A 72,089-nucleotide genomic window follows, 5' to 3' on the forward strand; every position below is an offset into this window, starting at 1 on the left:
AATACAACAATCTTATCAGACTTTTTAATATGTTTAATCTCCCTAATACAGAAGAGCATTCTACTTTGGGAACTGCCATATTACCACCAATCCACACTATCCCAAATTCTCTCTCTCTCTACATAAAGCTACCATTTGATCAAAAGCCAATTGAAATCAATGAGAAGATGGTCCTAATTGCTCAACTCTCAGGCAATGGCTTTTGACTAATGTAACTGTTATAAGTACCCTTGCAGGCAAGTCAAAAATTGGCTCCAAAGTGGGCCATTTTTAACAGGCTCCTGAAATGAATAAGAATCGGTGGCTGTTTTGTTTTGGTTTTTGTTTGAGGATAAGTGTTACGTGAGAGGGTATCAGCAGCATTCTGAAGAGCTGGGACTTGGGCAACTGTGACACTTCTGTACCTCAAAGTAGCACCCTGGAACCTCCATATTCACCACTGTGATATTAGTATGATAGGTTTTGTACAAAGTATGCCTTGTGAGATATCATTTTGCAAGTCTTGATCTATTGAACAATAATATCCTGTTGAATTGTATGTACTATAACTTTATGTGCAGTTATAAAGTATTATTATATGTGTTACTGAAATATGTTGTGTGGTTGGGAACATTCACAAATAGCCTTTCAGTTAAAGAAAAGGAGTATCCATGAAAAGCCAGATGGCGTTAAAGGCTCATCAACACACAATCCACCACCCTAGAGACTTATTGGAGGATGCACTTACACCATAGAGGTGGACTAACCCACATTACAGCAAAGATATTTCCAGGAAGCTGGAAAAAAATATAAAAGAGGGGAAGTGATATCACTTGGCCTCTCTCTCACCCCCCCATAACTCAACATCCAGAGGAACGTCTGGAGGATAAAGACTTTGAACTGGGGAAAGGTAGTCCCAGCCTGTGTATTGAGGAACTGTAACCTGCTTGTACCAACTATCAGGGTGAGACATTGTTTGATTCAACCCTGGTTTAGAGTAAAAGTTTAGGATTTAGAATGCGGTACCCTAAGAAAATGGAAAGTAAACTCTCTCTGACCTTTATACCTTCCACTTATAATCACTTAAAATGTTTCTGTAGTTAATACATCTGTTTTTTATTTTACCTAAAATAGCTCATTTTGGTTGAAGTGCTTGGGAAATCTCAGCTCAGTTTACAAAGGCTAGTGTGTGTTCATTCCCCAATGAGGGAGTAGTGAACTACTTAATGCACATCCCCAGGGAGCCTTGAGCAGTGTAAGATGGTACAGTCCTAGAGTGTAGGACTGGAGCTGGGGGGAATTGGCTGGAGCCTCTATTCTGATGGTTCATGAGTGACTGGGAGATCATTCATGTAACTCAGTTGCATGTGCCCCTGCCTGTGGATGTCTGTGTATGTTCAGTGCCTGTCAGAGGTCTGTCGCTTGAAATCAGCATTACAGTGAGAGAGGCAGCCCAGGTTCGCGGGTTCCAAGGGGCTCAGCAGTCCCACAGTCCAGGCTGTAGTCCAAGGACCCATCACAGTTGCCCATAGGGAAAGTGAAAGTCTGGATGAGGATTTCTGCAGAGATGGAGTAGAGGCAATGGCATATATGGACAATGCCAATTATTTTTTAACAAGGTCATTCATCCTAACCATCTATTATTGCTGACACATACAGTGATGTCCATGGGAGTTGCTCCCTGGTAGATGAGGGCAGAACTGGGCCCTTTGCTTATAAAACAGGGATTTGGTCCAGCCTGTTGGATGGGTCATGTGTCTCACTGTTCCCTTCGCTATGATTATGTAGCACTGGGCTTCCCTCTTTTTCTTCACACAACCTTGGCCCTGTTTGTAGAAGAGATTTCCTTCTGCATCTTTCTGCCACATTAACTTCCCACCCCTTTTAAAAATCTTAACAGGAAAATGTTCTTTTGTCATTTTCCTGTATCTCTGCATTTCTCTCTCCTCCTGCTTTTCTTTTTCTCTGTAATTCTAATGTTCAACTCTGTAAAGCGTTATGCGGGAAAGGGGAAAAAGTAAGTTATTTAGAAGCCTAAACACCATTTTAAAAAGTGCCCTTATAATTCATTTTCAGAAAAGTTTCCATTCATGCAGAATATTATGGTCCCAGTTCAGTGGTTATTGATTTTTGCATAGAATTGCCCTATTCATTGAGTTGGGCACATGAATCTTAAAGCGTGGTTATGGTCAGAAAAGTCACCCTGTAAAAATATTGTCTTTTTGCTCAATATATTTGCTCTGTGCTGGGACTCTGACCCAGAGCTGCTTATTTTACCTTACACATTTATTTTTGTTTTCACTGAAGGCTGTGACTGCTGGCTGGCCTTACGAATCATCAGTAAGACTCTGAGCTAAATTCTGACTCAGGGAACTTCATTACTGATGAGTGATATAAGAAGCAGAAAGAACACCTCTGGCACTGCAAACCCCAGGTTTGCAGGGCTGGCAGTTAAATAATGAACAATGTAGTCTTTTAAACTTATACACTGAGCCTATGTGATACTGAAGCTCTTGAAAGAGGACAACACAGAGGGGAATCCCACAGTGTCATTTTCACTACAGAGTTACTTTTCTACTATAATTGCACTTGGATATTTAAACTGCCAGACGCTTTTATTGCCACCTATTCAAGGGGGTTTTCATTTTTAACTTTGTGCATAATGTGCAGCAGCTTGTTTCCATTAGGTGATGAAGCGGGGAGCTCAATACACATCTCACATTTAACAAGAGGGATGAAGAAATGGCAACAATGGCAGCAGATGTCCATATACATTTTGAAAAAAACGTAAGTCTTATCCCCCATTTTGCAGTTTAAACAGGAAATCATGTTGTTTTTCCACAATGGGCGAATCCTGCTCCTACTGAAGTCAACATGAGTTTTTGCCATTTACTTCAGAAGGAGCAAGATCAGGTTCTACATAGCCTCCATTTGTACAAAATGTGACCTAGTGGTTAGAGCAGAGGATTGGAATCCAAGAATTCTGGATATGAATTCTGCACTGACTCACTGCATAGTCTTGAACAAGTCACATAACCTCTCAATACCTCTCAGTTTTTCCATCAGCAAAATGGAGATACTATGTTGTTTTTCTGTCTCAATAATGGATGTCTGAATGAAAGACACTATATAATTAAAGCAGTAGTATAAGCAGGGTTGATCAGGAAATTTCTGATAGAACAGGGTTTCATCCAGAAAGGTTTATCAGGTCCAGGCTGGAATGTCTGGTCAGAGAAAGACACCACAATAGCCTATAGTCCACTGGTTAGGGCACCCACTTGGAATGTGGGAGCCCTGGTTACTAGTCCCTCCTTTGCCTGATTCAGTCCATGGACTTACACCTAGGTCTCCTGCATCTCAGGAGAATGCCCTAATCACCAGGCTATTGGCTACTCTGGGATAGATTTCTCCTGTTGAAAGACTACTAAAGGTCTCAGTTTTGTCCCAGTGTGGGAAATTTCAAAATCCCAACGTTTTTCATGGGACAGTAAAACCATTTCCCATGCAACTGTAATTACCTATTCTAGAAACTCTTGTTCCGTGTTTCTGTGTGATATTAAACAGAAGCTGTGCTTCAGCCCAGATTCTACCATTGAAACAAAGAAGAAAGAATAAACCATGTTTAATCTCTACATCAATTTAATTATTTTTAAAAGTAAAGATTGGCTTGAACTGAAACCCCATAGCCAACCCACATACCCAAAACAGAGAAAGTTCCAATCTAGATCTGAATATAGGCATTGGTGCTGGAACTAGGGGTGCTGACTTGAAGTGGTTTCCACTATATATAGGGTTTACAGTTTGGTTCAGTGGCTCTCAGGACCCCCACTATAAAAATTGTTCCAGCACCCCTGAATATAGGGTGCTGAGCCAAAGTGTCTATGATAAGCCTGAATTAGAACTAGGGTGACCAGATGTCCTGATTTTATACGGACAGTCCTAATATTCGGGGCTTTTTCCTCATATAGGCGCCTATTACCCCCAGCCCCTGTCCCGATTTTTCACACATGCTATCTGGTCATCCCAATTAGAACACCCTCAAACTTTGGGAAGGTTCAGATGTGGATCTGCATATCGTGATTCTAGTACAGCCTGGAACTAGAATTCTGAATGCCTCCACCCTGGAATTTCAGGAAAATGTGGATTTAGTCTGGATTTGAAGTTTGTGGCTGATCCCTATTCCTAACTAGTGCCAACCTGCAACTCCAAAGCCAAACAACCAGAAAATATGGGATCCTATGGATTTGAATCTGAAGTTTGACTTGTGCCGTTTTCTAATTTTCATGAAGATGTTTATTATTAGCAAAACAAGTAACCAAGCAACATGCAGAAAAATAAACATTAGAATTGCCTCGTTCCTCCCTACTTTTCCCTTCCCATGGCAACTGATTTCCTGTACCACATATGCTACTCATCCCTATTGCCAGTTGTGTTCATTATTAGGCCTTTTTTCATATTCTACATTGTAACTCAGGAGCAATAATAGACAAGCAAGCCTTATGTTCTGGTAGGACCGAAAAAATAAAATAGTTTGAGAAAGCACAAACAACACAAATGAGATGAAAAATATAAGTAGTCAGGAGGCTAGATAGTCAAGGTCAATTTTAAAGAAATGTGCATTAAAGTAACTCTTTGACTGAGGTTATATAAGATCTACATTTAATAGTGCATTTTCTTTTCGTTGCAGTTTAAGAGGCTTATCCAGTGGGAGTCTTTCTACTGACTTCAATGAGCTTTGCATACGGCCAAAACCTCAAAGTGCTATGGGATTCTTTAGGAAAATAATTTGCATATAAAACCTATTATTATTTCCCAAATAAAATGTTAGGGATTTTGTACTGTGAAGAGCTCTTGGAGAAGGGCTGAAGCAATTCAAGAATCCGATGAAATATGTGAGGGTTGTTCCTAAACAATTGTCAGGAAATATAATCACTTTTTAATGAAAGCATCATAGCTCAAAACAGGGAATTACAGCCACATATGGGGAAAAATATTAGTTTGGGGGGGAAAAAACAGTCACTGTCAGCTAGCTTTCTGGTGGCCTAGGACAAGTAAAGTTCTTAGGCCCAGTTCTGCCATGAATTACCCAAATACAGCACCCACTGACTTCAAGGGCAGGACTGCGCCACATATTTAAGGACATTCTCAGTTCAGTTATTGTTACATGCATCCATTTCAGTGGGAGTTGAGACCTCTTAGGATTGGGTCCAACTGCTAGGTAAACTCCCTAAGAAAGTAGGAAGATAACCAGGTGAACAAGTCTATGTTAAACCAATACAAGCTATTTATTTAACCTTGAACCAGTATCTGTTCCCTGGGTTAAGTGGAATCAGATGGCTAGAAGTCCAGCTTCCGGGAGCTCATCACAAAGATTCCTACCTTCACATTGTTATTTGGTAACAGAATTTGCTTTTATCTCTTTGACATTAAACTAAGCACATCAGCACATGTTTTCCAGCAGCAAGCTTCAAGGCATGCTACAATGCTTCAGGCAACGGTGCAACATTTATCCCTTTACTTGGGCTCTTGATAATTAGTGAGTTACAGTGAGTACTCCTAGTTGTCAGATAAATGATTAATACTCTAAGCCACCTCTAAGGCCAGCTTGATAGCTTGTGTTTGGTTGAAGCCCCAGGGAGCTGTTGGATTTTCAGAACTTTTGACTATGTCGTCACTTATTTTGGTGCCTAAATATGGATTTACAAACCTAACTGTAGGCTCCTGGTTTTAAAAATCTTGGCTAAAGCTAAACAGAATAACTCCCCAGCTTGAGAGTCAGCCCAGGTCTGTAACCCTGAAGTTGAGGCCTGACCTCCCCAAAACACTGGGGCTTGCATTCTTCTCCTCCCCATCTGACTCTAAAGCTGCCATTTTTCCACCTCTTCTTTCCAAGCAAAGGAAGGGGGAAGCAGAGCTGAAGTTAACCCCTTGTTTAGTGGGTACCAACTAGTGCACACTGTCACACATAGCTAGGTAACTGTGCAATGCTATATTTGGTGGGGGTGTTGGCGTGGAGTGGGAATTTCTTTCTGGCCCCAGTAGTGATTAGCTCAGATCCTAAGCATAAGACTTACTTATTCTCATTGCATTAATTTTTTAAAATAGTATGTTTGCAGGTTCCCTTTGAGTTATTTTGGACTAACAGCCCAGTGACAGATATGAGACCTTGGGAGCATGGAAACATCAAAAGACTATTATGCTGAGATGTTTCAGATGCTATAGGCACTGGGACTATTAATAAACTTGTGTGTGTATCTATAAATGTAATATAGATCTTTGTGAGCTCGGGATTGTATTGTAGCTCCATGGGTAAGGGTTACCGAACTTCCTCCAGGAACTACAATCAGTGGGGGACAATTACTGCAGATCTCTTGAGAGGAATTGTACATACTGGTTCAGGTGGAGTTTCAAGAATACCAGGAGACAAAGAAAGGGCTTTTGGTATAAAAGATGAGCATTTACTGAGACCCCCTCATTGGGATCCAAAAACTGACATGAGGTTGTAACCTAGATGGCAAAACCCTACTGGAGGATTGGATCCTGCCAGGTTCTCCATGTGGGAGATGAGACACCTGGTAAGCTTAGAATGAGTGTAGACTATTCTGTGGTTTATAATGTGTTTTCTCTGTAATTCTTTTGTCCTAAAATAAACTTAATGTGCTTTGGGAAAGCCATTTGGGCACTGGTAACTGTAACGAGAGATTTTGCTTTGAATGTTCTGAGATACCGTGTAGCACCTTAATAGAGGCTTACGGAAAATCTCAGAGGGGGTTTAAAAATACCATAAAACAAATTCTCCCAATCAGCATAATTAAGGTGGCGACAGTATCAAGACACTTTGACTTGCATAAAACAGCCGTTGACTTTAACATTAAGGCTTTAAATAAGTAGAAATTAATAAAATCCAACATGGCGAACCAAACTGGTGGAGACAGAGATGATGTAGTTTAAATTTAGAGAGTGGAAAATTCTATCTTCAGAGGGAGGAACTCTGCTTTGCCAAAAATAACCTCAGAGGGAGGAGCCTTTCTAAAGATAGCATCATTGGAGAGGAGCTCTGTATCTAAAAATAGGATGACATCAGGGGAGAAGCTAGAAGTGCTAGAAGCTGATTGGCTGAGATAAGCTGATCTTGAGAGAGCAACCAGCTAACAGGCTGAAGGTGTGGGGGGTTTTGTGGGCTAAGAAGCAGCTACCTGCAGAGAGAAGAGCAACAGAACCTTCCAGAAGGCAGCAGCTTCTGATGCAGCTACAAAGCAGCTACCTGCAAGAGCAGCAGCAACTGACCCTTCTAGAAGGAAGCAGCTTGTAAGGCTGCTACGATATTAGCCACTAGAAGACAGCTGTCCATAGAGTCAACAGCTACTACCGCACCAGCCTCCGCAGTTCCTGAGACAGGCAGCCACTGTGACTGCCAAAGACAGCATCAGCCATCATCTCCAGGCACTGACACCATCCTCTCTGATACTGGCAGAGCGGAAGGACCCTCTGATGAGTCAGAGGGATTCTGGGTGTGAGTGTAAGTCTGATTTTCCTATCTCTTGTTAAGGAGAGCCTGGGTGTGTTATAAAGCTGGATGCCTGTTTCTGAGTGAGATCTACCCCAGCCCATTCTGTGACTGGTTGGCCCCCACTTGCAGAATGGTAATATTAAATTGCAAGATCTTTTAAATGTATGATCCTGTTATGTTTCCTTATGTATATGTATAGAAGCTTTGTTGATTAGAATAGGTACAATAACGTGTAGCTGCACTGCATTAAGGGCTCTTATACATATGTATACGGGTTCTCTGTCTCTCGCTACCATTACATTTTAACTGTTATATTCTCTATATGTGATTGTGACAAAGTTCCTCCTCTACCTTGGTGTGTCTTGCGCTTATTGGCGTATTTGCTCGCCTTGGAGCTTCACAGCAGCCCTCAGTTTGGCCGTTTTCATGAACCCACAGTCCAGGTCAACTCCTCCTGTGTCTGAACAGGAGTTGGGAGGAACCCGGGGCCGCTCTCTACTCTGGGTTCCAGCCCAGGGCCCTGTGGAATGCAGCTGTCTAGAGTGCCTCCTGGAACAGCTGTGCGACAGCTACAACTCCCTGGCCTACTTCCCCATGGCCTCCTCCCAACACCTTCTTTATCCTCACCATAGGACCTTCCTCCTGGTGTCTGATAATGCTTGTACTCCTCAGTCCTCCAACAGTATGCATTCTCACTCTCAGCTCCTAGCGCCTCTTGCTCACAGCTCCTTACACGTGCACCACAAACTGAAGTGAGCTCCTTTTTAAACCCAGGTGCCCTGATTAGCCTGCCTTAATTGATTCTAACAGCATCCTGATTGGCTGCAGGTGTTCTAATCAGCCTGTCTGTCTTAATTGTCTCCAGAAGGTTCCTGATTGTTCTGGAACCTTCCCTATTACCTTATCCAGGGAAAAGGGACCTACTTAACCTGGAGCTAATATATCTGCCTTCTATTACTCTCCTGTAGCCATCTGACCCGACCCTGTCACAGTGATATAGAAATATTCCATGTAGTCTGTCTTTTATTCTGAAGCGTCATCTTAATGTACGATTTTCTGAGGAGTTAATATTTCTTACGTATTGTAATGTATTCTTGATCATTTTACTGATTTCAATGTAACTGATTATTCTTCTTTAAATAAATAGTCAATCCTTTGAGCAGAAGGCTGTATCTGTATCCTTTCAAGGTGGCCTGCTCTGGGGAGCCCTCTGCGGGTCAGAGACAAGCCCCCTGGTAATACTCTGGCAATTCCTCTAGGGCAGACCACTACTTTATTACCCCTTTTGATAAAACAAATTGCATAGTGTTAAGCAAACCATTATTGGAATGTCTGAGGTCTAAATCTTGGGGTAACAGTAACCACATTCATAGTTCCCAGGAGACAGCAAAACAGCAGGTGCTGTTCTATGGTCAGACCTGCTCAGGTAGGCACAGAGAGTTGCAAGGGAACTGCAAGCCAGAATCCATGGTCTCAGGGAAGATGGCCACACGTCCCCACTCATAGAGAAGTGACAGCTGGAGGCCTGGGAGTTAGAGGGGCACCTATGAGCAGAATATGGGCTGGACAGAAGTACAGTTAACCCCAGAACTGTGACAAGACCCAAGAAGTGTGTTGGAGTAGAGGGTCCATTATGACAGTGAGGAAAACCTGTTTGATTAATTCAGCTAACAAATCAATAAATGTTTCCATCCAGTTAAACAAACACCTGCATGTTTTCATTTAACTATGCAGTGTGTACATGTTAACAAAAGCACTCTTACTAGGAAGATTCATTTTAAGTTAATGGACATTTAGAATGAGAAAGTTAGCTCATGAAATCAGCTAAGACAATGATACATATACCAAAGCATGCTGGGTCTGCCAGTAATTTTGTATACCACTGTATTCCTATTCAAGAGGATTCCAAGATGGGCTGAATAGTATGTATTGCCTATGTTAACAAAAATTCAATCTCTTCCCCAGTTTTGCTATGAGCATGAGTGATTAGTTTGCGCATTAATCTGCCCAGACTTTGAAGACTGACAAGACTTCATTAAAGCTTCCCCTCCATTAAATAATAATTAGCAACTCAAAGAATGTATTGACTAGCTATCAAGTGGTTTTTCTGACAACTTTGATTCATGATTTGTCAGATGCATTATGGCCAAATTATTACAGGTCAAACATTTTTCTACAGTTAAAGCAGCTACACTGGCTCCTTCACCCTTATATAAATTGTTTATTAATTAACAGAATACTGTACATTTACATGGCATTTTACAAGCAAGGGGTCATATTGAGAGTCACTGTGTATGGTAGATTTGAAATACTGTACCCCATGTTACCCCCTGTGCCCACATATTCACCACTGCTATATTATATGTTTTGTGCAAAATATATCGTGAGGTATCATTTGAAGAGTCTTGATTTGCTGAACCTCATTATCTTGTTGAAATGTGTGTATGAAAGTATATAGCAAAATCTCATAACTTCATATGTTTGTCACTGAAACACATTGAGAGTCTAGGAAATGCCCACAGATGAGCCCCTCAGAGAGGACAAAGGAACTGTATACACAGAGGCCTTACATGCCAAACTTCACTAGACAAAAGGTGCAAGCAAAAATTTGCAATTCATGATAAAGGACAGCGAGCAGCTCACGTACACCATGGAGGGCGCCTAACCCCATGACACAGCATGGATTTTTCCAGCACCTGGAGAAAAGTTTAAATGAGGAACAGTAATGTCACCACAGAGCCTGCCTCACCCCTCTCCCCCCATCTCTATACAAGGAAGCAAGATCGCCTGGAAAACAAAGATCTCTATTGAGACTTTGGGAGGGGCTGGATCTAACTGGAAGGCGTTCACTTAGATTTTAAAGTGATTATCTTTCTCCAGTAATAAACTGATTTTGATGTTTAATCTAAACCAGTGAGTTTGTCGAAAGTGCTTGTGGGAATCTGCTCAGATTACAGAGGCTGGGGCATGTCCAATACCCTTTGAAGGAGTGGTGAATTCATTAATCAGATCTTGAGCAGTGTAAGACACATATTTCTGGGGTGCAAGGCTGTGGCTGGGGGAAGTTGCTGGGGTTTCCCTATATGTAGTAGTTGATGTGTGGCTTGGGAGAGTATCTGTGCAATTTAGCTGGGTCTGCCTCTGCACACGGATGGCTGAGGGAACGGAGCCTGGCGGAATTTGCTGTTGACTAGCAGAGCAGCATAGGCGACAGCCTGGGCAGGAGAGGTAACGGGGGTACATGAGTTTAACAGGCCAGATTGCACCGCAGGGCATGTCACAGTGGGTTGGAATACAGATCAGTAAGTGGATTTAATGGAGTTCTTCACTGATTTAATTTATACCGAGAAAGGCTGGTCAAGAGTGGTGCAGCAGGAAAAGCAATTGTTGTTGTTGAGCACAAATAATGTGCTTAGCACTGTACTAGAACTGGACAGACCCTGCCCCAAGGAATGTACAGTCTCAGAGAAATAACCAAATGACCAGATGTTTTGGGAAACCACATCCTATTAGTAGCTCCAATTCAGCAAAGGGTTTAATTTTAAGAATGAGTCATCCCATTGACTTTGATGGGACTGCTCATGTGTTTAAGGGTCAGAACCTGCTTAACCACTGGGCTGAGGGAAAGGGAAAGGAAAGCATTTGTCTTGCTTGATAACATTTTTCCTATCAGCCAGATGTTACTACAAGAAGTGCTACTAAAACAAAACTTCAATACATAGAAAATGACCACTATTAAAGTAATACATTGAGGAATGGTGCTCCTCATCTACCAATATTAATGAACTGCTGTCCTATCTAACAATGTGTTAGGTGGCAGTTTTATAGTGCACATGAAATGGATCTAAGGGTTTCACTGCAGATTTTAAAAATATTTAGTAATTTGGAAGGCTCCATCTAATCCAGATAAAGAACAATAAAGAGTTAACCTTGGAAAAAATCCCATTTCCAGAGTAACACAGACTAAAAACTTGGAACAGAGTAAATACCTCATTGATTTCTAGAGGGAAAATGTTAGGATCTATCAGAAACATGCTGTTACCCACAGCAACAACAACTTAAGTCAGGAAAAACTCCTACCTCTTTCTAGTTGGCTAAGTAACCTCGCCCTGGGGTCACATGTCATTTGGCCACAGTGATCCTTGGCTAACCTGAAAGCAGGAATAACCATCTCAGGATCATTCTGCCTCCCCTATCTTTGACTGGAAAAGGGAATAATTTAGGGTATGTCTACACTGGCAAGTTTCTGCGCCACCAGTTATACCACTTTTATTAAAACACTGATGCACGTCCACACCGTGCTCCTTGTGACGCTGGAGAGCATCCACATTAGCAGCTCTTGCAGCGGCAAAGACAGCAGTGCATTGTGGTAGCTATCCCACTGTGCAACTGGCCGCAGAGTGCTTTGGGAAGGGTTTGCAATGTCTCATGGGACAGGCACAGCATCACATGATGCAGGTTTCCCAATCCCATTGTTCCATGGGCATCCTACTAGATTGCCAGTTGCTTTTCAACTGAGGTGGTGTGGGGGGAGGAGAGTGTGTGACAGGGAGTGTGTGTGGTGGGGCAGAGAGATGGTGTGTTTTGGGGGACAGCAGCAGGAAGCAACCAGTCCTGAGGCGGGGGCGGAACCCCGACATCAGCCCCTGCCTTCCTCCCTGAGCTCTCTCTCACACACACACATACACACCTGCCTCTGTGTTCAACAGCACAAGCATTCCACATTAATGGTTTGCTTTGTGTCCCGGAGCAGATCAGCACACAAGGGCTGTCAGAAATGGTTATTTGAAAGGGGCGGGGCACATGTCTCCAGGGCAGCCGAGTTCAAAACAATGAGCAGAGTGGTCACTTGAGGCATTATGGGACTGCTCCGGAGGCCAATTACAGCACAGAAAGCAATCAAGAGTCTACACTGGCAATAGAGCACTGGAGCTTCTGTGCAAAAGCCTTACGACTCTCACCAAGGTGGGTTTTTTGCAGTGCTGCAACTGAGGAGTTTCTGCCCACAAAGTAGCTTGGCAGCGTGTACACGTCTGCAGTTTGAGCGCAAAAAGCTGCCTTACTGCACAGAAACTTGCCAGTGTAGACAAGCCCTTACTCTTGGCCATGCCCCTGTGGGAGAAAAGGAGATATCCTGGGCCCTTCTCCTTTTGCCTTCCTTCCTCAGGTTTCGCAAAAAGAAAAGGAGGACTTGTGGCACCTTAGAGACTAACCAATTTATTTGAGCATAAGCTTTCATGAGCTACAGCTCACTTCTTTGGATGCATCCAAAGAAGTGAGCTGTAGCTCATGAAAGCTTATGCTCAAATAAATTGGTTGGTCTCTAAGGTGCCACAAGTCCTCCTTTTCTTTTTGCGAATACAGACTAACACGGCTGCTACTCTGAAACCTGTCATTCCTCAGGTTTAGTCATCTTCTGTAGGAATAGCAAGTGGTCATTTATCCTTACACCCCATTAAAGAGGCTAGAATATTTGTGGGACTATTTCTGATGAAGTTCGGAATATAGTGAAACCAGCTCATTTATTCGCATTTGATGGGGATTCCCCCAAACTTGGGGGAAGATTAGAAGATTTGGCTCTTCCCTTGTTTCAGCCATCACCTTACTGTGACCCCAAAACCTCTCTTTAGTTTTACCAGATGTTAATTTAACAGCATAACATGATGTGGAAAGAATTTATTTTCCAGCTGTTGATAAGTGCTCATTTATTATACAAACCCACACACTGCAGGGGGAAGAGGGAGAGACAGTATCACCAGGTATCATACCCTATCGAATGAGAATGAGGGAATATGCTAGTTATGGAAAAACAAATATATTAAATAGGAACAACTGGATCCCTGTCATAGAACATGTGCACAGACTGAACTCCTGGAAACCAAAGAAACTTGGCACTCTCTCTACAGCTAACTGTACCTTTACACAAGGGTACAGTATACTCAGACAATCCATCCAGGTCCAAGGTTGTGAAGACACAAATATCAACCTGGGTAGTGTATTATCCAACACCCTTAGCCTTGTCTCCTTCATTTTTCTGTTTCTTATTAATTTTTCAATCCTCTGTATTTTCAAAATTGGAATTTAAGAAAACTGTCCACATCTGCCCTCCTCCCCAGGAGCACAAACACCCCTTTCCATTCATCCTCTTGGGTGGGGCTAAGCTACCACACTTCTCTCCGCAAGTTATGTGTGTTCCACCCTAACTTGGCATCATCCTCACTAACGGATTTATATCCGAGACAACAAATCACTAAGCTGAAGCTCATGGAAAGAGTTCAGAATAAAGGAAGGAAGCCCACATCATTTTAAGTTTCCCACACAAATTTTGCATGACCCCCCCAGTTTTGGCTCTTTATCACACACCGAGTTCCACATTTGGATGTTGGCTGATTGAGAGGGCTGACAGTAAGGTGGGCTGCACTTTCCCATATTCCACAGGGCTTAGGTTTATCGGGTCAATGCTGCTGCTGCTCCCTCTAGGATATTATCGAGCCCATCCCCCTCCTATTTCAAGGTTAGGCAAGGTCCAAACATTTTCTCTCCTCCTGCCACCCACCAACACCACGACCCATAAATGGGAGAATTAAGTCAAAAATGCCATGAGCAGAAACTCACGGCATTCCAAAGCCCCTAAAGAGGACAATCTGTGCACAGGAAGCAGGCAGCTTAACAGTACAGTAGCAAGTTCGGCGAAGAGACTCGGGGAAAATGAGCACACTAGTTTGCAGAGCACACACACTACACCAAATACCACTTTAGTGCTATCCTACCGTTTAGTGTCATGTCCCAGAATCTCCATCCCCTGCACCATAACAGTATGTCATATTCCCACAAACTCTCTTCTTAGCGTATATTGCTAAAGGTTCATCTAAAAACAGTTTGGGGATTATTTTTGCTGGCTGCCTGCTATTTAGCAGGTTCTCTTTCTATCTGCGTTAAATTGTCTTGCCTATAAAGTAATTTGTTTAGCAAAATGGATTTAGTTATAGCACTGTTGCACTGCAGTGGTGATTTGATACAATCAACTAGAGCTGTTTTAAACTACACCGTGGTGACCTGAATCAGTTAACATGTTCCCTCTTACAATAAATTTAGCTTACTTGGGTCATTGAAGTATTCAGCCACTGAAAAGCAGTCAGCAGTCCTTCCTTCCCTCCAAGCAATGTGTATATTTTACTTGCTTACATTTTCTCTAGCGATTTCTCTTTCAAGGTTTTGTTTCAGGTCTCCTAAAGATGACAGAGTGCAGTGAGCTTCCCCTTTGCCTCATACCAACGGCATGTTTCAGACAACCAAATACCTGTGAGATAAAAAAAACCTAACTGAAAAAGAATCCAGGATACAATTGTCAATGGTGCCTAAATGCCATGGACTTCCAATGGAGATTTAAGCTGCATATTGCTAAATCACTTTTAGAAATATTACCCCATATCTTAGACTGAAACAGGTCATTTCTACAGTGAATTAATATTTAGCTTCAAGCTAGATCAGCCGGTGCGATAAATGAAAGCGGGGGGGGGGGGGGGGGGGAGAGGGTATCTCCCTTTTATGGGCTCCCAGCCAGCCATAAAATGCCTCTTAGTAGCTGTTCTTTACTTGCTTTATCTGTAAAGGATTAACAAGCCCACAGGTAAAAGGAAAGGAGTGGGCACCTGACCAAAAGAGACAATGGGAGGGCTAGAACTTTTTAAAATTGGAAAAAAAACTTCCCTTTGCCTGTGCGTTGTTGTTCTCCAGGAAAGAGGGGAACAGGGAGCAGTTATGCTATGAGAAGCTGAAGGCCAGAAATGAAAATCATCAGATAATATCTAGAACTACTTATTTAACAACACAGATATGTAAGTAGATCAGGAATGTTTAGAATGACACAAGTACGTTTATTTCTTATTGGCTTGTGGACTCCCCTGTGCTAACCTGAAATGCTTTTTGTTTTGCTTGTAACCTTTAAGCTGGACCTCAAGAAGGTTACTGTTGATGTTTAATTTTTGTAAGTGGGGTTTTTAAACCTAGCAATAGCCTAAGTTCCAGATGTATTTTCTTTCTTTTTGTTTTTAATAAAATTTACCTTTTATAAGAACAGGATTGGATTTTTGGTGTCCTAAGAGGTTTGTGCACATGTTGTTTAATTAGCTGGTGGCAACACAGCTGATTTCTTTTGTTTTTTTCCCCTCAGCTCTTCGCTGGGCGGGGGTGAAAGGGCTTAAGGGTACCCCACAGGGAGGAATTCCCAAGTGCGCCTTCCTGGGTCCCAAGGGTTTGGAGGTTTTTTGCACTTGGGTGGTGGCAGCATTTACCCATCTAAGATCAGGGAGAAACTGTGACCTTGGGAGTTTAAATACCAGCCTGGAGTGGCCCGTATTAGTTTTTAGAATCCTTGCAGACCCCCACCTTCTGCACTCAAAGTGCCAGAGTGGGGAATCAGCCTTGACAGCTGCTTTTAAAATAATTTTCTTCTCAAGCTGAAATTGATATTTGACTCTAAGAAGTCATACGGACAGTAATGATTATGAACAGTACCTAAAATTGGGTTCAGTCATTTACTAGCAGAAGTTTCAAACCTGAACAAATTACTCCCAGCAGAAACATGCCTGTATTAGTCTAATTTTATTTAATAGCATTATATGTAAAGTTATGAATTTCTGAATGATGATGATGTGAGCACATGTCCACACCCACAAAGCCCTGACTAGGCAAGAGTTGTTAAATATATCTATCCTAAACAAAGGAATGTGTGTCTCCCTCAATTTACAAGTAAGTAGTAAACAAGGTTCTTAAGACTCTCTACCCCTCCCATCTCTTACTCTGACCCAAGAGGACAAATTAACCTGCCATTGGACTTTGGAGGCAAAGACATCTTGACCTGGGAACATTGCTGACAAACTGCAGTAAGGATTTTTCCTTGAACCAAGTCTAGTTTGCTAAGTTTTAGATACTAGAAAGTGTTTTATATTTATTTCTCTTGTAACCATTTCTGGCTTTAACGCTTTATACTTATCCTCACTTAAAATCTCTTTGTAGTTAAATAAACTTGTTTTATTTTTAATTACAACTAAGCCAGTGTTGTATTTAAACTGAACTGTTTGTTAACTCCAATTAAAGTAGCAAATTATTGAATATTAACCCATTACAGGGGCAATGGACCTCTAATAGCTCAACTGTCCAGGAGAGGGCTGGGCAATGCAGAACACACATTTGGGGGGAAATGTGGGACTGGCAGTGTGTTGGGGCCACCCTGCAAGAAGTAACCACGGCTGGTGGAAGCCAGAGTGTGACTGGAGTGTTGCTGACAGGATGCTGGGGTCAGAGCTGCAGCTATACACAGACACTCAGGGTCTGACCTGAATGCTGATCGACTTGTTATTCCCACTGGGCCACTCACACAGGTGGTAACAACCCCTCACTGGTATGGATTGCACCATGAAATATGACACCTGAGTTTACTGGAAGTAAGAAACTAGCTGATGGTGTAAAGAGAACTTCTAACACATGTAGTTTCCCTGTACATTTATCCCAATACATACGAAGAAAATGAGATTGCTGCTAAGTGTTTTTGTACATTTTAGATGTAATACATAAACCCACTACATATAAAGATACAATTTTCACTTTTGCATATTTCATGGTAAATTTTAAAAGGTCATCTGTATGAGATGGGGTAGCAAATCTGGCAGGTAGATTGGGAAAACATTTTTGGAGGCCTGTATGATTAGGTCCCATCACAAGAAACAAAGTGACCTAAGATTGCATTGCTACAAACACACACAAATAAAAAGCCTCTACAGTTTTATAAGTAGTCATGAAGGCTTTCTAGGGCTGGAACAAGAGTGCATTCTCCATCAGGAAGCTGTAAATATCCTTTTTCAAGTGATCTTCTCATTGTAAAGAGGTCAGAATTCCCAGTTTAAAAATACTATTTCGAAAAAGAACTCTTTACCCTGTATTTCAATCAGGCAAAAGATATAAGCCACAGTAGCCTGCAGACACATAATAAGCCCGCAGTAGAATGTACAGGAATTGGGTAGTATCCCTTTAAATAGTTTGGGAGCCTGCAGTGGGCCTCCCTGTCTCATTCAGGCTTGGAAGGATTAGATTTTTATTGATAAGTGTAATATCGATTTCACCAGAGAGAGAGAGAGACTGAGACCGACCAACAAAAAAATATTTCCATGGATAATCAAAATTTACAGATATAAAAATGCTGCTTGAAAACTTAAAGCTTGTTTTGAAGATATTTACTTTGTATACTTTGACAGGTCTTGCTGACTATTTGTGTTTTAATGGTGTAAAGCTTTATCTTTGAATCTCAACATCTGCCAAGTGTATATATTTAGCTAGGCATTGTATGTTTGTATATAGTTAGCAAAGAGTTATTTGGAACCCAACTGTGGCTGTGTTCTTGCCTTATTCTTACTGTTGTGTAAACAGAACACACACACACCATAAAACAGAAACTATTGCAGATGTTCTAGTTCACAAGATCCAGCAATATCAGCCTTAACACAAATTCCTGCTAGGATCTTTTCAAGGGCATATTAAGAATAAGCTGACAAAACAAAGATCAACAACATGTCGACACTTCCAGGAAATGGCATTGTAGGCAACATGGTCTCATCTCTTCCAATCTAAGCCAAATATTGCAATATTCATTTAATGAAGCAAAAATACTTATCCCACCTCCACAGTTACAAAGTTTTTATCCACAACCCTGCTGTGATCTCAGGGTTATAATAGTCAGAACAGAGCTTTGAAATCTAAACGTAAAAGGAAGGTAACACTGAGCTCTGAAAAAGCGGCAAAGAGTCCTATGGCACCTTATAGACTAACAGACATAATACGTAATTCTTCTGTTAGTCTACAAGGTGCCACAGGACTCTGCCGCTTTTACAGATCCAGACTAACACGGCTACCCCTCTGATAATTGAGCTCTGAGTACTTTGCAAACTGTTTTGAGATCTACAGATGAAAAGGCAGGCAAGGATCACATTTTACAAAAGGAGGGGGAGGAAAGAGATGCAAAGAGGGGGGTGACCTTGGGTAAATCACGTCAGCACTCAGAACTAGAACCCTCATCTCCCAAGTTCCAGTCCAAAGCCCCTTCAGCTAGGCCATGATTATTCTTGTTTCCTTTACAGCTTTGCATCTAGGTAAGGCTTTTTGTAGGGCTTCTGGCTGATGCACCCTACACAACAGCTCAGCTTCTCCATGTCTGGAGAATTCCAGCAAGTTTCATAAGACTCACTAGCTGTTCCAAAGTTACTTGATCCATAAAGAGACCAGATGGACAGTGATGCATCGATAGTAGCCCAGCTCCTGCAGCTACACCTGGCACCAAGTATAAACAAGAAGCAAAATCCATTTAAAAAAAAAAAATCAGATCTTGTCTGAGGACCATTGTGACAAAAGTCAGGTTACTTTGAGTTCAGAGATCTTTTACCTAACAAAACATCAACAGGAAAGTAAATTCCAAGGTTCTGTTTCCTACCTCAACCTGGGTATTATTCCCCTGGTAGCCTAGATGACACCCTTCCATGCATAGGAACCAATTAAGCTATGTCATTCTCCAGCAAGACACAAACAGTAGTACTCTCTCCTCTCCATTAGTGAGGGTAATGGCAGCATCTCAGACCTTTAAGACTATACATTGGACCTCAAGAATTTTCCCACATGGACAGCAGTACTCATGCTTCACTTCTAAGTTAGGTACAGAAATCCAACTTCATCCTGAGGTTCACTCACCTTGAGGTTCAAGTGTAGTTGTAACTAGTGGTGTATCACTGATTGCAGGATCATGGGTTAATTGGATGTTTGTGTGATGCTCCTTTTTGGAGATGAAAGCACATCATGGGTAGCATAGACTAAGACCTGACTGAGGACCTCGCAGAATACATCCTACAAAAAGAAAGCATCATGCCATTGACTTGGAGGAAGGACCTTCACTATGGTGACTATGTTCCACATGATCAGTCCTTTGAAGCTGTTGGAGATATTGACCATAGGAGACTCTATAGGCTGAAAACTCATTCTATTAAATTAGTCAAGGTACTTCATGGTGTAATGGATCCTGATAGTGGAGACCTAGACTCCTGAGGACCTACTAGCCAAGGTAAAAGCATTCAGATTGCTACTTGGATGGTGCTTTGCAAAGGGTAGCTGTTAAAAATTGTGTGTCCTTTTTTGCTTCTCTATCATCTTTACAAAGAAGGCCTGAACACGTGTTTTACTTTTGTTGTTGTTTTTGGTTCTTCTCACCTCCATCAAAAGAGCTAGAAGTGGGTTATGTTATTCTGCTTCCTTTTCACTTTTGCCAAGGTGAGAGTATTCATATTGCAACTTTGAAGGCAAGTTGCATTTCTTGAAGAGCTGGTTTGTGTCTTTTACTTTTGTATCACATTTCCAAAGAGGGTCTGGATCTCCTCCCTTGTCTTATCCAAATTAGAAAAAAAAAATGGGGAGTGGGGGGTGGGGTGGACTCTTCTACTTGTTTTTAACATTAGAAATATCAGAATGCCAGGACTTATTTAAGAAGCCCATCAACCATGTATAGTCATTTGGAGGCATCACAAACAAAACAAAACAAAACAAAAATCACACCAAGGCCTTTCAGGCCTTCCTGAAGATATAGATATATAGGCTTGCTGCTTTGTGATACATAAGCCCATTCACTCTCCGGCCCACACTTGCATGTTTCTCCAAGAGTTAGGTCATACAGCCAGCACAGAGTCATTCAGATCAAGGAGCAATATTAGGTCTTCCAGGAGCTATCCCTCCTAAGAATTGAATATTGCTATTCACAAATGTGACTGCCAGGCCTAGATTTTATTACGGCTCAATCATTGTACTTGTAGATGTGACTGAAGAACCAGCTCCTCAACATTTAGTCAGACTACAGCAATGATGATGAGTGTCTGGAAATCATTCTAATTAGACAAATAATATTAAGTACAACAATACACCTGTTAGCTGACACCAAAGAGTTCAGATCAGTATCCCTCTTACAGAAGCCTAAACTCCTAATGAAGGCACCTACCTGCTTCATTTTTTTCTTTTGTCTAGGAAGACATCTCCAATCAGATGAAACTGAAAAACAAGATAAACAGATGTAGGTTTAGCTAGCACTTTGAATACAACTACAGTAGACATAAAAATAGCAAGTAACCCCAATAACCATGTCCCTCTAGCTTTTGGCATTATATATAGCCATGATCTGAGCTAATTTTAGATCTTCCCATTTCACTTCAGACATGTAGGTAACAACAGTTTCAGGCAATGGTCCCAGGAAAGGCTAACTTACATCTAACTCCTCCAAAAAGAAAACATAATATAAGAAGCACCCTAGTACATTCTCATATATATGACATGCACACACACGGAAGCTATTCAACATATGTTTCTCATAACAATGAGAATATCACAATCCCTTTAATTACAGAATGCAGCAATGCAAGAGATCTGGAAATAAGTTACATAAAAGACATGGTTAGGAGCCAATAGAAGAGTAGGAGAATAACAGAATATTTTATGTAAAATACTTTACCTCTAAAGGAAGGTAAAAAGGGGAATCTATTTACCACCAACACTCTTACCACAAAGCTGCCTGTTTAAGCACACCAAAATCTGTACTATACAAGTGACTCCCCCACTTAGTCTATACAAACACATGATAATACTATCATTGTTTCACTATGCTAGCAGTGAAACAGTAAGAAAGCAGCACTCTGCTAGGTTGAATGAAGAATGAATAGTTTAGCAAACTGAGAAAGAAGAGGCTAAATCATCACATATTATTTTAATTAACTATCTTTTTCTGGGATTAGCAGCAGCCTCCCATTCATTTGGAATCACCCTGGCTGCCACACTTTGCCTAGCAACTGTTGCTAATTAGGAGAAGTTGTTTTTCTTGCTAACAAAGAATAGACACTGAAGGAGCAGCAATGCCTGGTTTCCCAGCTGATTTGCTTTGGGTTATTTAAAAGGGGCATTAGTCTCTCACAAGTTCTAAAGATAATACATTTTAATCATACTAATTATTTGTAGTAGGGTGTTAATGCCATTTTTTTTAGCAAGAGACCTTAGACCTCTAGTTTAGCAAGAGACCTTAGACCTCTAGTTGAGGTTAAAGCTAGCCTTCCACAATCGGTGTGTTTTGAACCCCATTGCCTAAGGTCCTGGTCCTGCAAATAATTGTCCTTCATTAAGGTCCTCCCTTGTGAATAGTTAAGCATGTGTACAAGTCTTTGAAGAACATTTACCAAAAATAAACCAAGTTGTATGACATTTCTCTTATGCCAGGGTAGAATTTTTTAAAGATGTTTGAGACAAATTAAGGAAGGTATTTGGGAGCTCTGCATATACCAAGAGGAGATGATTTTACTTCCTAAAAATTTATCTTTTTGACTTGGCTCATAATTCCAAAACATCTTGGCCAAAACACTCTGTGGGGTTTGCCTTGGCTAAGGAAAGGGGTTGTATTAATTTAGATTTACTTATTACAAGCCAATCTTTATTCTTAGTGTAGGTGCAGAAGACTAGGATATAACTCATCCATCTAAACTGAGATTAGGTCAGCATGTGTCAGGTCAGGTAGGTCCAATCCTAAACTCAATCTCTTTACTTAGTCAAGTATTTATTCTCCTCTCTTCTTTTGCAAGGTGGAGTGTGTGTTGTGGAGTGGATCATTGGTATCTTTGATTATTTTTTCTTATGGCCAGGGGAATTTCTCTTTATACATACATGAAAAATTCTGCGGGGTTCCTATATTTTCTTGATGATTATTACAGAAACTAGGAATTTAAGAACAGCTAGATCATTTTCCCTAAGAATAGGGAATGGTTTAGGTATTGCATCTGGCACAGCTTTCAGCATATGGGATCTGCTGGGGGGTGGGATAGCTCAGTGGTTTGAGTGTTGGCCTGCTAAACCCAGGGTTGTGAGTTCAGTCCTTGAGGGGGCCATTTAGGGATTGGGGCAAAAATTGGGGATTGGTCCTGTTTCAAGCAGGGGGTTGGACTAGATGACCTCTTGAGGTCCCTTCCAACCCTGATAGTCTATGATTTTTATGGAGCAGCGTTACATTATGCAAACTCCTATAGTGATTGTGCCCCTGCTGGGAAGTTCACAATTACAGCCCGGTAGCACCTAGAGGCCCCACCTGAGACTAAGCCCCATTGGGCTAGTTATTGAGTATATGCAACTGAGAGCTCTCAATGTACTTCATAAGTGTCATCATTCCCATTATACAGATGGGAAATGGGAGCACAAAGCATTGAAATAACTTGCCCTGAGTCACATAGTGAGTTAGTGCCAGGGCTAGGAATAGCAATTCAGATTCCTGAATCATAGTGCAGCGTCCTGTCTTATCCACAGGATGACACTCCTTCACCCTGCTCAACTCTTCCAGATGCCCTCCCGAGCTTTGTCTTGGCTTTCAGCTTGAAGTGCAGCTTTCTTCGGAAGGCTTGGTTTCTTGGAGTTGACAGTGTATTAATGCACAGAATATGGGCTATATTTGCAAAGTCACAATTAAGAATGTAAAGAATGCACTTGAGAATCAGGCCGTGACAAAATTAAGCTCACATTTACAGATTTAACTGCATCTTCTTTACATGGATGCAGTGTGGTACAGCCTTACATATATGATCACATAGCATTTATCCCTCCTCTCTCTAAACCTGACAGAGTTGTAACTTTTTCCAGTCATGTATATTTATGTTTAACTATTTTCACAGAAATGTCCAGCTTATCTTTAGATTTCTTACCTGTGTATTTAATCATTACCCATATATCATACAATTTCTTTCTTCCGCTTTAAAATCTAACGGCTGCTTCTGAAGTACAGTTCAGAAGCATAAGGAAGCGAACTATGAAAAGAGCTATATGCCAGCTGCATTTGCAAGTCAAAGAGTTCTGTTACATTTGTTTAGTGTAACGTTACACAATGATGGTTACTATGTATATTTCATACAAGTGAGTGATAGTGTTTGACAGGCAGACCAGAGGTTGTGGAAAAGCTAGATTACTTAGTAGGCAATACAAAGTGATAGTTTTAGAATGCCTGCTACGCACAAGGGTTAGAATTGCATGGTCAGCCTCTATTTTGGCATTTCCTATGCTTGAGTACTGAAGCACACAACCTTGGTAGAGCATCCAAGTGATTTACAAGTGTTCAAGAGTACTATAGTGTGGAATTGTGGGGCTAAATGCCACTGAGAGACAAGGTGGGTATGGTGCTATCTTTTATTGGACCGGCTTTTGGCGGTGGGAGAAACAAGCTTTCAAGCTACACAGAGCTCTGCTTCAGGAAACGTACTCAGTGTCACGGCTAAGTACAAGGTGGAACAAATTGTTTAGCATAAGTAGTTAACACATTTTTGACGATACATACAATACAGGAATAACATTTCACGTTACATGATCATCTGTAGGAGAGAGCTCCTTGAGTGCTGGCCGTGGAAGCATTTGTTTGATGAGATACACCCCCATGAAGTCTTTATTAATGTTTCTCTATAGATACGAGTCAGACAGGCACTCCTGTCATATGGTGTGGAGTGTACCTGTGCTAGGAAGAGTGGTAGGAATTTTACTAACTGTACAGTGGGAAGGGAAAAAATAAGGAGAGGTCGGGAAATTTCAGCAAATTAGGACAAATAATTAGTCCTTGGCCGTGCCAGTGATGTATCCAGTATGACTAGTTGAAGCTGTTCTACTGTGGATAAATACTTAGAGTCACTGGGGTAGAGAGAGAGAGAATGACTCTGGAGCCTGGTGAGTAGGGCATCCAGCTGGCGGGGTTGGGTGTAAAGCATACAGTGTCCAGTCTCCCGGCTCTAATCACTCAATCTAGAAACAACTAATTTCATGACAGGGGTGCTCAGTCGTGGAGCACTAGCAGAGATAGGCATTTATGTCTATTAGAGGGATGTGGCTTATGACACATACCTGTTACCAGCATATCCTATTTGACTAACTTAGGTGGCTCCCCACCTAATGCACTGGCTCCTATGAACTGAATTCTAAGGTGCTTAGCTCTCCCCCTTCATTGCATGGGGAGCCTAGATGCTTAACTTAAGAAGCCTCTGCTACTCCTGTCCACAAAGCCTAAAACTAGGGGGGAGGCATTGGCACTGGAACTGTGGTGCCGACCCCCAGGCCGCCCCTTCCCCCTCCTGCACGACCCCATCCCCCACTCACTTCTGTCTGCCCCCTCACCTGCCCTTACGGCCAGTAAAAAGTGATGGAGCCATGACCTCCTGGCCCCTCCCACCGCCCTGTTCTGGCGTCCCTGTTTGTGGATTGCAGTGGTGTTCCTGTGATTGTGTAGGCCCCTAAAAGTTGAGCATTGCAAGTGCTCAGCATTCTAATGCCCTAAATTTCTTTGAATGAAGCCCCAAGTCATTACTGAAAAAATTTGCAGATTCTAACGACTGGAGGAGCATAAATAATGAAGAGGGTTACTGATGCGGAGTGATCTTGATTGCTTGGTAAGCTGTGTGCAAGCAAATAGTATCCATTTTGACATATTTCCAAGATAGGAGACTATTCTGGTAAGCACCAACTGTGAAAATGACTTGGAGAGCATAATGGATAATCAGCTTAACAGTGTATCCCTATACAGGGTGCTTTTGCTGGCACAGCATTCCTAAGTGACAGTTATGCCAGCAAAAGGCAGACTAGACAAGATATTTATTAACCTTGCAGAATTCCTTATGTATGCATAAACTACCTTTAATAACTCCATAACTATTATCCCGAGACACCTACCTCTCTCTTCCCTGAAAAGTTACCAGCTCTTCCCACAACCTTCTGCGGGAGAAGAAAGGAGAAAAAAATAACTAGAAAAAGTTTGAGTTTAGGTTGGACCCATGTAACCTAATGCATACTAGTTAAGTGACTTAAACTCCGCTATTTTCCTAGTGCAGATGCAGGGCAACATCTTTAACGTATTAGCTGGTCGATTTTTAGCCTCGGCTCCTGTATCTATATTAAGAAAAAAAAAAAAGGTTGGTTTTAGCTCAGTCTGAAGCAAATTCAAACCTTTCCCGAGTTAAGGCAAACCCTACAGAGTGTTTTGGAATTATGATAAACCAAATAAAAAAGGTAAATTTTCAAGAAGTGAAAACATCTCTTGTTATATGCAGAGCTCCCAAAGACCCTGTATAGATGCAGATATGCTGGGGGGAAAGCCCTTTGCAAATATAGCTTATTTCTAGGGCTGTCAAACAATTAAAAAATTAATTGCATTGTTAAAAAATAATGGAATACCATTTATTTAAATATTTTTAGATGTTTTCTACATTTTCATATGTACAGTACTCACTTTATATTTTTATTACAAATATTTGCACTGTAAAAAACAAAAGAAATAGTGTTTTTCAATTCACCTCATACAAGTACTGTAGTGCAATCTCTTTACCATGAAAGTTGAACTTACAAAGTAGAATTATGTACAAAAAAAAACTGCATTGAAAAATAAAATATAAAACTTTAGAGCCTACAAGTCCACTCAGTCCTACTTCAGCCAATCGCTCAGACAGACAAACAAATGTGGTTACAATTTGCAGGAGATAATGCTGCCTGATTCTTGTTTATGTCACCTAAAAATGAGAACAGGTGTTTACATGGCACTATTGTAGCCGGCATCGCATGATATTTACATACCAGATGTGCTAAAAATCCATATGTCCCCTCATCTTCAACCACCATTCCAGAGGTCATACTTCCATGCTGATGACAGGTTCTGCTCGATAACAATCCAAAGCAGTTTAGACCGATGCATGTTCATTTTCATCATCTGACTCAAATGCCACCAGCAGAAGGTGGATTTTCCTTTTTTTGGTGGTTCAGGTTCAGTAGTTTCCGCATCGGAGTGTTGCTCTTTTAAGACTTCTGAAAGCATGCTCCACACCTCGTCCCTCTCAGATTTTGGAATGCACTGCAGATTCTTAAACCTTGGGTTGAGTGCTGTAGCTAGCTTTAGAAATCTCACATTGGTACTGTCAAGGTTCCTCCCCCACTCTGAACTCTAGGGTACAGATGTGGGGACCTGCATGAAAACCTCCTAAGCTTACTTTTACCAGCTTAGGTTAAAACTTCCCCAAGGTACAAATTAATTTTATCCTTGGAATATCCACTGCCACCACCAAACTCTAACTGGGTTTACTAAGCAACATAGTTTGGACACGTCTTTCCCCCCAAAATCCTCCCAACCCTTGCACCCCACTTCCTGGGAAAGGTTTGGTAAAAATCCTCACCAATTTGCATAGGTGACCACAGACCCAAACCCTTGGATCTGAGAACAATGAAAAAGCATTCAGTTTTCTTACAAGAAGATTTTTAATAGAAATAGAAGTAAAGGAATCACCTCTGTAAAATCAGGATGGTAGATACCTTACAGGGTAATTAGATTCAAAACATAGAGAATCCCACTAGGCAAAACCTTAAGTTACAAAAAAGACACACAAACAGAAATAGTCATTCTATTCAGCACAGTTCTTTTCTCAGTCATTTAAAGAAATCATAATCTAACACATACCTAGCTAGATTACTTACTAAAAGTTCTAAGGCTCCATTCCTGTTCTACCCCTGGCAAAAGCAGCATACAGACAGACACAGACCCTTTGTTTCTCTCCCTCCTCCCAGCTTTTGAAAGTATCTTGTCTCCTCATTGGTCATTTTGGTCAGGTGCCAGTGAGGTTACCTTTAGCTTCTTAACCCTTTACAGGTGAGAGGAGTTTTCCTCTGGCCAGGAGGGATTTTAAAGGGGTTTACCCTTCCCTTTATGTTTATGACAGGTACCTTCTTTGTGGTTTGTCAAATCTGCAGTGAAAGTGTTCTTAAAACAAACATGTGCTGGGTCATCATCTGAGACTGCTGTAACATGAAATATACAGCAGAATGTGGGTAAAACAGAGCCAAAGACATACAGTTCTCCCCCAAGTTGTTCAGTCACAAATTTAATTAATGCATTCTTTTTTAACAAGCATCATCAGCATGGAAGCATGTCCTCTGGAATGATGGCTGAAGTATGAAGGGGCATACGAATACTTAGCATATCTAGCACATATATACCTTGCAACACCAGCTACAAAAGTGCCACGCAAATGCCTGTTCTCACTTTCAGGTGACATTGTAAAGAAGCAGCAGGCAGCATCTCCTCCTGTAAATGTACACACACTTGTTTGTCTTAGTGATTGGCAGAATAAGTAGTAGGACTGCGTGGAGCTGTAGGCTCTAAAGGTTTACATTGTTACATAATTTGTCTCAAAAACAAAACAAAAAAAGTCTACATTTGTAAATTGCACTTTCCTGGTAAAGAGATTGCACTATAGTACTTGGAGGTGAATTGAAAAATACTATTTTATTCTTACAGTGAAAATTTGTAATAAAAATATATAAAATGAGCACTGTACACATTGTATTTTAATATATTTGAAAATGTAGAAACTCTGAAAATATGTAATACATTTCAATTAGTATTCTATTAACAGTGCAATTAAATGTTTTAGTCATGATTGAGTTAATTGTGTGAGTTAACTGCAATTAATTGACAGCCCTACTTATTTCATTTGCTGAAGCCATAAATGATACTGGCATGAAACTCTCCTGCTGGAATAAGCTGCATCTCCCTTTCTAGTGTAGGCAAGGCATTCATGTTGGCTTTTATAGAAGGTAGGTATTCCAGAACCACTAGATCTGTTTTCCCTCTGTAAAAGAGTGGTTTAGAAAACGCATCTGGAACAACTTCTCTCCCACTGACTTTTTGGGTACAGCTACACTATGCAAACTTTAGTACTTGTGCATGTTAGGAAGTTCACAGCTATAATAGTTGCAGCAGAGTAGCACATGGAGGCCCCAGCTGCAACTGGGCCCCCTTTTGTTAGTTACTAAATATAACCAGATTTCAAAGAACTTCATTGCAGAGAATGGTTATCCCCATTTTACAAATGGCATCATGTGACCCCCTTTTACAGAGGCACAAAGCATAGAAATGATTCAAGGGAGTTGCAGGGCTGGGAATAACCTAGGACACAGGTGGTAAGCAAGCTATCATAGCACCCTCAAGTTTGGCATAGGTTTTAAATTGAACTATAAATTTCTTCAGAGGCCTAGTTTTATTTTTAATGTGTTTAAGCACTATTCTGCAAGACTCATGTGACAGCAATGCAAGTTTAATTGTCAAAAAGTGACTCCAGCATCTAAATCCCTATATCACTTGTAAACAGAACTTGGTCTCAGGGGGGTCCTGCAATGTGAGTGGAGCAATGCCTAAATACCTCCAAAAACATTGGGTCTCTGTGCTTACTTTCCTGGGGGAAGTGGTGCACTAAACAGAGTGCATATCCTCTGTATTATGGGACTGTACCACCTTCATTTGACCTTCAAAAGCCCTTATTGTATCTGTATTATGTTACAATGTGGTTTACTATGTATTTTTCATAGTAGTCATTGATACCCTTCCTCTTTGACAGGTAGATCTGAGGCTGTGGGAAAAGCTAAATTATTCACCCTCTGATGATAAAAGAGAACAAAGAGTCCAGGGACATTTTAAAGGCTAACAGATTTATTTGGACATAAGCTTGCCTGGGTAAAGAACCTACTTCAGATGCATCTGAAGTGGGTTCTTTACCCAGGCAAGCTTATGCCCAACTAGTCTTTAAGGTACCACCAGACTGTTTTTTGAAGACAGACTTACAAAGCTACTCCTTTGATATTTGTCACCCTATGATGTGGATTTTAGAGGGCCTGCTGTGCGTAAGTGCAAAACTTGCTGGTATAGACTTCCACATTTCCAGCTGTGGAGTGCTGATTTATGCAGGCTTGATCCAGATTCCAAGTGATTTTGTAGGTGTTCAAGATTATACACACATTCCCAAACAGAATAACCAATGTTTTAGGCTGTGACATCTATGCCTTAGAGCCCCTCTAGTGCCTGCCCTGTTTTATGAGATATTCCTGGGATTCCTTTGCCTCATTTTCTCCTGGTCCCTGCCTTAGGCTGGAGCAATCCAGTTAGAGTCTGGCCAACCTAGACTAGAATGGTGGTAGGATTTTTAACTGCACTGTTTGCTTTTTAGAAGTTGCTACCTGAAATCCCAAGTGCAATTCTACCACAGCCATCTGAGATCAACAAAAGTAACTTCTCTGTTGTAAGTTTAACCAGAAACTACAGCATGTTTACAGCTGTGAGTAGTTGATCTAGAACTACTTAGAAATTTTAAGGCTCTAGATTTGGTTCTATGGTATATAGATGCCTGGGAAGTTTACTCTAAGTGTCTACACACTAATGCCACTGGTTGCTACTACTGAGAAACAAGGCTGCATGTAGCATGACTAATTGCAGGTACAGATGTCTACTATAGACCAGGAAACCACCTCTTAGAAAGAGCAGATTAGACCTCCATTCAAATGCAGTGACATTTTATTTTGAAGACAGTGATATTAAACACAAACAAGTAGTATCTGAGCTGAGAAGTGATCTATATTATAGAAGTCACAACACCTCCAGAAGTTAGAGATGAGGCACACATTGCTTACTAGTACTAGCCCTTGGGGTCTTTCCTGCAGACCTGTGCTAGTACACATGGAGTCACAAGGAAGACTGACTGAATCTGTGGAGACAAGGAATTCTGCCTTCTTCCTTAAGAGAAGAAGAAGTTTTATGTTTCTAGGTCACAAGGCCTCCTCAGACTTGGATGCTGTGATGACTTCAGCTTCCGCAGCCTCATTTTCTTGGTTTTGTGGTTCAATGGAATCTGCAGACACCTTACCCGATGGGGTGAAGGGTCCCACAATCCAAGACAGAGGAGTATTCTCCATCATGTATGCCATCAGCTCATCCACATATTCCTGGGCCTTGGTCACCATCTCCTGGCTCTGAGTCAGGAGGCTGCTGGAGAGATCCTGGAAGGAATGGGCAGTGGAGAAAGAATCATGAAGCTCTTCCATGTTGTGATACACCTGTTGCACCTTATCCTGAAAGGTGGTGGGGAGACCTTGAATGCTGGATACTAGCATCTGGCAGGCATCCTGCAGCTGCTGGATAATGCTGCGGGACATAGCCAAAGTCTCAGACTCCATCTGTTGGAGAAGTAGAAGTTTAATTCTAATGTTCAAAAATAGATATCAAACTTGCCACTGCCTCAGGTGGTGTTGGAGCCAATGGTCTTTCTATTAGTACCTTGCAACAAAGTCTGCAATGGGTGTGCCATGCACTCGTTCAGGAGAAATATAAAGCCAAATTCCTCCTTCCTTAAGGGAAGCAGCTTGTGACAATGGAGGTTAACACCAGAGGCAATAAGCCTTGTAAACTGGGTCAGAACAGAGCTAATCCAAGTTATTTAACAGGGGTTTCACCAGTTGCAAGCTTATGATCTACAATATCAGTTTTCAGGCTGTGCTGAGGTTAAAAAAGCAAGAAGCAGTCTCTTTAGATTCATGCTTGGCACAGACCTTGCTGGTGTGATGTCACTTTAGGGATGTCTAAGCAAGGAAGCCACCTATTTCTATTATGCTAATAGATGACATTTTGTAATAAGTCACCTGATTAAAATCAGCTACTTATCCAAAGATAAGCTACTCTGCAAGGTTAGCCAATATTCTGGTCCTTGCAGACCAGAGGGACCCCCACCACCCCATACATACCTCTGGTTTTGCCAAATCTTTGATCTCACTGCCTTTTGGCTGCTCTCTATTCCAGCTCAGCCATATGTGATGGAACTTCTCTTGGACTTCTTGAAGTTTAACACCTTGCTTAATGTATTCAATCTAGAAATGGATTAAGCATATTGAGAAAAGACACTTGCACATCAGTTATTCTAGTTCTACTGCTTATGAACTAGCCTTCACTCCACAGAGTGGTATGCTCAATGCATCAAGAGTAGAAGGGTCTAGTTATAGCACACAACCATGACTGAGGTCTAAGCCTCATTGTACCACATTCTGTACAGGCAGAATTAGAGGGGTTCCCTGCCCTGGAGGGCATCAGCCTAAGAATTAGTTGATTTCCTACCAGTCCCATGGTTTGATGAAGCTGGGAAAGAGCCTCTCTGATGTTTTGACTGGTACGTCTCATCTTGTCTAGGGAATAGCGGTAGGCACGTTGGCGAAGTTTGGTTGACAGGGAACCTAAACGCACGAAGTAACTCCGATGCTCTTGTGGTTGTGCTGAAGACACTTCAGCACCTTCCACAGGTTCAGCAAGTTCAGCTAGAGGGAAGAAAGCTCAGGTTGTTCACCCTCTCAAATTAAGAGATTGGGAAAGGAGTACAAGCCACACTGATCTTCTGTTAAATCTTAAGCCAAACTCCTGTAACAAGGGAGTTTTAGCACCTATCAAGTAACTTCAGAAAAACTTAAAAAAAAAGGCCCACCTGTAACTGCTCCACTAAATAAGATTAAGCCAGTTTTTGCTTATTTGGATAAGGAAACTGACTTCTAATGAATAGTCATGCCCATAATTCCTTCCAGTACCACCCTGTCCCCACTTGTAATCCCATAAAATTCAGGCAACATGCCTGCCAACTAAAAGCAGAGACTGAGGGTTAAGATATGAACATGCTGTAGGATGAGCCTGAATTTGGTGACAGATGCAGGATTGAGGAGAAGCCTAGAGAAGTTTGGCCCAAAGGGAGGATTATCCTAAAAACTAAGATAATAAGCTTGTCATTCATGTGTTCTGACCTAGTTCATCATCTGTCATGGGAAGATAGTGATCCAAGAGCTCTTCAGATTTCTCCAGTACTGCTTCCATTCCACTTATGGCCAACTGGCCCATTCTTGATTCCACAACTGTGCTCATGTGGTCAGTTACCATTGATTTGGTGGTCCTCATACCATCCTGTACAGCTTCTTTGGTCATATCTACCATTCTGATCATTGTCTCTTTGACATCTGTCAGTCTGGAAGATGCCAACTCCTGTGTTTCAGATGTAACAGAGAAAGTTCAAGACATTATTGTCTAGTAATGCAGAGTGATAATTCCACATTGACCCAGAGATTGAGGTTGGGGGATTACCACCTGCTCTGCCCCATAGGTCAAATCTTCAGGGGGAAGAACTGCATCTTGCTGTTAAACTCCGGACCAGAGTTATGTTTAAACACTAGCTCCCACCTCTTGACTGCTTTTAGTCTTGAGTGTTCCTCTACTGGAGGAAGCATCCCATTATTGGCACCCCTTTCATAAACACTTAATCTTGTAGAGCAAGGGTGGTGAAAGTTACCTTATCAGCAGTCTGTTGAAAGATTGGTAGAGTCTCCTCCACTTTGTCAGGTACTTCAGAAGTACACTCATCTGCTGTCATCACTAGAGAGACACCATAGTTTAATTGGTCATTTTGCTACTGCAATATGTACAGAACCTGGCTCACATCTGTAATGAGATCTTTGGTTCTCCAATATGTTCAGGCAGCAGTAGTTTGGGTTGTAGGTGCTGCACATTTACACACTTGCATGGAATCTAGACCTTCAGGGGGATTTCCTCCCTCTCCCCCAAGAGATGAGCTTTTCTGGTAAAAGTTTCCCATGAAAAGTAGTGTCCCCTTCAATAGTTTAGCTCCAGGTTTCCTCCCATACATCTTAATTCAGTTACTCAATCAAGATTGTTCCAACTAGCATCAGAACACTTTCTCCTCCCATCTATACTTACTGCAGAATTGTTTTACCCAAGCATGCTAGGCATTACTTTCCAGGCTCCCTCTTCTGGTGAGGGATTTATGTTCTTGGTAGAGTGGGAATGGACTATGTGCAAGGATCTCTCACTCCATAGTCTTACAGCTCTGAAGATTGATCAAAGGTTTAACTCATCCCTCTGGAAGGCACCAATAAGTTTTTGCAATACCTTGGCTGCAATAAATCCAATTAACTGTTCTCATGAAGGAGAGAAGTCAGGCCATTGCTGTTGGCATCAGGCAATAGCTCAAAAAGAAGCTCGTTAAGAATAGTTTAACAGTTGTAATCTGTTTGCAGTGTTGTTGTAGCCATGTTGGTCCAGAGATATTAGACAAGGTGGGGGTGAGGTAATCTTACCAAGAGAAGTTGGTCCAATAAAAGACTACATTTTGAGCCTCTCAAGTTACAGAATGAGGATCTCATTTTGCAATTAGGTACCTTTCAAAGGGTGTTGCTCCTTAAAGGGAAAGGGCTGAGCACTAATCTCACCTCCTAGCTACAGTGAAGGTGAGTACAAGTTCAGCAGTAGTAATTAGTGTAAGCAAAGCCCTTCATTATCCTCTAGCAAATGTTAGTTTATATCCACAGGCTACTGTATTATTCCTATCACCACACCAACCCTGCTGCCAGCCTGTCCTCCAGTACTGCAGGCATACTGATTTTCATTATGAGTTTTAGAGATGGGTGTTGAGATCCTACGGTCAAGGAATTGTACCATACAAACAGAAAGGTCTGCATATGCGCCACTCACCCTGAGGTTCAAGTTTAGTTACAAGTGGCTGTGCACTGCTTACTGCAACGTTGGTTATGGACGTCACTCCCTTCTCTGCCATGTCACAGATGGACCTCACATAGGGATGGCTCTCCTTGGTGGAAGCATACGCAGTGGCAGCCAGATCATAGGCAGAGTTGACTAAAGGTAGACTAGCCACCCTCCTCAAGACATTCTAGAGAGGCAAGGGACAGAACAGTGAGTCAGGGAAGCAATGTTCTAAATTGGGTCTGAACCATTACTTTATACCCTTGGACATGTTGCCTCCCCAGGCTTTCACACCATTAAACAATCCTTTGACTGAAGAGCTAAGAGGCCCAACAGCTGCTTCTGAGAACTGAAACCAGATCACAAGTTTAACTAAAGCAAAAAGAATTTTTAAACATCCTTATAAGCCAAGCTATTTTGCAGCTTCTAGAAGAGCAACTGAATAGATCTCTAGACATGGAGGTGGGCATATGTGAAGCCTGCTACCAGACGCCAGCCAGTTATTTTTTGTATTCACATGTTGAACTAGCAATGCTAAAGAGGAAGCACCTACCTGTTGCTCCTCCTCCCCATGCTCTGGGGATGCCATATTGGTGTCTTTTCCATTAGAAGTCATGGTATAATCAGATATACCTGAAAAGGGCAAGAAAGAAAGGCCTGAAGTTACAAGTTAACTTCTCCTTAAGAAATTTACAGCATCCTAAAGACAAGAGCAGTGTTCTGCTCCAAAGAAGGAGTAGAAGAAATGGCAGGGCCATTAGCAGATTAACAAAGTAGTAATATTTAGAGGCACATTAGCTCTTTAGTGAGCTAAGTACATATTTCTTGCTTAAAAAAATAAGAGTAGTGACAATTTCAGTTCTACTGCAGCTAAGGAGAAAGGAAGCAGGAGGATTCCTTCTCATGGCATAGAGAGGTTCAAAACAGTCCACTTTCCCGAGTCCATTAAAGGCAGTAAGTATCATTATTAAAGGCCATTTAATAGCTTTAACTGCAGAAAAAAATTTAAAAGTGTGATCCTGTCTCTCACCAGCTAAGGGGCTTAAGGCCAACAAGCATTAAGTTTCCCAGACTCAGCTTCCCAACTGCTGTCCCACCCACAGCTTCTTAATACAGACGCTTACACACCTAAACATTTCAAAGCAGCATAACTGCAAACACCTGACCAAGGAATAGTAGAAACAATTTTTAAAAAATGACTAAAATCCTTATTACCAACAAGTCCTACTGCTTCAAGGGCAAGCACCAAACCAACTCACTTACTTTTCTCAGTACTCCAGACACTGCTTTACTCCATTCACCACCTGGTCAGATTTTATACACTCCTGGTGATGTAATTGTGAGGGGAGGGAGTGAAATACTCAAGACTGACAGTTCAGGGAACCAATGAAAAGAAGGCTTTACTTTCCTGACCAATTGGAGAATGCAAATCCCTTGGGGACTGCAGAGATTGGGCATGAGTTATTCCCCAAATGTAATTCCAATTAACACTCCTGGGTCTTTACTGTCATCCAGCTGAACTCACTTTGCTTCCACAGCCTGCCTAGAAACAGTTGCTAGTTAGGATGGATAACATTTTCAAAAACACCTCTGTGACTTAAAAAGCCATAGACTTTCATGGCCCTTTCCAATGGGAAAGGGGAGAGAAAAGTTTTTAAAAAGAAGTAGAGAAAAGGGTAAAAAAATGAAACAGAACTTTTCATTTTGTTTTGAAAAATCTAACCCCTCCCCCCCAAATAAAAATATCAGACAAATATAGACCATCTCTGATGGAAAGGTTGCAGATAGCAATGTGCCTGCTTCTCCTGCATGTTGGCCATAGTTTCAAAGTAAAAACTGGCACACTGTAAGGAAGAGTAGCATACTGAAGACTGGTAGTTTTCTCCAGTGGTTAGGATACTAGCCTAGGATTTGAGCTGGGTTCAATTTTATGCTCTACTACAGACTTCCTGCGTGACCTTGTGCAAGTCACTTAGCCTCTCAGTGCCTCAGTTCCCCCTCTGTGCAGCGGGGATAATGTGGCTTCCATACTTCATAGCGGTTTTGTGAGGTGCTCAGATACTCTGGCAATCAGGGCTATGTAAATACCTTAGATAGATAGTGAAGCATTTTGTTGGGGAACAAGCATTAGGTAGGGTAACTGGAAGAACTTGCCCCTCTCCTCCTTCATCCCCCTTTCCAAAAAAAAAAAAAAAAGAAAAGAGAAAAGTATACCACATTCTGTTACAGGGAAGGGCGGAAGAAAGGAGTGTTTATCCATCTGTGACCCCTTCATTGTTCTCCCTCAGGGTTTGAATTGGAAAAAAAAATGGTGGTACTGTCCCAAGCCCTGGCCACAATCCAAGCTCTGCCTACATGAGATGCTACTTATAGCTGATTGTGCAGATGTACAAAACATGAGCACACATGCTCTGCTGGGTTCCCCTTTGGGCTCGGGTCCCTCTCGGTAAGCTTCAGCTACCCCAGTGGGTATGACCAGATTAAGACGGAGGCACAATAGCCACATGCCTGGATCCCAGTCATGTGATTATGTCAATCTCAGCTGCCGTTTACAAATAAATATTTCTACCTCACATGGCTGCAAAGAAAAGCTTGAGAATATCCACTGAATAGAACTGAGACAGTGATGTCTGCCCATGTCTGCACCCAGCCTCCTGCAGGGGGAGAAGCAGCATCCACCCCAAGAGAAGTAACTCTTTATCCTCCACCCGGCCCTTGCTGTTCCTGGTGTGTGCCCACCCACCTTCCCAGGACTTCAACAGGTAAATGCCAAGCTGGGCTCTGTGGGATTGGTGTCATCTGGTCTTTTAGCCCCAAGGGTCAGATTTTGGCCATGGAAGTGTGAAGTTCCCTAATGACATCCACTCTCACCATGAAAATGAGATGCCAGTCCCAGTAGATTATGCACATATGCAATCTTCCCTCTCCTTTCTTGCTTACTTTGATCAGCAGTGAAATGGTTAAAAATCTAGACATGTATACCACCATCACTTGGCATGGGAGTTACCCCTCTTTGATGAATGGGGCAGTTCACACCTCTCTGAGCTCCTGTGTCAGGCTCTCTGCAGGGGCAGGCAAATGCCTGTGTGTCTGGTTTTGCTCTTTTCATGTTTTCAAGGTTTTTCCCATAATCTGTTGTCACATTATATTGATAGAGCTTAGCTCCATTATCACCTGAACACCAGCCACTCCTGATAATGCAAGAAGCAAAGAAATGTAAGTCTGGACGGGACCTCCAATGCATCCTGACTGTTTTGGGATGAGAATGAGGCTGCTTTATCATATAACTTGCAAGACACAAAGTTTTCCAAGTAACTGAATTTGAAAGAATTTTACTGTTCATTCTAAACATACGAAGCTGCATTTTTCAAATGTTCTTTCAGGCTGCATTTTGTAATGCTTAAGCAAAAGGCCTCTCCACTCCATTGACAGCGTATATGCCTTCAATACAGATAAATATCAAGGAAATTGTAAACATGTGTAAAATGAGCATGATTGCATGTAAATACAATTTCCCATTGGATTCCCTCTCGCCCACTGTACAGTACAGCCTTGTGACACAAACTACTTTGTGGCATTACTTGTGATATTTTGGAGAAGGTGTGAGGTCCTGGTGCAGTTAGTTGGGACAGCAAAAGAGTTACGGATAAACCAGAAGCAACTCAGATTCTTTAGTTTAATTTTGATACCCTACCCAGTGCTGAATCCACCTTAACTTCCACCCTTGTAGTCTTTTTATGTTAGTGCTATCCCCTTCCTTTATGAACATTTACCCCAAATGGGCAACTAGACAGAGATTCTGAGATGCTTCCCTTTAGCTGCCACCTTTCCCACTTGACATTGTCATGCAACATTAAAATATTTGCGGGCGGACTAGGACTGAGCAAATAATGAATTTTTCATTTAAGGGGCTGAACAAAAAACAAAATTAAAAACAGTCCGTTCAAACCAAAACTGATTTTATTTTTCAGTTTCTCCTCATTGAAATGGAATAAATGAACAAATGTGTTTCAAGCCAAACAAAACCATTCATGTGACCCTAAAAGATTATTTTTCAGTTTTTAATTTCATGTAGGTTTTGGGTGCTTTGTACCCCCTCCCTTTTTTTAAATCTAGCTAAATTTTGAAAAGAAACACCATTTCAAAATGAAAAAAAATAAAGTGTTTCATTTCCAAATGGTCAAAACGAAACTATTTGAAATGAAAAGTCAAAACATTTCATTTTGAAATGAACAAAACAAACTGTTTTGACTTTTTCAATTTCTTTCCCCCATTTTTTACTTGAATTTTCAAATAATTCCTGTGTTCTGAAAAATGCATTTTTTGGCAAATTTATGATTAAAAATATTTTACCCAGCTCTAGTGAGGATTTTTCATCTTGTATCAAATTGAGCTTCTGTTACCTGTACTAAAGAATCCAGGCTCCTTAGCAAACTCATACACCTCTTTAGATGGCCTGGCTACTGGGGTGGAGTGGGGTACAAACCCCCACACTGTGTTAGCCTGGGTTACACTACCATTCCCATGTGGCAGCATTTCACACCCACTGTGCACAGGGGTAAATGACTACACAAGGTGCAAAGCAGTGGAGAAGCAGGCCTGTATTGTGCAAGTGTAACAGGACATATAGTGAAGATCTATATATTCTTCTGCCTGGTCTGCCCACTCTCTTCCGACCTGCGTTTTGGAGGGCATTAGCAGCCCCACAGAGCCTGATATCACATCAGCTACAGAACAGTGATTCCTACTCAGCCATTCCTCCTGTCCTGCCTGGCTATGTAGGGCAAATCACAATGTTGCCTTTAAAGAGCTTTCTACTTACAAGAGGGGACAACTGGAACTCTAACAGAATTTAAACTACAACAGGGTTAAAAAAAGAACAAGATAAGTTCGTGGAGGATAGGTACATCACTGGCTATTAGCCAGGATAGGCAGGGATGGTGTCCCTAGCCTGGTTGCCAGAAGCTGGGAATGGGCGACAGGGGATGGATCACTTGATGATTACCTGTTCATTCCCTCTGGGGCACCTGTCACTGGCCGCTGTCAGCAGACAGGACACTGGGCTGGATGGACCTTTGGTCTGATGCAGTAGGGTCGCTCTTATGGTCTTATGTAAAGGACTATGCAATGGCACATTCTGTTTGTGATCTTTTAAAATTCCTAATCTTTGATTAACCTCCCTATTTTAAATTGCTTCTGTTCACCACATGTGTAACCAAACAAAAGTCTTGCTCAAGGGCAGACTTGCTATAGTTCCCTTTCCCCTCCCGCAGCCGGTATTTAAATGATTCTGTGAATTTTGGGAGGCAGATTTCAGCAACAAAGGGACTTTGAAAGAACCTGATTGATTTATTTACTTCCAGGCTATTCTGAGGCTCAGCTCTAATCTCAGAACTGGGTTCACAAAGATCAAAGCTTTCGTTCGACAAACTTTACAGTTCTACAAATAAATTAGCTCCACAGGGAAGTCGTATCCTGTAACAGCTTCCAAACTTCTGCAGTCTAAATAGTGTCACTTGTCACGCGCGCCTTCTTTCCATATTCTGCAGTTTCTGTGGAGTCTGCTTATATTCTGCCTCTTAAAGCATTGAAGGGTCCCACAAACCAACACAGAGGTGTACTGTACACCACATACTCCAGCAGCTTATTCATATGTTCCTCTTTCTTGGTCACTTTCTCCCATATTTGGGAGAGGATTCGTCTAGACAGATCTTGGAAGGAATCAAGAGTGGAGAATGAAGCACGGAGCACTTCTGTGGTACGGGAAACTTGTAGCATCTTGTCCTGAAAGTTGACGGGAAAGTATTCAATAATGATCAGTAGGATCAGGTAGATGGTCTTCAGGGGTTGGGTAATTGTATGAATCAAGGCAATGATGCAATATTTCAGCAACTGCAAGAAGCAAATTAATATTGTGAAGGTACAATTTTAGAAATATCTCTTGAAATGGGAGACATCTACAACTAAACTATTGTTTGATCCTAAAACTGTTCCCCAATACAGAACCATTGTTCCCACTCTCTTTGATGTTTTCAGTGCCAATCCAGCTCTGTTTGGTATGGTTCCCCCGATCACTGAGGAGCTTCTGTTGAAGCTATATACCAGTGATACTCAGCGCTCAGTGGTGCAGGAGCCATATTAAAGATCAACATTACCCAGTAGTGTGAATTCATTGTTTTATTTACTATAGTACTATATTACATTTACATATATATATATATATATATAAAACACACAGTAAATAAGTTAATAACTTAGTGGAAATTGATAACTTAATTGGTTAACAACATAGTAAAAGCATCCTGACTGGTTAATAATTAAATCACAGTGTTTTAATATCCCATGCTACAAAGAGCCACAGGAGACACATTAAAGAGACACTTGTGGCTTGTGAGCCTCAGTCTGAGTATCACTGCTATATACTGTCTGGAAGGGGCCTAGAGAAATAAAAAGTCTTGCAATCTTTGACTCTCATAAAGACTGGATTGCTAAAGAAAAAAAACTTATTAGGACAAAGATCAGCAATGAAGCTGCCAAACCTGAAAAAGATAAGTAAAACTGTCTAACTGAAGAAGCTAACTAACACTAATCCTAATGAAGAAGGCACTGGAAATGATACATTCTGACAAAACTGGGTCCATGGACCAGGCTAGGTTCTCGTTCCATCTGCCACCATGGCTGGAAGGAACTATGACAGTTGGTGCTTCACACCACTCAGATGGCACACCCTGCAAACGTTTGGAATCACAAGAGGAGGGTGTAAGGTAATGTTCCAGTGGCATTGGAAGGTTCCACTGATCCTGGCTGTGACACAGGTACATTCAGTGCTTAATTTGTGTCAGGCTTGCCAGAGCTGAGCCCCGGCACCTTTAGGCTTGGCAGTTCAGAACCGCAGCACTTCTGGGCTTGCCGTATCAGTTATGAAAGTAAAAAAATTCTTGATCCCCAGCACTTAATTGCTTGAGCCCCAGCACTGTTTTCATTACAAATGAAGCACTGGGTATATCTCAAGAGTGGAAATATGCAGAGACCACCCAAAGAAGAAGATTAGTTATATTGTGGTCCTGCCCAGAACATCTCTGGGATAAGAATGAAGAGAAAAGAAGAACTTTGTTACTACCAGGTAACTAGTTTGAAGAGCCTCCCAGATGCTTTGGCCAGCATTCCTCACCTTGCTCTGGGAATGCTGGTAAGCACATTGCTGGAATTTGGTCATCATGGAGCCCAGACGCAGTAGGTAACCGTCATAATCTTGCTGCTGCTGACCAGAAGCCATTCCATGCCCTTCTACAAAAGCTGTAGGTTTAACTGAAAGAGACAAGAGAATAAGGTTATTCTGACAAATGAAAGGCGATAATGCCAGAATGGACCACAGCTTCCCCAAATCTTCATTTGAAAGCCTGACTTACAGATTCATAGATTATAAAGCCAGAAAGGCCCACTGTGGTCATCTAGTCTGACCTCCTGTATAACACAGGCTACAGAACTTCCACATACCAATTCCTAGAGCAGAGCTCTTAGAAAACCTTTGCAGCACATGTACCCTAGATACTAAGGGTCAGATTTTCAAAAGTATTAGGAACCCAGAAGGATAAATAGGTACCTGGTGGGATTTTCAAAAAGTTCCTAAGCACATAATTCCCACCAATAGAGATAGGCACCCTGGCATTTTGCACATCTCACTAGATCCCTGTCTGCATCTTTAGGTGCCTCAATACCTTTAAAAATCTGGCCCTTTGGCAACAGCACTACTATTACCACTATTCACCACCAATCGAGTGATGGAATTGTTTTAATGAGAAATTGGGTAAACTACTATTGCTGTTATTTGTATTATGGCAGCACCTAGAGTCCCCAACTGACTCAGGTCTTGTTGTGCTAGGCACTGTACATACACGTAGCAGAAGACAGTCTCTTCCCCTAAGAATTTATAATCTAAACAGACAATGGGTGGAAGAAAAGATTATCCCTATTTTACAAACGGGGAACTGAAGCACAAAGAACTGAAATGACTAGTCTGAGGCCCTACAGGAATTTGCGGCAGAGCTGGGAATGAAACCCAAATCCAGTGTGTGTAACCACTTTTCCTCTGAAATTAGCCAGTGCTTTTCTAGAAAGGTCAGTGGTTCTTAAAGTACCTCCTCCCCATTTACTACCATTTACCCTTTGGTAAGGAACATAACCATTGACCACACACTTGTATTTCCCCAATCCGTGAAGCATTAACACCCCCCAAGTGACAGCATTTGCGCCAGGATGTAAACACACTCAGCACCAGTCATAGGTTTACGGCTTGGGATCTTGCTGTCCCAGATGTCTGCATTTTACTGAGCAATCATCAGCAGAACAAATGTTACATAACAGCTTAACACATGTCATCGCAGCTGAGGTCAAGTCTCACTTCACAAGGTGCCTGGGGACATATTTTAAACTCACTCTCTTCTGTCAGTCTGATATTTGTCTTCCTTTTACACCACAGGGAGGTGAATGGATGAAAGCAAGGACTAGAATGAAGGAGTAGCTCATGGCTTAAAGCTAGTTCAAGTGGGAATCCTGTTAATTATTCGGTCTTATCAATGCAAGGGGTCCTTTATCCATTTACTGGCTTGTTATTATATCAGCCAACTCCAAAGAGAAGGTAAGTCCAAGGTAATGAAAAGAGCAGCACATTGGGATGCCCCCATTTTATTTTGGAGCTATGGCAAAAATATTGACACCAGGACTGGAATTTTCAAAAGAACCTATGAGATGTAGGTACTCACTTTTACTGGAAATCAGAAGAAGCTGAAAACCGAACTCCCTTAGGCTCTTTTGAAATTCCCAACCCAAGTGTGACCCAGACAAGTTCTTACCCACTTCACCAGCCATGGGGAGGCAGGGATGTGCTCGCTCTTCAGCTGTCTCCAGCACAGCTTACATTTTGTTCTTGGCCATATGACTACAGCTGATCAGGAATTTTTCAGCGGAATGTTTTTATATTGGAAAATACAGATTCATCAAAACCAAAACTATTCACAGAAGTGTAGTGATTTGGATGCAACTTTCATCATGAAGGCTTCTCAGCCTCAGGATGGAATTGACAGAACCCCATCCCAGAACAGCCAATAGCCTGGTAGCTAGGGCACTAATTGGGATGTGGGGGCCCCAGGTTCAGCTCCCTGCTCCAAATCAGGCAGAGCAGGAACTTGAACCTGGGTCTCCCACATGCCAGACTAGTGCCCTAATTACCAGGCTATTTTGGGGTGGGAGTCACTTGTGTTTTTTAATGAAAATGTTTGAAAGGTCTCATTTTCATTCCATTGTGGAACAAAAACGCATTTCAAATCCTCCAATTTTGATGTAAATCAGAATTCTTGTTTTTCAGCCAGTCCTACATACTTTTCATCCCATGACTGTATCCATACCATTAATCACTGCTGATTTGGGGGTCTCCATATTGGTCTGGATGGCCTCTTTGGTCAGGCCGACCACTCCTATTATTGTCTTGGTCACTGCATCATTTTCACCCATCACTTTGGAAAACCTCATGAAGTCCTTTGCATCTGAAACAACCTGAAAATAAAATAGAGGAAAGTTGGATTTATACTTTAAAAAAAAAAAAAAAAAAAGCTCTTGGGCAAAGTTTTCAGAGTCGGGTGCCCAAAGCTAGGCTGCTAAATTCATAATGAGATATATAATAAGGTGGGGGTAAATTTTCAAAACTTCTGAACAACTGCAGGTCCATTTTTTAATGCTTTGACCTAAGATCTCATTTCAAAATAAGGTAGATATCAATTGATGAAGGGACATCACCTTCTGCTTGTTGTGAGCTTTAATCTTCCATACAGTAGACACTTCAGCATAATGTTGTCCTGGAACATCTATGAAATGGGGCTTGTGTCATCCAATTTTATCTGCCCTTTCCTAGTTTGCAGTCATCAGAAAATGTGTGTTTGTCCACTGCCCCAATATTTCCTCCAGTGTTTGAATTGAAACTGCATGGGCTGCCTGTTATAGTCTAGTGAAATCCACAATAACCCATTTTTTGATCAAATACATTCTTGCAAAATAGGCTACAACTATCCACACCTCTCCAGCAAGGCATTCAGCTGCCACCACTGCTCTAGTCACTCTTGCTAATAGATCGGATCAGAGCCTTCCCCTTTAAAGAGTCTCTAGTTGAATAAAAGATAATTACCTGATCAGCATTTTGACAAAGTATCGGCAGCTTCTCCTCCACTGACTCTAGACCCTTGCAGTTTACTGTTGCAGCTATAGAGAGGTAAATTGAATTAGTTTCTTGACTCTCTTTCAGTGTGAGCAGGAACAGACTGGCTTATGTTTATATATCATAGTTCTCAGATCAGCCACATCACAAGTGGAGACAGAGGCCAATTTTCCAGATGGTTTTAGGCACAGAAGTTGCTGAGAAATTGCACACCACCTACGTATGACAGTCAGGACTGAATGAGGAATTTCCCACTAAATTTTTATTTTGAGTTACACTTTCCCTTCCCATTGAGAAAAGCTTCTCTGTCTCAGTTTACTCACATTGAGGTTCCAGGGTATTCAGAACTGGCTGTGCACTGCTGACCACAACTTCATTAATGGTCTTCACTCCTTTCTCTGTCCCAGTACATATAAATTTGATGTACGGGTGTCTCTTTTTGATGGAAGTATATTTAGTGGAAACCAAGTGACAGACATTGCTTACGAAGGGTAGGCCACTAGGTTTCTTCAAGACATTACACTGAGGCAAAACAGAAAAAGTCACATCAGCAAAGATTCACTGGCAGGGTGAGAAGCAAACGCAAAACTTCCATTGATCTATCTGGCTTTCCAAAGGATTAGGACCAGTCCAGAGCTAGTTTAAATGGAAGCACTTCATTGAAGTCAATGGAGCTACACCAGGTACAGTGGTTGTAGATCTGGAGTTGTAGAGGAAATGAAATCCTACTGTTTGCTCAAAGAAAATCAGAGTCCATGGTCTGCGTTAATACATCTATTTAAACTAGGTAAGTTGAAAAGTCTAATAAAATCAAACATCTAGTCCTACTTCACATTTCTGAGCAATAAGTACTGGAGGTCCATACATTGAGAAGACATTGGGCTTTGGCGGTAGAGGAGGAGAGTTTACAGCAATTTGAGTCCAGGTACAACTTCTACTAGTTCTGTCTTTGAACTCTTTAAACAGAAAATTAGGATGAAACAAAATCAAAAGATTCTTTTACCCCTTGCCCTTTAAAGAGGGGGTGGAATACTTAGTTATGACTGTTTCTAGTCTTAGTCTAGACTGTTTCTCATCTAATCTAGTGTGACTAATTTAGTAACTAAAAGGAGATGTCATTTCGTTTGCTATGTACTGCACCTTCAAAATCCACCCCTTCTTGCTCACTTTGGGGGCTCTTGTGAGACAGCTGCTATTTTGTTTTTCAGTTCAGATGCAGTTTTATGCCAATATTACATCACACCAGTAACATAAAACTGGTGTACAGGCCCTTTATACATGTTCTTTGTTGTTTTCCTTAATCAAAAATCAAAGTCAGCTAGACTAAAAACAAACATTGTTTTGGTCGTTGTGCATGGAAAAACATAACAGAAGAAATCACTGAACAGTGGAATGGCTATTTAGAATAGACTTCCAGAAACCACCTTTGAATTAGCTGGACTTCCAGAAACCACCTTTGAATTTGCTGAACAATTGTCAGATACAAATTTTGCTGTATCAGTGTTGGCCTTGGCATATGACACCAGCGTGGATGAGAAGGGCTGGAAAAAACAAGTCCTGATACTACTTATAAACCTAATGTGATACCCTCAGCTGGTATAAATCAGCACACCTCCAAAGATAGACAAGCCAATTTACACTAGCTTAGGACCTGGTCCACTATCTTTCTTGGCACAGAATGGAGAATTTAGTATTCACATTCATTCAGTTCTGGACTCATTTCAACAGTCACTAGGCACATTTCTTGACACTTTTGTGTAGGCCTGAATTACCTGTTGGCTGGTGCTTAATAGTGCAAACCAGTATCCTGCCTGCTGAACCCCATATTCCTACAGCATGTACCCACCTGCTTCTTCTGTTCCCAGTTCTCTGAGGAAGCAATGTCTAGTTTGGTCATCTTAGAGGACATGGTGCAGTCAGTTATAACTGAAAGCCAACAGAGAGACGTAACAGTGTTAAATTAACAGTGTTAAGTTTAATGGAAACCTCAGATAACACACAAGGATGGAGAATCTCACAGACTGATCAAAGCCTAAACTACATATGGGGCCAAATCCTGATCTCAATTTCAACCCTGACAATCTGGACTAACTCCATTAAAGTCAATGCCCCGTGTTCTCTCTCTCTGTCTGTCTGTCTGTCATACACATACATAGTAAAACTCTCTTTTTATGTGTAAGTTGCTCTGAGGGAATGTGAAAAACCTATTACGTGCTTGATCCTGACCAGTGCATGTGGGGGAATGCTGTGCATGTGAGCACAAGCTAAAAGATGATGAGAAGGACAGGGAATGCAAGGGAATCTGATCCTGCCTTAATGAAAGCACTGCTGCATAGCCACTGACTTTCTCCTCTTCCTAAGTAGGAGTAACTCAAAGAGGGGAGTATATAATGTTTCGTTTGCATGCTGGGAGTCTCTCTTAAGCCTGTTTCTTCTCTTACAGAACTATTTCTCATCCTTTTTTCTCCCTAGAATCAAGAGGAAGGTAGCAGATGCACACAGAGTCTAAGACTTACACCCTCCTGTACTCTCTGCTCCTATTCAAGACAGAGCACAGCAGCCTTGCATGTCCTGGTGCACATCGTCCAAGGCCTAAGTGGATGAAAAATTATGACCCCCACTAGCCAAGGACCATTCATCTAACTAACTTCTAATTAAGTGAACAATCATCATGCAAAGCAATTTTTCAACTTGAAGCCAGTCGATACTACTGTTCATGCCACAGCCAGGTGATTGGCAGCTTGGGATTCACACTGGATACAGAATGCCAGCCTCTTGTGTTGGTCTCTAGTCTTCTAACTCAGCTAGATTAATTAAATAATCAGTCCATGTGGGATGCAAAACTATTTGAAGAAGTTAAAATATTCCTCTCACTTTTCAAATTTTGTTCTCCTGTTATGATTATTTGAATTGCAGTAGCCCCTATGTATCTAGATATGCAGATATGCTGATCACCTCACAATTTTTCATGGATTTTAACTTCACAATACTCCTATGAGATAGGGAAATATTACCCCCATTTTACAGATGGGAAACTGAGGCACAAGGTAGCTTAAATGATCTGCCCAAAGTCTCACAGAAAGTTGGTAACTGAGCTTGAAATTAAGCCAGGGACTCTTGAGTCCCAGTGTAGTGCCCTATGCACTACATCATCCTTTGTACCCCAGCAACCCCCAACCAATAGCATGGCCCCATTGTGCTAGGTGTTCCACAAATACCTAGTGAGAGACACTCCCTGCCCTGAAAATCTTACATTAGAATTAGACCAGACAGAGAGAGATGGAGAAAAGGACAGAACTTTCAAGCAGAAAACTGGCAAATGAGGAACACAGAGGTAAAGTGACTTGCCCAGCATGATCTCGGATATCTGTGGGAGAGCTGGAAAATGAATGCACGTCTCCTGAGTCCCATTCCAGTATCCCAACCATAACTCAGTACTTCCTCCAATAACAACCTCTTCCCAGCTTCACTGAAGCAGCAGCAGCTCTGATTACCTGCCAGCGGGTGATATCGTGTTTGTTTTCATCATTGGCGGGATGGTCTACAGGTGAACAAATTATTCCGTTAGTCTTATTCTTCACCCCCAGAACTCATGTAAGATAACATTGTGTGCATTTTACACCATTCTCATTCCAGGGATACTTTAACACCATTCAAGCACCTGTTACCGGACTATTTCAAAACCTGACCCTCTACGCCTACAAGATAATTACACTTTGTAATAGACCAGAAAATTCTGCCTCATCATTGGCTAAAAATAGTCATGTGACAAAACATGGCATTTCTATTGTTTACCTTCACAGATGTAAACAGTGGGATAAGAAGCAATGTTGCCCAATCAAATCATGTATGCAAATAACTACATTATGATTCTCTGCAGCTGAGTTCGGTGGTGCCTCTCACCTTTGGGCCAATCAGCTATTATATACAAATCCCTGCTTCCTCATTGGCTCAGAAATGAATAGTTTTTTCTCAGCCTTTAATTTTATTTCAGTTTTTTGGGGGAACTCCATGATTGTATAGTTTCGGAAGTATCTGATCATCTCTTTGTTATAGCTTCGTAAGTCTTATGAAACCACCCATGTATATAATGCCACATGCATTTGCTTTGTACTGTAGTGATCCTTAGTCACTAGTTACCTGTCAAATCAGGAACCTTTTGATATTTATGTAAACAGAAATACATATATAGCTGCTATTCCTGTTTTAATGGGAAGTAAACTAAGGCACCTGAGGCTGTGTGACTTGGGTAAGTCACTTAACATGCCATTGAAAGTGCTAACACGGAATCCTGTCTCCTATCTTTTGGTTTATTGACTGAAAAACACTTTCAAAGGGTCGGAGCATAGCTCCTGCTCACGTTGAGTCATACGTATGGAATGTATTTATCCCTCCTGTCAATTCAAAAAGTCAGAGTGTACTGCATTGGATACAAACAACCCATATTTATAGCTTAGGAAAACATTTTAAAAATGGGTCTAAATTAGCTTCCTGCCATTCCCCACACAGCTCAGCCTGAAGGAGCACCTTAGCAAAACATTTAGCACCTTGCAAACATTTGCTATTAATTACAGGATCTTAGAACAACAACTCACAGCTCCAGACTCAAAGGAAAGAGGCCAAGTGAGGCCTCAAAAGTTAGCCCTACGCTTATAATTTAAAGCAGTACCTTACAAATCTCCAATGTACATTGCAAATAAGTCTTGATTCTCTATTCTAACAGTTCTGAAAACTTTTAAAAGCCCAGCTGCCAAGCATTAAACTGCAGGCTGGAATGCTAGTGTGTAATTTCATTGCACAGGAAAGCTAACTAAAAGCCTGTTTACCAGCTCCTCCTTGCACCTCAAAGAAAAGCAGCACAGTTCAATGATACACAACCAAACTCACTGGACCAACCTCTTTCAGATGTAGTTTAAGGGCTCATACGGCCTCACTTGCCAATTGACTCCATTCCCTCCTGCACTAAACCTTGTCCAAATAGTCCTCCAAACTCAGAAAATCCCCAGGCCCCTCAGCTCCCACAACCCAATACCCAGCTACTTGAGAATCCCTCCAGGCTCAGAATTCTTCCTCTCCCTATCTAACACCCACTACCATCAGTCTCAGAGGACCCATGCCCTGCCCCTTTATACCTTTTTTAAAACAATGAGCAACAGGTGGTATTGCATCCCATGGTACAAAGCCACAATACACAGCAGTGACAATACTGAGAGGACATACCCCTAATTGAGGTCTGCCCCTGGTGGTGACCATTTTGGGCAAGGCCAGGTACCCATAGCAGTAGCAGGGGGGCTACTGGGGAAGCTGGTCCGCTGGGGAAGAGTCAAATGAGAGATTTTGGAGGAAGCAGAAGAAATCCATAAGAGACCCAGGGCTCTGGGTATTTGTGCTCATCTCTTTTTAGCAAGTTTCAGCAGGGGAAAGGCCCATTGCTGAGTGAATGGGAGCGAATTTTTCCACTCTGTTCCCCTGACAGACACCATGGCTGTTGTCACCCCCAGCAACATTTCCAGGATGAAGTCAGCTGCCAGTCTTGCTGGGTAATCTACTATGGCTAGAAAGTGTTATTACGCAGTTTCCACTGAGCCTGCCTAACTTGCTGGGAGGAGTTGGAGAGAGACTTCTTCTTCCTCAGAGCAGGAAAAGGTTTTGGGTAAGAAACTTCAGGCCTAAACGGTAGGGTGACCATATGTCCCATTTTGGCTGGGAAAGTCCCTTTTTTAAGCCCTGTCCCTGCCATCCCGACATTTTTTTTTTCCAAAAGGAGGCATTTTTCCCATTTGCTCTGGGCAGCTTGATCAGTTGGCAAGAGCAAACGGGACAAATGCCCATTTTTGTCAAAAAAGTGGGGTGTGGTGTGGAGGAACATGGGGGGAGGCAAGCAGAGATGCCAGCCCCCTGCAACAGGAGAGACAGAGCTGGGGAGGGGAGGCACTGGCAGCATTTCAGCATGGGGGTCGGCAGGGTTTCAGCAACCTGCCAACAGCCTCCTGAGGGGCCCCTGGCAGGGTTCCAGACATGGGCAACAGCCTCATGGAGGTGGGGAGTACATCTCGGGTGAGCGGCTGGTAGTGTCCTGTTTTCTCTTTGGAAAATATGGTCACCCTACTAACAGGCGACTGGGGAATGTTGCAGAAACACTAAAGGACATCAAGTTAATGGTAGTGAGGAGACCCAGGGTGACATCCCGACCCCAGTGAAGACAGTGGGAAACTCAGTGAGACACTGGAAGGGAGTTTTAAAACTCTTCTGTGATGAGAAGCCTCCTCTGTGGGTTTTGCAGTGTCCCAGAATCACATGTTTCCTTGTGTTCCCCCATCTGTGTGGTATAGCCATCTGCTGTATTGTAAGCTTGGCACCTCTAGTTAACACTAATACATAATAAAGTGGACATAACTCCCATTGAGTTCAGTGGGTTTTGCTCCTGATTCCAGGAGGGCTAAATTGAGTACATCTAACACCTCACATACAAAAGTATATCCGCTAATCTTGGGGACAAGGGCCCTGCCAAGCTGCTGTGTCCCCTACATCCTCTAGAGCTGCTGAGACCCATATCTCCTAGAGCAAACGGCCATGTGGGGCTGCTGTGCCTCCCAGCCCTGTACAACGAGTGGATGTAGGCAGGGCCATAATGGATAAGACCAGTTAAGAGAGTGGACCCTAATTTTTTACTGTGTATAAAGCCACAGATTCATTTAATACATCTTGTCCCTGGAGGCTGAAACTAGGACTGGGTGAACAGGTTCAGATAAGGTAAAGACAGAACTAAATTTTTGTGTGAAATTGCAGTTGAACCCAAAACTATGGGAAGGTTGTGCCCCTGCACTTCATCATTTTGGCCTGATCTACACTTAAAAGTTAGTTCCATATTGCTATGTCGGCCCTGGGATGTGAAAAATCCACATCCCTGACTGATGTAGCTATGCCAACCTAACTCCCAGTGTAGACACAGCTCTGTCAATGAAAGAATGCTTCTGTCGACCTACCTACTGTCGTTTGGGAAGATGGTGTTCCTAATCTGATGGAAAAACCCCTTCTGTTGCTGTAGGTTGCATCTAGACTATAGGTTTATGTCGTTATAGCTACGGTGAAGTAGCTATGTTACTATAGTCTCAGTTTACAGTCTCTGACACTAAACTGGGAGGAGTGGTAGATACACTGGAGGGTAGGGATAGGATACAGAGGGACCTAAACAAATTGGAGGATTGGGCCAAGAGAAATCTGATGAGGTTCAACCAGGACAAGTGCAGAGTCCTGCACTTAGGACGGAAGAATCCAATGCACCGCTACAGACTAGGGACCGAATGGCTCGGCAGCAGTTCTGCAGAAAAGGACCTAGGGGTTACAGTGGATGAGAAGTTGGATATGAGTCAACAGTGTGCCCTTGTTGCCAAGAAGGCCAATGGCATTTTGGGATGTATAAGTAGGGGCATTGCCAGCAGATCGAGGGACGTGATCGTTCCCCTCTATTCGACATTGGTGAGGCCTCATCTGGAGCACTGTGTCCAGTTTTGGGCCCCACACTACAAGAAGGATGTGGAAAAATTGGAAAGAGTCCGGCGGAGGGCAACAAAAATGATTAGGGGACTGGAACACATGACTTATGAGGAGAGGCTGAGGGAACTGGGGATGTTTAGTCTTCAGAAGAGAAGAATGAGGGGGGATTTGATAGCTGCTTTCAACTACCTGAAAGGGGGTTCCAAAGAGGATGGCTCTAGACTGTTCTCAGTGGTAGTAGATGACAGAACAAGGAGTGATGGTCTCAAGTTGCAGTGGGGGAGATTTAGGTTGGATATTAGGAAAAACTTTTTCACTATGAGGGTGGTGAAACATTGGAATGCGTTACCTAGGGAGGTGGTGGAATCTCCTTCCCTAGAAGGTTTTAAGGTCAGGCTTGACAAAGCCCTGGCTGGGATGATTTAGTCGGGGATCGGTCCTGCTTTGAGCAGGGCGTTGGACTAGATGACCTCCTGAGGTCCCTTCCAACCCTGATATTCTATGATTCTATGATTCTATGATTTAGTGTAGACATACCCTTTGACTAGAAGCAAAAATATCAATGGGCAATGAGTCTGAACCAAACTTCCATATTTGAGCTCAATCTTTAGTACCAATATACATTATTATGAAAGGCAGATCTTATAGTATTTCTGGCCCTGCTGGAACTAGAAAATCTTGGAAATCTTGTTCCCCTGAGACTTCCAGATCCCTAGTGAAGGACAAACACAGAGAGAAGGTTTCAACCACAAGGCATCAACATCCTTTGTTACTTTTCAATGTAATTATTTTTTCCAAAAACAATGCGGGTTTTTTTTAAAAAAAAAGATTTTTCCACATGATATTGCAAAAATGTTACATCTGTCGTAGGGTGGAGATATCGTGATTTGATTGTCTGACATTTCCTAGATTATGCTGATAAGTAATTCAGCCATAAGCCTTATGACAGACAGATTTAAATCTGTCTTTTTTAAAGCCAGGATTATAATCAATGGCATCAATAAACGCATTGTGCACAAACACAGCATTATTGAAGTAAGGGTGAAATGAATCACCAGTTACAAAATCAAAATATCCAACTAGAAATGTAAAGAGGGCCAAAGTTTAGCCTTCACTTCAGATCCAATGACAATCCATTTATTGGTAACTACACTGTACAAATCATATAAGATTGCCTTAGCCTTTGGAGATGTGCCTGTATTTATTTCCACTTACTGACTTTTCTGGGTAATAACAAAGCAGAGCCTCTGCTATACTGTCTGTTGAATGACCTTTTTATGCAACAGTTTGTGATTTACAGAGGACTGCTTCCTCCACTAGTGTTCTTCTATCTTCTGAGTTCACAAAAGAAGACTCTCCCACACAACAAAAAAACCAAAACAAAAGCTCATGGCCAAATTCATCCTTAGTTTGACTCCACTGGAGTGAAGTTCTATCTATCTGTTTTATAGGTTCCCCATTGCTGTAGTGCCTGATACTCCTAGGGGAATTCTGTGCCAAAAAAATAAAAATTCAGTGCAAAATATTTTAAAATTCTGCATATTTTGTCATAAAATATGCAGATTCCTTATGAGGCTTATTAATACAGAACTTTGAGTAATTCATTTAAATTACAATACAGAAGTGTATTTCCTGCACCTGTCAGAAGCAGTGCAAAGGCTTGGGGGAGTCAGGAGTAACAGAGGAGCGGAGGGAAGAGGGAAGGAGCCTGGAGGGAACTTGGAAGGCTGTTAGGTGTGGGTGGGAGAAGTATGGAACAGGTTTTACTGGGGTGGCGAGACTGTTAGGGAATTGGGGAACCTCCCCCAAGCAGACCCTGGCTGACCCCAAGCCTCTCCCATTCAGTCAGGCACATCTGCCCCTGTCCCCACACCCCCTTTCACTATGGGTCTCTGCAGCCTCCTCCCCCATCCCCAGGTGTTCCTGCAGGACCCCCCATCCCCATCTGGCCTTGCACCCCCACTCCCATTGAGCCCCTAGCTCAAACACTCTTACCCCAGTAGCTCCTGAGCCTTCCCCCCAGTCTATCCCCCCACTAGCCATGCTGAACCCCAGTCTGTGTCTCCCCGTCCCCCAAGCAGCCCTGTGTGCCCCACTCCATCCGAACCTGGCTCCATAGGCTGGGAGCTGTGATGATCTTCTTCTCCTGGGGGAATTCTGCGTGCACACACTTTTTTTTTTTACCCACGGTTCTGCCTTTTCCCCACCAGAGACTGCTGTGGTGCTAGAACAGCCCCCTGTGTTCATGCTGCTGGCTGTTCTGGTGCCACAGCAGCCTCTGGTGGGCAAAAGGCAGAACTGCAGCACTACCTGGGCAGAATGTATTTTCTGAGGGGAAAAAATTCTGCAGGACACATGAATTTTGTGCATAAGAAACGGCCACAGTGGCACAGAATTCCTGAGCAGCTCCCAAATATTTCACACATCCAAACAGTAACAGTATCTCTTTTCTCCTTTTCCCTCTAAGCCTGTAGGAGAATTTGCTTGATTAGTTTATAATTTTGTTTGTGTTTATGTGAGAGGGAGAAAGAAGTCAAAGGAATGAGTTTTACATTTATTGCTGAATATGGGGAGTTGCTGTGCTCATAGATGATCACTTGATGATTACGTGTTCTGATCATTCCCTCTGAGGCACCTGGCATTGGCCACTGTTGGAAGACGTGATACTGGGCTAGATGGACCTTTGGTCTGACCCAGTATGGCCGTTCTCATGTTCTTAAGGACACTCAAGTTTCTCAGACAGCCATGGCCAATCCCGTGGAAGGCATTGAATATCTGACAGACACCTTGGACTCTATTATGCAGTCAGGTGAAGGCAGGGCACTGGGGTAAAATGTTCTTGAAACCTGTGCTGGGTGTTGCTAAACGGTCAGACTGCTACATTTTGTGTAGCTTTTTTTTTTCTGCATATATGATATCGCAAAGTGTAATGTTCAAAAATCATGAGTTAGGTCCCCCAAAAAATCACAAGATTGGCTTAAAAATCATGAGATTTAGAAATAAAAAGTAATTTGGGGTCTTTTTCTTTCCTTTTGGTTTCTGAGCCTTTTTAGGGTGCACTTGATTCATGTTTTCAAATTTCTCTCTGAAATCATGTGGACTACAAACTTACTTTTATTTTAAATAAAAGCTGAGAGTCTCACATAGTCACGTGTCTTCAGGAGCAGAGGATTTAAGAAAAATACCAAATATTGGAAGACTCACGATAAATCATGAGAATTGGTAACACTGGATAATGAGTTACACCAAAAATTAATTTGGCCTAATACAATTTCTTGAAATTAGAACTTTGCAAACCTTTGGTGTTGCTCATTTGCAAATCTTGCAGCAAACCTGCATTGAGTCTCCAAGTTCAGGTTCCTTCCTTCCTTTCTTCCCTAAGCATTACTCCCTTTAATCATGCCAGGCAGAGAAGACCCAACATTCTAAGTTGAAATAAAATAACTCTTTCACTATTCAAATACCCTTGTATTATCTGAGAGCTATCACCAGCAGCAAATACTATCAATTCTTAGAATACATTTACTGTGCTATTTTAATTTATTATTTGTACTACCTTGGTGCCTATGAGGCCCAGGCATGGACCAGGACCCCATTGTGCTGGGTGATGTACAAACACAGAACAAAACAGTGATCCCTTGTCCCAGAGAACTTATAATCATACGAGTTTTCCTCAGACTATTTACAGCTGATGTGGTATTGAACATAGGAACATAGGACGGGGAGGAACCTCCTGGATCACTGAGTCCATTTCTGCTATTGCAAGCAACCCCGCCGTGAGATAATCCTGTTGCAAGATAATGAGCTTGATAACAGTGGTAACTTCTAAGAGAAATAATCAGCTAAGTAATATTCAAGGGGAATGTAAACATTGTTACCCAATTATGTTTTTAAAATTCTGTACCCCTTATCTTCCAGTGTCTTTCTGTAACTACCTGAAGATCTCTCTCTCTCTCTCTGTCTTCTTCTTCCTGAAGTAATGCTTCCTTTATAGAAATGGGAGAGTACTAATGATCCATATAAATGTTTTCTTTGTTGCTTCTTTGTCACGAGCAATTTGCCCTGGCTGTCTTACAACTGTCCCTCAAGCAACAACTTTCTATTATTCAGAATTAGAAGCGTCCTCAGGGTTTCTCTGTTAAAATACTCCAGACATGGTGATGGGTCATAGAGAGAAGAAAGAGCAAGCACAAAGGAGATAGTACTGCATCCCCCTATGTTAGCTACTGGCATATTTTACGCAAAGATTTCTGGTGCAGCCCCTTCCCCATTAGTATTTATCTGGAGGTTTTTGTGTTTTTTTATGCAGAGTATGGAAGGAAGAAAGGATATACTCTATTCTGTGGGCTTCTATTTCCTGATTAGCATCACACATCTGGATTTACTGACTCTATATACTTTTCGCTAATACATCATGTAAGCTCAGGCCCAGAGCTGTACAAAACTTTTGTAATAAACTCACATCAGATTAAATGTACCTGGTTTATTTACTGACACTGAAAATCTGACCAGATTCATTCAAAGGTTCATGAGGCTGAGTTTTGGAGGTTCCCACACCTCCCCTTGTGTTTCCAAGCACCAACAGATCCCAGAAATCCCCTTATCTTGAAAGTTTCCTGGTTGGGATTCTCAATGGTCATTAACCCCCTTCAGGTCTGCTGTCCTCAGGGCAGCCTCTTCTTGCCCTTCTGGTCATCTTCAGTGGGATGAAAGTTTAGCCCTTGGTTTCCCAGTGGAGACTGTCAATGATGACCATTAGTGCCAAGATTTTTGGGATGTGGACACTAAGCCCAGTGAAGAATATCATAGCCCATTGTCCTGTCACTGTGCCTCACAGAGAACTTCCAGCGTCTGCAGGGCTTCTTCTGTCACATGGCTCAAACCTTCTCAGTCTTTGAGCAGTGGCACTTCCTCCTGTAACCCCATGTCGAGCTCTTGGAGTGTCTCCAGAGATGTTAGCTAGCCTAATGCAAAACCTCAATCTACATGAAGCACCAGCATCTGTTGCTTTGGTATAAATTCAACTAGGATCAATGTTGCTGATGAGAGTAAAACCGGAAGGGGTAGCAGGAGGTCTGATGCAAACTGGGAAGTGATCTGGTGATGTTACAGCAGTGAGAGTGGTAGGTGCTGAGGAGAATGGACATATAGTCCGACTAGTAGAGAAAGGAAGCAAACAGCTCAGATCCACAACCAAAGTGGGATATAATCAAGCAGCATGTTCTCATTGCACTAAGCGGAGTTGACCTTGTCTTCTTAATACTGTCCTAATGTTATCTTTTCCTTGGTGTAAGCAAGCACTATAATTGCTGAACAAAGGGTGAGGGAAGCTGGTAGATGTTCACAAGAGGGTCTTGCTCCTGAGAAGTTTGCCAACAGCTGCTATATCCCATTTAAATTGCATTGTGGGGCTTTGGAGGCAAACTGGGGTTAACACCATTATTCTGACAGAAAGGGCCAGTTTTAAATCTCATCTAGTGTTCATTTTAAAATGTTCATAGTGTAGAAAAGGTTAAATATCACCCCTCTGTACAAATGGGCTGAGGAGATGTGGGGCTATGGGTAGGTAAACCAGCATGAAACAACTACCTACTACTGGGTCTAAATACCACTGATTACAATGTCCTTTTTGTTTTCTTTGTGAAAGTTTATTCCACTTCAAACTGAACAGCAGAGTCAGTGAATGACTCATGTAAATGCTCTGTGGCAAGGTGTACAGTATGTCTTTAAGCCTTCAACTGTCAAAAGTTCTGCTGTTTTATTAATAAAGCGATTTAACAAGTACTGTAGAACTCAGTGGCAGTACAGTCCCTAAGCAAGGTCAGCTTCCCAGGTTTTGTTATCAGGCCAATAGGCACATCCCAGTACCCTGAAAAGACCAAATGGTATCCATGTCCCCGTCAACGTGATTCAGAGCATCATAATGTTTCATGGCTCAATCTGCAGCCCACAGTTAGCTCTGAGTCATCCACTTTGTCTTTTGGGGGAAAAAAAAAAAAGAGGGGAAAAACACAACCACCTTATATTAAAATACACCAAGATGGACTTGGCAGCAGAAAAGAAAAGTTAACCATCCAAGACAAACTAATAAAAAGCAATTAGAGCTAAGTGAAAATGCTAAGTGGACCACAATTTCTCTTCCTTTAAAAAAATAACTGAATGTTATTGTGTGCTTTTGAATGGCATTACATTACTGGCAATGCCAAGCTCTAGCTGATAATTCACCGATAGTTCACCGGTAGGTGAAGGTTTCAGGTAAATGAAGCAGATTGCATGACTCACTGGGGAACATCTGTTTCTCCAAAGAGGTGTGAGAATAAATGCACAGTGATTAAGAATGGGCAAACTTGTTCAAACAAAAGATTACCCAGTCCTACTCGACCCCTTATGCAGAACTCAAATCTTAACCTTTTATTGTTATGGGGAAATTAATATATGGATCTCCCCACTCCATCTCCCTCTCCCTCTCTTAAAGGTCCAACCATTCCCTTTCGCCTATCTATGAATCACAGCCCATCTCACCTCTCACGAGAGGTCTTTCAGGAGGAGGCCCCTTGGCCTTTTACCCCCTTCCAGTCAATAACTTTAGGGTCTGGAAAACAGGGACAGCCCTTCTCTATGGATCTCAAAGGGACAGTCATCTAACATGTCTTTTGTGTGCATGTCTGGGTGTGCTCTATGGAGCTAGTGGTTGTTCTCCACTATTATTTATTTTAAGTCATATGTAGTGATTTAGAAAAACAGCAGAGTGAGAGTTCTCTAAAGAAATAAACATGGGAAGCTAGAAGTTGCCACAGTGGACCAGACTAGACTAGTGGTCTATAATGTCCAGTGTGCTCTCACCAGCAGTGGTTAACACCAGGTGCTTCAGTGGAAGGTGCAAGAAACTCTGTAGTAGGTAGTTACGACATAGTCTGACCCTAGGGAAAGTTTCTTCCTAGTCCCCAATAGTTAGAGGTTGTTTTATGACCTGAAGCATGAGGGTATATATTGTGACAGTTTGGGAATGATGTCTGTGTCAATTTGTGAATTTCATTTTGTATCTGATCATACTCGGTGTCCTATGATAACAGCAAGTTTGAACTGATATATGTGTAGCCTGTTTATGATATGTAGCAGAGACCAGAGAAGGAAGGGGTGTTTCTAACCTTCAGGGAAAGATTAGGGTTTTGTGGGGCCACGGGCCAGAGGAAGTGGTTGTCTTTCCCCCCCACCTCCTGGCACTCCAACTGGGGAAATGGGGTCGGGGCTTATCCTTTTCCACCTGCCCAACGCTCCAGCCGGGGAGTGGGGGCAGGATGCAGGGGCTTTCCCTGCTCTGCCTACCTGCCCCCCGACCCCGCTCCCCATCTAGAGTGACAGGCAGGCAGGTGGAGTGAGGCAAATCCCCACATCCCTAACCCCGCTCCCCGGTTGGTGTGCCAGATGGGCGGAGCGGGGCAAGCCCCCATGCCCAGACCCCTCTCCCTGGCTGGAGCGCTGGGCGGGTGGAGTGGGTCAGGGTGTGAGGGCGCCCATTTTTCCGGGGCACCCCAATTGGTCAGGGCCCCTGGCATGGGCCCCAGCTGCCCAGTGGCGTTCACCACTGCTCACTTTGTGGAGAACTAACACAAGAAGAATCATCCAGAACTTTCCCAAGGCCTACTGACTCGCTAATAACTCTTATCCACTTTACCACTGCCTAGGAACTAAGGATGTTGTGCATGTGAACCCAGCATGACTAGGGCATCAGATTTCCCAGCTCACTGGCAGTTTCACTGGAAAATTTCTGACCAGCTCTAGTGGTAACAAGTTTCCTGGGCTAATTGTGCATTGTATGAAGAATGTAAGTTGAACATTGCAAAGTGTATACTTAATTTTGATTAAAGATGTCATCCTGACAGCCGTAGGGGCAGACATCCGCTGTTTAGCCACAGAACAGCACAGAGATTGGTATGTGGTAGTGTAATCTTTCCCACCAATGCCCTCACCCCTAGGAATAAGAGGTTTCTTCCCTCTCCATCCACATTCAGTTCTTTAGTTTTTAATTAAATGCAAAACTCTGGTACTAGTTTGGGGGATGTTTGGATTCAGAGCATCAGGTGTAAAAACAGTAGTATTTATTTTGACATTCAACCCCTAAAATGTCACTAAAAGGGTACCGCAGTAGTTTTCCTTTGCTTCTTTTTATGTATAGTTAACAGTGGCCATGCCCCCCATAGCTTTTGCCAAGGCTGTGAAACTAGCCCTGAAATAGCTTAACATTCTGAATATCTTTAAGAAGAAAGATCAGTCTTACAAAAGATACAAAGTTTGCAACTCTGCGTGTGTCAAAATGCTCGCTCCAAAAATTTACTGAGTCACTAGAGGTTTTTATTTTCTATGGCTTGAAACAGAGAAGAATAAGCTAGGATAGGGCAAGGCAAATCATTTATTCCAGTTATCCTGACAGCCAAAATGTTACTCAAAACCTAATGAAGTACTAAAACTATTCTGTTTGAAGTGCATTGGAAAAACAAGACCAATTGCTTAAAACAAAGATAACAAACAGTGTTCATCAGTTTACATTCTTGCCCCAATCAGCTTCTCAAGAAAAGACACCTGTTCTCATAGTTTGGTTTAGTTTTGCGTTGTTTACAAATACTCTCTGAGAGAATCAGAGCAATTAGCACTTTGAATGGTTCCTACAATGTTATCTCTCCAAAATGTAGTGGTGTGCTCCAGCTGCATTCTTGTGTTGTGACCTTCAAGTATTCCAGAATTTGATTGGCTGTCCAGTCTATTAAATCTCAAAGCTTAAAGAAAGCGTTACTTCTAAATGTTCTTTCCGAAGGCCAGCTCCCATGGGAAGACAGGGGGAGCAGGACTGGGACCCAAGTATAGAATACACTGTAAAAGCAACAGTACAGAACTGCATATAGCAAAATATCTAAACTCGTTCTTTGGAGACCACCTGTAACAAGAGTTCAACTAGGAGAAAAACTTCCTTGTGGCAGCAAAGCAGCATGTCTTCATGAAATAGTGCTGTCAAATTTTAGGAGAACTGGTGACATTGGTAATTCATTAGTGAGCACTTTTCACTCCTCAATCCTGCAATGATTCCTATGTGGGTGCAGCCCCCTTAAATTCAGTAGGCATTCATGCACAACAAGAGGTCCACCTATGCAGAGCACATTGTACATTTGGGGCCTGAGACAGTACTGAACCAGTGGCCTAATATGGAGTTAAGGATGCCACTATGTATAGAGCACAGGAACCATGGGTTGGAATAATAATAAAATAATACAGTAACTCCTCACTTAACCTCATCCCGGTTAACGTTGTTTCTTTGTTACGTTGCTGACCTATTAGGGAACATGCTCGTTTAAAGTTGCGCAATGCTCCCTTATAACATGGTTTGGCAGCTGCCTGCTTTGTCCACGGCTTGCAGGATTCTCTGGAAGAGCAGCTCCTCCTCGTGGGGATTAGAACTGAGGAGACCAATAGCCCCCCCAAAATCAGCTGCCCTAAATTCCCTGTAAGGTATGTGGCTCAGCAGCTGCCCAGCAGCAGTTCAGGTGTCCCTCCCCCCCGCTGTGCTGCTCCAGTCCTGCCCTCGGCCTTGGAGCTGCTCCCGGGAGCCTCCTGCTTGCTGGGGGAGAGGTGCTGATATCAGGATGTAGGGTCACCAGAAGTCCCGATTTTATAGGGACAGTCCCCATATTTGGGGCTTTGTTTTATATAGGTGCCTATTACCCCCCACCCCCATCCTGATTTTTCACGCTTGCTGTCTGGTCACCCTATCAGGATGTCCCCCTGTTCCTGCCCCCACCCCCACACTCAAGAAGGGGGGCGGAGAGCTTTCTAGAAGCTGTTGCTTTCTGTCTGAATTGTCTGATCTTCTTAAAAGGGCAATGTACTTGAACAGGGGTCAGCGTACTTAGAGGGGCAATGCACCTCTCTCTCTCACTCACGCACCCACCCCCCAGCACTTTGGAAAGTCAGCACCTGTGCAGCCGTGCATGTGCTGTCAGGAGGAGGGAGTGGTGTGCTCCAGCTGGATAGCATGGGCTCATCATCATGTTCAGTTTTTGCCGGGAAGTGTTTGAAGCTACTGCCCTGCATCTATTGTGTTTACAAGGCAGCATGGACTGAGGCACGAAGGAGGAGAGTATGAGGCTACATTAACAACAGCGTATTAACCCTTGAGGGCTCAGCTGAGTGTTAGTTCATCATTTAGCAGCAAGGCATTCCCTGGGAAATATCCCACCCTCTTACTCCACCACCTCAACCAAACTTTACAATCATCCATTGCTATGTACAATATTATTCAGCTATGTACATAATGTCTTTTGTCTGGTGAAAAAAAATTCCCTGGAACCTAACCCCCCCATTTACATTCATTCTTAAGGGGAAATTGAGTTAGCTTAACATCGTTTTGCATAAAGTCACATTTTTCAGGAACATAACTACAACGTTAAGTGCGGAGTTACTATAATAACACTTAACTCTTATATGGTGCTTTTCATTAGTAGATTTCAAACTGCTTTACAAAGGTCATCAATATCAGACTCCTCATTTTATAGTTGAATGAGGGGAAAATACAATGAAAAACAATCTGACCCTGAGAATTATTGGGATGTAGATTAGTTGGTGAATATTGCTTGGGACACTTAAAACTAGACCAGACAAAGGAATCTTGTATGGGCAGAGAGATAGGCTAGATGTCCACGGAGGGGGTTTCTGTCTCTAATTATTATAATTAATGAATTAAGCCTTTCACAACCTCTTTGAGACAGGGGTGTAATATTGTTCCTATTCTAAAAAATAAAGAAACTAAGTCACAGAACAGGACTTGCCCACATTCACAACAAAATAGTGACCTCACCAGGAAAAGAACAAGACCCTTTTGCCTGCTCTAAATGCTAGACAATGCTTACTCTCTTGAGAGAGAGAGAGAGAGAGAGAGAGAGAGGACTAAAGTAGCTAAAAACCAGTTTAAGTGGATGACAGCCAAAGGGAAAGAATAAAGTTTAGATAAAGTTAAATAGAAGGAATCTGGATCAATAGGCTCCAGGAAAATAAAACTAAAGCAATCTCCCTAGGAGAAAAGACAAAGAGGTTTTATAGATTTAAGCATAATAGGAAGGGATTGAGTTATGTTTGCTCTTCCGGGAGACAAATAATAATATTTCAGAATCCCTGGATACCAGTGACAGAATGCCAGAGGAAAACTGAGTCTTAAAAACTTTAGCGCAATCTGCTGACACCTGAGCAAAATGCAATAGCAAATTTGCATTCTCATTAAACAAGATATAATGGCGCTAATAACATATATTTCAGATCATAAAGTGATTGAAGAGGAAAAATTCTGCAAATGCCTTTCTGTGGAATGACACATTAAGAGGTGCCCAGGACAGAACCAAAAGTGATGTGATGAAATGTAATCAGAGATGGGCTGAACTGCTCAGTTTACTTCTGAGTCTGTCCTTCCTCAGTTTGAGGATGTTCCGTTCTGAGATTGGGTTCTGGCCCATCACTACATTTTATTCTGGCTCATGTAAATATCCACCATTTAAATAACTGATTTATCCTCTGCTTAATCCTAAGTAAATGAAGTGAACTGTGTCATTGCTTGAAACAACTCATTCAAACGTAACTACTGACAGTTGGGAATCTGGATTATAAGAAACTTCCAACTGGGACTGGTTGATTCAAGAAAACTCTTTAACAGTTGGAAAAGTTCTCTGGTGTTAACTTCAGAATTTCAAGAGGGTGATTGCCTAAGAAATATTTGATGGCATGATCAGAAGCTACTGCAGAGTGTTATGAAAATGGAGATTTAATTATATGCTCAGCTATACCCTTGCAAGTGCATGCACTGGACAGTTCTGCTCACAGTAAGTAAAGACTCATGAGTATAATAAGTGTTACTTCAGGTAAAGTCATTTGCTGCAATATCATATTATAAACTCATCTAATATATCTACTGCTTTTCCAAGGACAAAAATTAAACTGCAACCATGGTAGTATTAGTTGGCAGTTCCACAGCAGTACAATAATTAAAGCCAACATAAGCACACTCCAAACAAATTCAGTTCCCCTGAATAAGCAACATTGTATAGGCATTTTGGATTGGTCACTTTTTCTGGGCTTGGGCTAAAGAATCTGAAATGCCTATATGAACTTGGCTCTAGGTACAGAAGAGATAAAAGCCTGATTATCTTGTGAGGCAGGGTTAACATTTATCTTAACCTTTTATCACCCCAGAGCATATCCACTCATATCTTCTTCTTTGGAACAGTGGGACCAATTCAGATATTTCTTGGGCAAACTCCAGTGCCTCCCCAGCACAGTTCTGGTCCCTGCTCATCTGCCTCCACCTTGTCCCACAAGGGACCCCAAGGCTTCCTTGGCTGGGGAGTCTCTTACCCACACAAGATGAGCTGGTGCCACCAGGAATCAAGTTCTTAGCTGACTTCCCTGTGCTCCATCACACAGGAGCAGCTCCACAAAGGTTTAATATGGGACCACTGCTTAAAAGTTGTCGGGCCATGACCCTCACTCACCTCTGCTGCCTATAGAACTTTGAGCAAGTGCAAAAACCTGGGACGAGATGGCATCCCCCCTGCCAACCCCTCAACAGGCACCATTGCTTAAGATTCGAATTTACACCAACCACAGCAATTCAGGCAAAATTCTTGTCCTAAGTCAACACAATTGGTCTTGACTAATATTATGCTACCTGTCTCTACACATGTGGATTTCCCATTGAGATCACGGATTGCCACTGGCTCATGCATGTTGGAGGACAAAACATTAGAGCTGAGAACATCCACCATGCGGAACTGAGAGGAGAATTTTGCCATTGGTTTACAAAAGTGAATTCACATTTTTATGCTGTCTGCACATCCAGCTCATCCTCTTTGAGGGCTCTAGAGTTCCAGTGGCATTTCTTTCTGTTTACGAATGTTTCTGAAAAGCAAACAAATGACAGAGCACAGACAGACACATTCCATGATATGTATAAGGCACTGTGGTCGGTAAGACAGAGCAGAGTGTTGGAGACAGGAACTCCTGAGTTCCTGTCTCTATTCTATAGCTGGGCTTGTGTGACTTTGAGCAAGATTTTGAAAGTCTGAGTTTTTCCTCCAAATGTAAAATGGGGATAATACAATTAAACTCCCAGGGGTTCTATGACTGTTGACATTAAAGAAATGGTGCTACCTTATACCAGCAGATAGTCTGGCCCGATGACTGTACAGCACTTTGAGCATGTAAAGTTCTAAGTGTTATTTTGTATCATCAATATTATTACTACACATAAGACTATCATGGACATTTCAGGGTATGCAACCACCACAAAAAGCATGATCTATCTAGAACATCTAGGTTCCAGACAATACTTGCTAGACTCTTCTCTTGAACCAGGGAGATAAGAAGATTTGTCATGGTGGAAGTCAGATACTACTACGATAAGTAAATAATTAAATGCCTGAATAAATAGCCATGTTTCAAGGTCCATCTAATCTGTCAGCTTGCCTCCAGCGATAGCCAATACTTGATGCCTCCAAGGAAGATATAAACAATAATTTTTAATATACTTAGAAAATGCATACCACAGTTTTTTGTAGAGGATGGGCATTAGTTGTGTATAACCCTTAAAAAAGTGTAGGACTTTTTTAATGAATTGGCCTTTAATCTATAAAATACTTCATTGAAAAAACTAACCTTCCCCTTTGTTTTGGGCTAGACTTTTTGCATACCAAGTAGCTGCAAAAAAAAAAAAAAAAAAAAAAAGAATTGGAGCAGTGATTAGGAATAAAGGAAATTTATACCAAAGACAGATTATATCTGTTTCACAGTGAAACCCAACCCAGTATCACAAAACCATACACTGTTGCTGCTACTTTAATTTTGGTGACTTCAGCTTTGATGTAACTTTCAGATGCCATTATCCTCAGTTCTTCCCTTGTCCCTCCTCCCCTCCCCCCCACCGCAGTCTGGAGGATTTTGGCTTTTTGTGTGTGTGTTTAGTTTGGGGGTATTATTACTTATTCTTAACACTATCAGAGAAAGTTCCAGTAGTTCAAAGCTGTAGGGAGCATTTTCTACACGGAGGCAGTCTATCTCAATGAGGTATTACAATATGAGATACACATGGGCCACTGCTGGATGTAGAATTGGCTTTGTTACCCTCATCAAAAACCTAGCCAGTTCAGTTAATTTCAGTAATGACAGCAAAATGACTTCATAACTGCTTTCCTCTTTAATGATGGATGGGACTAGGAGCGAGGCCAGGGCTCTCTACAAGAGACATCCACGGACTTACTTTGAAAAAAATAGTTAACTGTTACTCATGCTTTTTCATTCCAGAGCCCTGAAAAGTATTTGTAATAGTAATGTGAAATCTTAAGCAAAGTATTGTTTGTTAACAAGCATGCCATTTTGGAAGAGGTAACTGCTTAAAGCTTACTGAAAATTTACAAGAAAATGTGTCTGTGAAATCTGTAAGCAAAGGTGCCTCCAGATGTACTAATAAACTATACAAATAATTTTGTGGACATCAATAGACTAGATTCCCATTTATTTCCCTTCCTTTGGTTGCCACTTGTCTATTGCCGGAGTCCAATGTACTCACTATTTCATGGGCAGGGAATTTTCCACAGAATCCACTTCTGGCCACACAACTTTAGATTTCATCGATAAAGGTGAGTTTTACCTTTATAGTTTCAAGAAGAACATCCAAACATGAACCAAGCACAAACTGAAGAAGTACTGAATGCCTGAGTTTGCAGATCTCTCAGACTTATTGGTTTAGGCTGAGTTAAATGCCTTATTCATCTCAAATGGTAACTTCGAAGCCTAATGATGATGATTTAAATACACCCTCAACTTTTTCACTGCTCATCTTTTCAGCAAAGATTCCATATAATATACTTATCCCACAATCCACACTCCCTGCCCCCAAACCTTCTGAGGTTCCAACACCCAGTTGTCTCTTACCCAAATGTGAAAAATCACCAACATCCTTTCCTGGCAACCTCTACTATATGGTTGTGTGTTAAATGATTCTGCAGCACATTAAAAACTGGAAAACAAGGGGACAGCATGAAGCAAATTACATAACACCAGACTAACCTAGAAAAAGAATACTGAGCTGATTTTATTATGAATTTTCATGTTAATGCAGTAAAGATCTCCAGGTTTAAACTTAACTGAAGCGGTCACCAAATCTCCATTTTTGTTGCACTGGAGAGCCAAAGAGACCAAAGATCTTAGATTGATTCAGAATATATGGGGACTTATCTAGTGCTCCTTCCCATGACTTCTCCCTCTTTCCCATCCCCAGATGTCAGGCAACAACAGAGCATTTGTCCCAGCCAGGTACAACTTGTCTTCTCCCACCACCTGCACTTCTGGGGGTCGAGTCCCAGCACACACTCTTCTGGGTAGACAGCCTGCACTCTGGGGATTGGTTCACAGTGCACCAGAGTCTTCTGACTGGACATCATCTTGTAGTGGAATTCTTTCCAGAGCCATGTGAATGCCTGAAATGAGGAACCCTAGCCAATTGCCTATTCAGTTTCAGTTTCTAAATATGACAAAAGGCAATTGGATTTCCTTAACACAAAACCAAATCATTTTAATTTAGAACATTCTCAGCAATAACATTTCCATAGCATTTTGGTTATTTTAAATGGTTTATCTAATGACAGAAAAGGTATATCAGTGACAGCTATCTCATCAGGTGGTGGGCAAATGCCATAGAATAAAAAGGATAATAATAATGTATTCTCTGAAACAAATTTGGGTGACTCAAGGTGATTGGTAATGGGTTAGTGAGCCTTTGACTTCTGGATCATTGCTAGGAATCGGGCATTTAACAATAATGACTAGTGATGGAGCAACCATCACATGGTCCAAAATGCCCATCCAAACTTCTGGACAGGCCAAGGCATTTATCCTGAGGCCCACTTGCTAGTTACTCCAGGGGAGGGGGGAGACTTTTACCAGAGCTGGCAGGAGGAGCCCACTAACCCATATCGCACATTCCAGCTATGACCAATTATCAGTGTATCAGCATTCCCAACATTAAAAAACCACGAGTTAGGCTCAAAAATCACGAGATTGACCTAATCATGGGATTTTAAAAAACAATAAATGTTGGGTACTTTTTACTTGTCTTTTGGGGTTTGAGGCTATATGGTACACACAGGTCATGTTTCCAGACAACCATGAGGAATAGAGACTTACTTATTTTCATGAAGTCACCTGAGCCCAGAAGCTCTGGTGTGAAGAAAACCATCAAACATCGCAAGAGTCACAAAAGTCATGAGAGTTGGCAACTCTAATTTATCCTCATAACACTCCTCTCCGGTAGGTATTATCCACATTTTACAGGTGGAGAGATGGTGACTTGGCCAAGGCACTAGAGTAAAGAGACAAACTGTCAGGCCATCAAGAGTTAATGGGTTCCAGTCCCATGTTCTGGCCACTCTAAGGAAAACCAGCTGTCAGCTTATTATATTCACAGGTCTTAGGAGTGCTGTAGTCCATAACCTTCATAACAAAATTCATTGTGGTTGTGCAGTTCTTTTTTCATTAATTGGTACACTTAGAAATATATAAGCATCCAGCTATCTTTTGTTGAAGTAAAATGTGAAAAATATATAAGAACACATAAGGAGAAGCTGGATTGGGTGGACAGAATTCCCTCACCACAAGTTAAAGGACTGAAGAAGTGAATTTGTGGCCTCATAACATCATAGTAGTCACCACTACAAACCATGGCCTTTCTGAATTTAGTGGAGACGATGGAGACAGAACCGAGATCCTTCTTCTCCAAAAGTGCAGGTCCTTATGCAGGAATTAAAATGGAGGGGAGTAGAGGGGGGAGCAGAGCTCCCTCTAAAAGCAGAGAGGAGCTCCCCCTCCACTCCCAGGCCTGGATAAACAGCTCCTCTCACCCATCTAGCTTCCCCTTCTATCCCTGGCCTGGGCAAACAGCTCCCCAACACCTCCCTCTACTCCATGGCTGGTGCAATGAGAGCTCCCTTGCTTGTGTTAAGCTGCTCAAATACCTGCTCCTAACACCGGAGCTCATGAGGAACCTCCTTTGGCTGAGGTCTGTGTAAGGCCTAAGACCTCAGCAGTTTTGATTCCATTCAGTAAAGGACAGTGGTACCCATATATTGGTCAGCTCATTACAATTCTATAAGAAGCATATTTAAATCTGAAGCAACAACTTGAATTTGAAATATTTATTTAAAAAAAACACTCATCTCTTTTCCTGTCTGATATTTGGCACCTGCAGCTAATTTTGATTACCTCATTTCAGCACATTCCTACATCCTGCTTGCCAACTTCAGACCAGTGACATAGACAGACTGCAAAACTGGTAGTTAGTCCAAGGAGCCGCAGCATGGTCAGGCCTATTAGCAGAACACTAAGCAGATGTAAGTGTTTTCACTTAACAATGAGAGATAAGGAAGTTATGAAGCTGCTGCTGCAAATCACTTGTGATGTGGGTGTTCTCTCTGAGCATCAGTCACCAAGGTTTGCTCCCTTCTCTCTCCAGGCATGAGGAATGGTGTTATTCATCCAGTTAGTATACTGAATTATATAAAATAATGAAAGGCTATATTGTAAAGTATATTCTCAAGGAGATTATGAGACTTTCCACTATGAATTACCTGATTTAGGTATGACCTATATCTCCCACCATCATAACTTTTGGCAGTTTTTTTTAAATTCAGTTAGATATGTCATCCACAGCATCTGGATGCTTTCCATTATGAAATGCTTTCTACAAACAAATCACTAATTCATTCATGCTCATATACACTGAATACTGTACAAGGCAAACATCTGTTTTAACAGACTACCCCAAAGTACCCCCAAATGTACTGAATCCGATTCTGTTCCACCTTTACTAGAAATCAGTCTTGGTAAACTATCAATTATTTTTAGTCACTTGACTGGTCTCTGAAAACAAGTGTTACTGTAACTCACTGTGTTTCTGGAACAGAGTACCATGAGCTTCATCTTTCAAATGTTTTTCTCTCTAGTCAATACTTGAAACCATTCTAGTAACAACCATGTTTAGGTCACAAGTTTAGTTAATATTGTTTCATTGGCTAATATGGAGAGGGTCCTATATCCTGAGAACCATGCTATAAACTGCCCTCCCTTGGGTAGTCTATAGTTTGGATCGGAACTTTCCCACTGTTCAGAGCTGTTAAGAGCCAAACTGGACAAAGAAACCACAACTAAACATGATTGATTCAACCACCAGGTCAACAGGTACTTTAAGCAACCATTCTCCTGTATCAGTCATTAAGGGACAATTCACATTTATTGTTGAGAGACTATCTGACAAGACACTGATATCCAGCTGTGTCCAAGAGCAGCAGATATTCTGTAGAGCAGCGGTTCTCAAAGTCCCTTGGCCTGCACTGCTTCCCGCAGCCCCCATTGGCCTGGAGCGGCAAACCGGGGCCAGTGAGAGCCGCAATCGGACAAACCTGTGGACGCGGCAGGCAAACAAACCGGTCCGGCCCGCCAGGGGCTTTCCCTGAACAAGCGGCGGACTGGCTTTCAGAACCACTGCTGTAGAGTATATTTAGTGCAACTGCAACAGCATGCTGTCTTTAGAAAAAAATTTTATTCTAGTTATGCTGTTGTCAGAGCTAGGTCACAGATAGCCAGACCTAGCAGTCAGAGCCATAGTCCATCCACAAGACAGGAGCCAAGAGTCTGCTGGGTCAGGACAACAGGAAGTCAGAAACAACAGATGAACTGGAGATAAAAAACGCAAGTCAGGAACCAGAGTAAGAAACAAGAGACAAACCGGAGATCAGAACCATGAGTCAGGCCAAATCAGGAGCCACAAGTCAGCTGCTCAGAGTCAAGCTGGGTTAGGATGCCAGTAAATCAAGTCACAGGCGCAGAAGGCACACAGCCCAAAATAAATTGGAGCCCAGCTGTTTAAACAGTTTCCTGTTCCTGCCTCTGGCTTAAGTAGGGATAGTGGGCCAATCAGATGCTCTGGGACTCTGCCAATTGAATCTCAGCGGTACAGTCTCACACTGGCCCTAGGCTTTTTGGTCCTAGGTAAGCCATTAGCAGCAGACTCCCAATTGGAGGGTTGGAATATGGCTGCTCCCATGACTCCTGCAGGGCTGAGTTTGAAACCTGTGGGTTTTAAACAGCAGTAGGATGTTAAGCTGGGAGTTGTCTTTTGGGCAGTTGTACTATTAATGAGCCCTGATATTTCACATGTGAGATGAATAAAAATGCATTTATGCTGGAGTAGCTTCCAAACTCAATCTGAAATGAAACAGCAGTGCTCTATCATATGTACAGTCTTGGAAAGGTTTAATGCTTTATGACCATAAGGAATCAAGAAATCTGCTTGATTTGTAGGATAGCTTCTATCTCAACCTAATCTACTGCACACCAGTCACTCTGGTATCTGTTATAACCTGTAGAAGTATTTAAAGAGTGGAGGGAGGGAGTGGAAGTGTTCAGGTAGTTCAAGGGTGGTGTAAGGGTAAGAGTAATGGAATAAAGTGAAGCAAAGACAAGTCACGCAATATCCAGAAAAATCTCCTAGTGGTGATATTTAGTAAATTGTGGAATAGTCTCCTAAGTGAAATATGGGAAGCCCTAGTTCATAATAATGAACTTGACAAAGAACTAGAAAAGATATTGAAGATGAAAAATATACTTTGGTGGAGGGAAGCACTACATAATTAGCATTCATTTCTAATTCCTTTACTCTGTTAATCTTCAAAACATTTGCGGCAGGCACTTTTGGGATGAAATATTTAGTTATTACATCCCTTTTAAAGTTTTCCTTCTGCTCTTTTGTGCGGAACTGAATCAAGGTTCTTACTTGCTGTGTATTTGATGTGCTAAGTGTCCTCCTGAATGTTTCCTGTTCTATCTTGTGCTCATTAAACATCCTTGTTCAATAGTGTGGTTGCTGAGAAATTGTGAACTCTAGAACTAAAGATTATCAACATCTTCTTGAACATAAAAGGCTGATGAACATGGGAGAAAATCAACAGTACTCAAGACTTAATTTCCAACACTGATATTCCAAAAGATAGGTTATAGAGCCTATTATGGTCTAGATAATACTTAGTCCTGCCATGAGTGAAGGGGACTGGACTAGATGACCTCTCAAGATCCCTTCCAGTCCTATGATTCTATGATAGTGCCAAATGTTGGACCTGCTTACAAGTGAGTAAACAGGAGCATTGTGTGGAGGCCTGGAAGAAAGGAATCCTCTCATTTATGCTATGGCGTAGCAGCAGAATTGATCCACAGCTTCTGCTACAGCCTTAGCTTAGAGTTTCAGTAAAACCCCTGGTGTGTTGGTTAGTGGGTCTCTCTCATCACAGATCCACCAAATCTGCTTCCTTGTGCGGTGCATGAAATCCCTTCATCACCCCACTCCCCTTTGATTTTTGGGTCAGTACTTATTTTATCCACACTTTTCACCATTC

At 42.0% G+C, this 72,089-nt stretch overlaps 2 protein-coding genes across 2 annotated transcripts; both read right to left on the reverse strand.

Moving 5' to 3' along the window:
• Positions 1-30,154: 30,154 nt before the first annotated feature.
• On the reverse strand, positions 30,155-34,527 carry LOC144272795 (perilipin-3-like). Its single transcript, XM_077831150.1, has 7 exons — positions 34,465-34,527; positions 33,903-34,098; positions 32,686-32,786; positions 32,165-32,399; positions 31,494-31,690; positions 31,127-31,249; positions 30,155-30,562 (listed from the first exon to the last, which is right to left on the reverse strand). Exons 1-7 carry the CDS (start codon positions 34,525-34,527, stop codon positions 30,155-30,157), a joined length of 1,323 nt encoding a protein of 440 aa, XP_077687276.1.
• A 4,949-nt stretch (positions 34,528-39,476) lies between these two features.
• On the reverse strand, positions 39,477-46,027 carry LOC144259290 (perilipin-3-like). The gene is made up of 6 exons (XM_077807492.1): positions 45,965-46,027; positions 44,442-44,640; positions 44,089-44,162; positions 43,316-43,463; positions 41,083-41,219; positions 39,477-39,803 (listed from the first exon to the last, which is right to left on the reverse strand). Exons 1-6 carry the CDS (start codon positions 46,025-46,027, stop codon positions 39,477-39,479), a joined length of 948 nt encoding a protein of 315 aa, XP_077663618.1.
• Between the last annotated feature and the right edge of the window lie 26,062 nt (positions 46,028-72,089).

The sequence above is a fragment of the Eretmochelys imbricata genome, chromosome 1 (assembly GCF_965152235.1).
Source record: "Eretmochelys imbricata isolate rEreImb1 chromosome 1, rEreImb1.hap1, whole genome shotgun sequence".
NCBI lineage: Eukaryota > Metazoa > Chordata > Testudines > Cheloniidae > Eretmochelys > Eretmochelys imbricata.

Coding starts and splice junctions, on each gene's coding strand:
- LOC144272795 (XM_077831150.1), bottom strand. CDS start 34,527: ATGACTTCTAATGGAAAAGACACCAATATGGCATCCCCAGAGCATGGG. Junction 34,099..34,464: donor ATGGGGAGGAGGAGCAACAG/GTAGGTGCTTCC, acceptor TTGCCTCTCTAG/AATGTCTTGAGGAGGGTGGC. Junction 31,250..31,493: donor TTCATCAAACCATGGGACTG/GTAGGAAATCAA, acceptor ATCCATTTCTAG/ATTGAATACATTAAGCAAGG.
- LOC144259290 (XM_077807492.1), bottom strand. CDS start 46,027: ATGTCCTCTAAGATGACCAAACTAGACATTGCTTCCTCAGAGAACTGG. Junction 41,220..43,315: donor CAAATCAGCAGTGATTAATG/GTATGGATACAG, acceptor TGTCTCTTTCAG/TTAAACCTACAGCTTTTGTA. Junction 39,804..41,082: donor ACCAGCATTCCCAGAGCAAG/GTGAGGAATGCT, acceptor TGCTTCTTGCAG/TTGCTGAAATATTGCATCAT.